General features: G+C 42.9%; 3 protein-coding genes across 7 annotated transcripts in view; 1 reads left to right on the forward strand and 2 right to left on the reverse strand.

Moving 5' to 3' along the window:
* The first annotated feature begins 5,308 nt into the window (after positions 1–5,308).
* On the forward strand, positions 5,309–38,783 carry ChAT (Choline acetyltransferase). The gene is made up of 11 exons (XM_025305349.1): positions 5,309–5,395; positions 15,178–15,369; positions 29,505–29,677; positions 30,402–30,582; positions 30,789–30,963; positions 31,682–31,911; positions 32,089–32,300; positions 32,487–32,609; positions 32,725–32,914; positions 34,667–34,867; positions 35,602–38,783. The coding sequence occupies exons 2-11, from the start codon at positions 15,226–15,228 to the stop codon at positions 35,806–35,808; spliced, it is 1,836 nt and encodes a 611-aa protein (XP_025161134.1). The 5' UTR covers positions 5,309–5,395; positions 15,178–15,225; the 3' UTR covers positions 35,809–38,783.
* Positions 38,784–41,093: 2,310 nt separating this feature from the next.
* On the reverse strand, positions 41,094–50,399 carry Mekk1 (mitogen-activated protein kinase kinase kinase 4). 2 transcript variants are annotated; one of them, XM_025305346.1, is made up of 19 exons: positions 50,171–50,399; positions 49,401–49,535; positions 48,814–49,090; positions 48,509–48,700; positions 48,095–48,285; positions 47,592–48,008; positions 47,257–47,502; positions 46,908–47,135; positions 45,853–45,894; positions 45,300–45,716; positions 44,938–45,042; positions 44,704–44,878; positions 44,167–44,626; positions 43,673–44,044; positions 43,291–43,478; positions 43,030–43,198; positions 42,821–42,943; positions 42,509–42,660; positions 41,094–42,392 (listed from the first exon to the last, which is right to left on the reverse strand). In XM_025305346.1, exons 1-19 carry the CDS (start codon positions 50,251–50,253, stop codon positions 42,189–42,191), a joined length of 4,176 nt encoding a protein of 1,391 aa, XP_025161131.1. In that variant the 5' UTR covers positions 50,254–50,399; the 3' UTR covers positions 41,094–42,188. The 2 variants fall into 2 exon arrangements, with proteins under 2 accessions (XP_025161131.1, XP_019700456.2); XM_019844897.2 differs by lacking the exon at positions 45,853–45,894 and having other exon boundaries at positions 50,171–50,398.
* A 6,422-nt stretch (positions 50,400–56,821) lies between these two features.
* Positions 56,822–72,089, reverse strand: part of Moe (moesin) — a 17,833-nt gene continuing 2,565 nt past the window's right edge. The window contains exons 2-12 of one of the 4 annotated variants that reach the window (XM_025305403.1): positions 71,277–71,332; positions 68,672–68,851; positions 62,874–62,897; positions 62,154–62,186; positions 60,185–60,307; positions 59,680–59,952; positions 58,656–58,985; positions 58,057–58,299; positions 57,586–57,761; positions 57,285–57,501; positions 56,822–57,011 (exon numbers count right to left, since the gene is read on the reverse strand). In XM_025305403.1, the coding sequence (XP_025161188.1) occupies positions 56,847–57,011; positions 57,285–57,501; positions 57,586–57,761; positions 58,057–58,299; positions 58,656–58,985; positions 59,680–59,952; positions 60,185–60,307; positions 62,154–62,186; positions 62,874–62,897; positions 68,672–68,851; positions 71,277–71,288 (1,776 nt within the window). In that variant the 5' untranslated portion in view covers positions 71,289–71,332 and the 3' untranslated portion in view covers positions 56,822–56,846. Of the gene's footprint in view, positions 57,012–57,284; positions 57,502–57,585; positions 57,762–58,056; positions 58,300–58,655; positions 58,986–59,679; positions 59,953–60,184; positions 60,308–62,153; positions 62,187–62,873; positions 62,898–68,671; positions 68,852–69,156; positions 69,541–71,276; positions 71,333–72,089 lie in introns of those variants that run through there. The other 3 variants (XM_025305402.1, XM_025305404.1, XM_011153746.3) reach the window with 3 other exon arrangements.

Genomic DNA, 72,089 nt, shown 5'->3' on the forward strand with positions numbered 1-72,089 from the left:
TAAGAAAAAAGCTCCCGTGGGCGGCCTCGTCTCGCGTCTGTGTCTTGCATGTCGTTACTTTGGCATCCCGATTAAAAGAAGAATGAAGAACAAACGTGCTTATTCAGCGCTTGAATGCCAAAGTCGCAGAATTCAAAATAATTAAGTTACGTAACGACTTGGACAAATTTTGACGGTCAATGTCTGCTAATTGTGTCTGTGTTGCCCTTCCTTCCCTTTACTTATTATTGTCACACATCCCACACGAGAAGTAGTTTAAGCAATGTCTCGATTTATTCGGGAATAATTATTCCGTTGCGCTTGTTAACAAAGGATCGGGCGAAAGCTTTGGCCGATTGGATCGAATTACACGCGTGAAAGAGTGCAGATTGCGCACGCAGTGAACACAGGATCCGACTGAGCCGAGAAAAGCATCGAGAGTTCGGTCAAACTTGCTCCCGATCGCGGCGCGCGATTATGCGATAATGCAGGCAGTACGGTTCTTAAACAAAATTAAAATAAATTTGGCGTGATATACGCAACAGTCTGCATCGATCAATATGATTGATTAGTCGGTCGATCATCAATATATATCTGCCGGTGTGTAAGCAGGTGCGCACCACGATATAACGTTAAAGCGGAAAAGAATATGAATGTTTCGCGTCGATTTAAGCGGTCGTTCAAGTTGTAATAAGTTAGTAGCGACGGAGCGACGTGCTGAGCGATGTTGTGATGAGCAATGTTGCGTCAGGTCTACTTGTCCGCGCGTTTCTTGCGTGACCTGCGTGACTATACATCGGACCCACGCGTATTGACTCTATGTCGATTCTACGATTTCAAGAATTTCGCGTCAACAAGTTCAATTAGTCACTACGGTAACTGTGGCAAGAGTTCCGTGGCAAACATACACGACGGTCCTAACGGTAAGATTATCCTTTCTTTCGTGCCGCTCTTTGACAAAAAAAAAAAAAAAAGAAAAAAAACAAAACGACAATACGATAATGTACGAACAAACGATAATGTAATTGACCAGTAAAATGAATCGTAACGTCATGTCGCCGCGAAGGCAAATCGTTCCGACCTCTGATATTGACGATACTCGAAGGACGTTGACGCGTTACGCCAACACAGCTTTCATACTTTACCTTGCTTTAACTTGAGTGCATATGCGTTCCCAGCAAATATATTTGCTGACAATTACCAACAAGCCGCAAACTCCGAAACCGACCGACCGAAGCAGACCGACATTTCGCAGTGCGTGTTAATTCCGTCTCGAAGGACAGCTTTCGAAAAGACGCTATTATGTTTACGGTATAACCACGGGCATAACCACGCGATGTGACATTGGAAGTTACGAAACAAGTTACAAAGTCGATTCTAGCAGCGCGATATTACGGGTCAGTTTGGATTAGAGATTTAAAGAGAGATGAGTTCCCGTTGTTGTTTTTCAAAAATTCGTATAACAATAATACACTACAACAGAGCAAAGGAAAAGAAAGCACTTGACGCCTTGAAAAAGAAAAAAGTAGAAAAAAATAGAAAAAAATAGAAAAAAAAAACAAGTGTGCACCAAACGCATCCTCACAATTGTATAAAATAAAATAGCATATGTATACGATACGTAGCGGGGTGTTAGATAGAAATCTAATATACCCAACGACATACATGCTTGCTTTGTATAATAATATTTCTCGTCTGCGATTTATTCGCTTTAAAATATACATATGCTAGGCATTTAGCGGCTTGATCTTGCGCGTGACGGTTTAACAACATCTTCTTTCTATTTCGTCCCGACACGCGAACACAAGTAGATGCTTATCGCGCTGTTCGCGCCTTATTTTTCACGCAGTTGTCACTTGAAGCCACGCAACAGTTTTACAACAGTTACGAAAGCGAAAGTATTTGCGAAACACATCTGACCCTCGTATTTCCTCCCCGTACACCCCTAACCCCCTCACCCTTTTCTCGTACCGCCTTGTGCCCGTAAAAACGGGCCACCCCGCCTTATGAATAAAATAAAGCGTCATCATATCGCGCGTATTATTATTCGGTACGTAACGACAGTTCTCGACGACGACGACGACGACGACGACGACGACGATAGCAATGTCGCGACGTGGTCTCCGCCTTTCCGCGTGTTCTACCACTCACTCACACAAGTGAACCGGTATCATCACGTAGCTACCATGTTGCGTTATGGGCATCACAGTTTGCCCATAAAATGGCATTAGCGCTTCCCCCATATGTCGCGCGACAAGCCGAATTGATCCGAGCGAGAAGGAAAGAGAGTTTCCCTCCGCAGTTACCGTGTTTGCGCATCGCGCACCAAACGACAACGAGGAGGAATTTAAGCATGCGGTCGATTTCCGAAAGTCGAAAGAAGACGGTGCGTATCTCCTCTCGAAACGTCGCGCCGCTCTGGCAAGCTCATGCGACGAAAGGCTTTTTATCGAGCGAAAGGAAAAAGCACGAACGCGATCGCAGTGTCGTGGCGAATAAAGGGCGAATGGCCGTCGATCCTCCCTTCCACCTTCTTCTTCTTCTTCTTGCCCAAGCGGAGAGCGGCCCGGAGAGAGTCCACCCTAGTCCACCCTCATGAGGTAATAGCGAATCGGTGGGGTAGCCGCAGTAACGACGAGCGTCGTCAGTTAATCAAGCCATTTCGTTCCTGCGGGATTGGGACTCGAGGATTCGATTCTCCTTGAACCGCGACGATTTTTCCGTACTACTTCCGAGATATACTATATAACACGTGTCTTCGTATATCGTTGCGTTATCGCCTTAACCGGCTTAAAAAAAAACATTAAAGATTCGTCACGGTATCAAACTCAAAGTGTTCGGTCTCTCATAAGCACATCTCGAAACAATCGAACATATGCAAGCGCGATACGTATACTATATATTACTTGGATATCTCGCCGCGCAGAGATCTATCGCGATAAAGACTGGGCACTACCGGGCATACGCAGTAATCTTATCGTACTTTTTATGGCGTAGCGAGTTTTAATCCACTTACACAAGTTATAGCTCGTTGTGAAACGAGATCGGAAACTCCAGCTTTTCAATTTTCAACCACTCCCGCTTTTCAACTTCCCTCCCATGGTGTTGATCCTCTTAGAATTATGAGTTGGATGTAAAAGAATTTGAGTTTATCACCGATTAAATTACGTGGAAATATTCTTCGATAACTGCGATGGTTCTCTCAGCTTCAGCCAAAGTTTACCTTTCACGGGAGGATCGCGCGAGAGCGCGATCGGAACGATTCTTGTGTGTGCCGCTGGCGCGACACCTGGAAGACGTCACGCCAGCGGCGGCGCCTTCTCCGGCGGTTAAAGCGGTAGCACGCAAGATGTACGGCGCTCGGTCGAGCACCGAGTCTATTGTCATTGAAATTCCCTAACCCGGGCGAGCCGGGATCGGGGGCTGGATGGCCGTAGGGAAGGACGGGAGGAGCACCGCGCGCGCAATTTCCGCCCATCGGGGCGAGGGGACGTAACCCAACCCTCGTAATCCCGCGACTGAAAGCCTCGTTTAATATTTATGATTTATTTCGATTTAATTCGACGCGCAAACGAGAGGTGTATTTGTATTCAGCGACTGGCTGGCTAGCTGACTCGCGACTCGTCCACGACTCGCCGATATTCGCCGTATCGCGGATCCGCCTTTAATCCCAGGCTAGGAATACGAAATTTCTCGTCTCACTCCGTCTCGAATGAAGAGGACATTCTTTGAGCTTTCTATTCTCAATAGCCGTATATTCTCATGTACAGCGTATCGCTACGGATATTCGCGCGTTCGATATCTTGCCCTTCTGCTTGTTGTTCTACTTTCTGAATTTCTAAAATATTTTTCATTTACCATCGCGTATACGTGTGATCGTATGTGTACTCATGTCTTCTCTCATTTATAAACTCCTCGAAACACGATCAACAACCATTTTTGTCGTCGTCGATAAGATCGATCGGAACGACGGAAGACGGTTAACAATAGGCGAAGAATTCGCTGATACACAGCGATACAAATCTCTAGAATATTGGCCGATGGTTTACAAGCGTGATGAAACCACGTCAGCATCGTTGTCTCGGCAACAATACGCAATAGAAATACCTTCACCCTCGCGCATCCGGCGACTTGCCTGAGAACCTAGGGGAGAGAATTACCCTCTGCTGCATTAACTCGCGTAATTGAGATTTATTAATCCGGCGACTGGTCAGGATAATACGCACCAGAGCCGCATCTTATTCTTCTCGACCGAGGTTGCCTTTAACTTTATTAATATGTACATATATACATACATACATACATAAAGAGAGAGAGAGAGAGAGGGAGAGAGAGAGAGAGAGGGAGAGGGAGAGAGAGAGAGAGAGAGAGAGAGAGGAGAGAGAGAGAGAGAGGGAGAGAGGGAGAGGGAGAGAGAGAGAGAGAGAGAGAGAGAGAGAGAGAGAGAGAGAGAGAGAGAGAGAGAGATGTGTGCGCGTTCGCCTGGAAAATTTTTTAGCTATTTAAGAGTACAAAAGTGTCTGTTACAATAAACAAATATTTTTTCTAGTGTCTCGAGTTTGATTGTTGACGAATTTACAACACAACATAAAAATACATAATGTACGGTATGGGCGTACATATTCGCGAAATAATATGGTTATTACAGAGAGAATAGATTAGGAAGTGAACCGCAGGGAAGTTTCATATTGTTGGATATAACGTTCAACCTCCACCTTGGACTCCTTCGCTCGCTCTCTCTCTCTCTCTCGCTCTCTCTCTCTCTCTCTCTCTCTCTCTCTCTCTCTCTCTCTCTCTGTGTGTATTCCTCCCATCTTCTCCATTTGCGTCTTAAGCCGGACGGCCCTAAGTTATAGGCGCGACTTTCATTAAACGTCCTGATGACGGATCGCTTTGTCTCGTTTATACCAAGGGTGGCGTTAGAAGTGGATTTAGGCGGCGCAATATTACACCGCATGATATTACACCATCGAGATCTGATTGTCCTTAATTGAAAACTTCCCGTTTACGTGACTGCGATTCATTCGCAAGTTATTATTCTCAAAGATAGAGAGTTATGGCTATCTCGATCGAGTTTAAAGCTGTTGTAGAATCCTACGACACCCTTCAATCTTCAAAAATAAAATATCGCGAACACGCGATGTTTTTGAATTTGTACTTCTTCCAACTCCAAAGAGATACTTGAATGTCACCTGATTTTTTTGTCAGATAAATTGTAAGCTAATCAAATGTCAAGTCACTTCTTGAAGAAACAGACGGCACATTGCACGCCGAATGAAAAACGTCCATCGATATATAATGCAATTTTGTTTCTTGCTTCGCAGAGGGATGGCGAGATTCAGTGTTGGGGGCCCCGCGTCGCTTATTGGTGACTCTCGGCAGTCTCTCCAGGGACAGTTCGCCATGTCCTGCCACGGTAAGTCACCACTTTGTTCATCCTTTATCAACAAAGTCCCTGCCAAGGGACGATATTTGCTGCGCAACGGAAGAAGGAGGCTTCGAATAATAATAATTTCGTTTCCTCCACGTGCAATCGGCCGTACGTGCCGAACAGAACAGAAGGTAAAAGAATACGCCGTGTAAAACATCTCAAGCTACACTTTTAAACGAAACACAGCGAATCTATTGTGAGGAGAGAGGGGAAAGTGTAAGAATTTTCAAATTTTCACACTTTTTTCTCATTCATCACAAAATCCTGCAAAATCCCTCAGGTGAGCGTTGATCCTCGTGCAATAAATTCTCCCTCTCGCAGTCCCTGCGTCTGTCGCGCTGGTAACGAGATCGTATCTGACGCGCCGCGCCGCGCCGTGTCATTTACATACTTCGCGCCCCGGGGCAATGCGCAGGATGCGCGAGGGTGTACCGAGGTTCAGCCTCGGTTTCATTTACATTTCCGACCCGGCGCGGCGACCCGGTCGACGAGGATCGCTTGTACCCGGAGGTGACGGATACGGGATCGATGTGGATAATGGAAAGTTTTACCTGGGACCGCGAGGACAAAAGTACAAATTTGCATACAAAATTTATATGCACTTTCGCTCGATATATACTCGATATATATTCCGAGATATTGAGCAGATATAAGTGTAACGCTCAGTTGCTTTATAAAGTTACTTGTTACTGATTTTAATAGACATGAAGAAAAGTACGCGAGTAAAAAACACTCTTTTCTCCGTGCTGTTTGTCCGTGCGTTCTCCTTCCATTTCTCTCTCTCTCTCTCTCTCTCTCTCTCTCTCTCTCTCTCTCTCTCTCTTTTGATTCTGACCACGTGAGTGTCGCGGTGTGATGAGAGAAAATTCGCTCGACGTACGTCGGAAAGTGCTGCAGACTTGAAATCGCAATAGTCGCAATAAGAAGAAAAAATATGTAGGGATGCGCAAGTTGGGATAACGAATAATAAATTCGATCAAGGGGAAAACGCAAGGGGCAATCACGTCAGCAAGTTGAATAGTATCGAGTACGGGCATAGAGACAATGTTGAGAGAGAATCGTGCACTATCGCAAATCTTGCATTACAGCTGAACATATATTAATCTATTTACACGGAACGGATATTTAATGAACGATCGTTCGCGCGTCGCAGGTGCCGTCCAAAGAAATCGTGGTAAATCCTGCCGGCAACTACGGATCATTCAATAAGGTTGAGTATTTCTCGCATACTTTGTCTCATTATGCATAAACGCGATATCTTCTCCACTGTGCTTCACGCACGAATTTGCATTCACACGTATTACGCGAGCCTATATACGTATGATTACACACGTGTTTCTCACGATTCATCGTTCTCACCACGCTATCCATTTTATTTTCGACAGTGAGGCGCGCATTGTTTGAAAGATTGCACTGAAAATTGCACTCACATGTTACGCAAACGACACAGCCGAATTTAATTATTAACTGGGGCGCTACATCAGAATCAGTACTTTACACACGTAAAGTTCATTCACTCGATGTTTTCAGAAGCATGTCGTAGAGACAACGGCAGAGAGGACGAAAATATTTTGTATGCACAACAATTAACCAAGTCCAGAGGTGCGCGTGTTACAAATTATATAACATTAATGTAGAAATTGTTAATGAAGAACATTGAGAAATAATAAAAAGAGGGGAAAGTTTCCTGGGGAATATCGACTCTCAAGAAAGGGAAAAGAGAGAGAGAGAGAGAGAGAGAGAGAGAGAGAGAGAGAGAGAGAGAGAGAGACAGAGAGAGAGAGAGAGAGAGAGAGAAATGACAGATGCATTAAAATTAGAAATTGCAATCGTCGAATTGAAAGCGCCGCTGCTTGGAAAGATATTTTCCTTCTCGCCGAAAAATGAAGCTCGGATTAGTTGGAGCAGTTACATTTATCCTCGATGCGAATCTACAAATTTTCGTCCTAGAGCAGTACGTACATCGATCATTCGCCGAACACGTTCACAGGCCAAGGAGCTATCGCGGATGAAACTCCAGACGCCCATAAGAAAATTGCTTTCGCGAGGTGGAACGGAAGAAAAAGAGAGGATGACTCGCGAGAGAGGATGGAATATTCACGGCTCGTCACTTCCGATATTGGTTTTATATTGGATTTCCCTTTTTGCGTGACGACGCGAGAGCGACGATGTCTTTGATTTTCGGGCCTCCCCGCCCGAGAAGCAGCAGACCTCGAATTAGTACGAAAATACGAGTGTAAAAGAGCACGCGCAGTGTTACCACGGATCCTCCCGGTATCGATCGGCCTGGCTAGTCAGGTGTTGAAGCGACTCGGCGAGCTCTATGCTCGAGCGAGGTACACGCGTCGTTCACGAACCGATTGATTATCCGCTGCGATAACTCGAGTAACGCAATTCGGATTCAGGTTGAGTTATTTTATTATGACATAACGATAATATCAGCACGTCGAGGAGGCATGTAATAAGGCAGGACTTTTTGAGAAAAGAAGTGTTTCTCAGGATACACTATTCAAGAGCCACATAATAATTCCCATCGACCGAATTGTTCATTCGGAGAAATGATTTTGGAATCGAGGTGACCTTTTTATTATAGAGGCGTATCGAACCTCTATGAGTCAAGGGTCCGACGTCTGATTGGCTTCCCGTCAAACCAGATCAGAATCGCGATCGCGACACGCGTCGGCAAGTGGGGCTCAGCCGCTCAACGTCGACGTTAAACGGCCAGCCGCAAGTCCACTTATTCTACCTGAGCGCACCCGCCGCGCCGTCCGACCCTTGTATCGTACGGTATTAAGCACAGCTGAACGATTAGTCTCACCTGCAAAATAGAGACCTGCAAATACGATGTTTCGACGATAAAGCAGCGTCGATAACCATTACACGTACTTCTCGTCTCGAGAAGTACGTGTAATCGTCAAGCGGGAAGGAAGCATTTTACGTGTCATGTTGACACATGCTGATCCTCGTACAGGTATAATGTCAACGTATGATAATCAGAATATTATTGAATAAAAAGAAATGCCACACTATATAATAATAATAATAATAATAATATATGTTACTTGCGTAGCGTGAGTGTTATCGCAGCGCTTCTCAAAGAACGCCCCGACTGATGAGGCGATCGTAAGTAACGTAGATAAACGCGAGACACAATAATGGCTAATTTATTTACGAATCGCCGATGCGAGATGCACGCGTGAGTCACGTGCCATCTGCCATCCGCCACCCGCCACTCGCTCTATTATGACACATGCGGTGCACCGTGTCCATTACCCGCGATGACTTGATATTTTTTCGCACCCTACGAACGTGATTCGGCATACTCGCGCAAATCTATCGGTTACAATTTTCAAGGTTCCAAGTTGCAACGTGCTTCCGTCCGATAGAATTGCGTCGCAAATTTTTCAACAATCGCCGAAATTACCAATCTTAATCTCTATTATGATTCCTTTAATCGTAATTCCTAATCAGACTGAAAAAAAAAAAAAACGGAAGAAAGAAAGAAGAAGAAGAAGAAGAAGAAGAAGAAGGAGAACACGAGATTTCCTTCAAAACTTTCGCTGCCTTTCATCACATCAGGTTCCTGCGACGAGCAATCTCGCGCAAACTAATGCGAGCCAATTATATTATCGAAGGCGACCCGGCACGATAAGTAAGTGGCGTGTAGATCCTAACGAGAGATGCAAAACGCTCTCTGAAGCTCAAAGAGCTCGTGGGCGTTTAGCGGCAAAGACCGCGAGGCCTTTGCTTACGGTTTGCAAGCAGCGTTCGGTAACTACAAACTCGACTCGATGTCTCGAGTCTCGAGTCTCGAGCCGAGATGTGATTCGTACGGTACGGTCGATCCATTTTCGTTAATAAGCATGATCGAGGGAAGAGGGAAGGGGATAGGAACGAAACGCGCGCGCGTACGGAAGGGAAGCGCGTTGTACTTCAAAGCGTAGCGAGTGTCGTTAACTAAACTCTCGTCCGAAAGAGAGAGGGAAAGGAGTTTGCCGTTTCCAATCCGAGTCCATTTCATGATTAAGCGCAAACTTCTGAAGCTACGTCCCCGAGAGGACGTGCGTAAATACGCGGACACACATCGCGTGCCTGCTATTCACGGAAGCGTGTCGGCAATGACGGTTTTGAGTCGCGCAAAGTTCGATCATTGGCGAGTTATTTTTGTGACATCGGCATAAATGTATAAAAGTATAAAATATATAAGTGTGATTGTACCGATCCCTCCTATATATATATATATATATATATGTAGCATCGCAAGAACGATTATTTCCTCATACTCTAGGTCGCATATTTAATGTTTAGCTACGCGCTTGTATACGCGCTTAGTTTTCACACCGAGTCCGGAGATAAGGCTCTTAAAGTTGCACGAACGAAAACAAATCATAGACGAGATCGTCGAGACGAGAAAGGGTCGCTTCCCGCGTCGATATCGGGTTGCTAATGGTGTAAGCCAAACCGGCTGCCATAAAAACGCGCACCGAGATAATTGAAGGGCGGGCTCTCTCTCTCTCTGTCGTTATCTGGTAACATCTCCCGCTTTCTCTCTCGTCGAAACATACCTGCCGTCTTCTTAATTGCTCGCAAAATTACTTCCCGGCAGTTAAATCGCACGGAAATTTATATTTTCGGACGGATAAGAGGAATTCCTTCGCCTCCCCCCGCGAGTTCTCAGGCGCGACGTCGTCAACGCTGATGGCTGATCGGCGCTACCGCGCTTCTCGATTAGACACAACCGGACGGCCGATGGAGTCTCTCGCGTCCCTAGATTATATATACGTGCGTCCCTGGTAATAAATAAAAATCGAGAGAGAAAAAAAAAAGCGAAGGAACACGCGAACCTGCGTGACTTGAACGTAATGCGAGGCGAGATTGCGCGATGTCGAGGAACGCGAGTTATTTTTTCCTCAAGGTCGATACATCTTCCGTCGTGTGTGCCGTAGCTTAGTCGTTATCGTCACACCCGCCGACATAGCTCGAACAGACAAATTTGTCGGCGGGAGGGAGGGTGCGAGGCATTCTTCCGTGGGGGGTCAAGTTCTCGGCCGTCTCATTAGAAACGCGAGCGTAATCCCCGACTCGCTCTTCAATTACTGTTCCGCCCGTTCCTGGTTCAAACCAGGTTCAAACCCGAGCCAATGGCGTAAACATGGCGTAAACTTGGTTAGTCGCTAGCTGGAGAAAAGTCCAAAGATTGTGAGAAACTTTATCTTGCTCAAAGCCTTCTTTTTCTATCACATTTCTTTTTGTTTTCGGTTAATAAATGTTGGGCCATGTTGGGCACGCGAGAGCTCTATAACGATTTATAATTTTCAATTGTCAAGAAATACGCCAAGAGAAATGCAGCTTCTTTGGAAAATTGCAGTTTTTTGAAGCATCGTTAATAGGAAAGTAGCTTGCAATTTGTAGTAAGAAAGAAGAGAAACGAGTTCGAGAGGAAGAGGACATCGATAACATCGATGGATAAATCGAGATCGAGATCTGGAAAGAGAAAGAGACTGTAAAAACCAAGCTTTCTCGAGTTTTCTATGTTTGACAAATGTGTACGCGTTCGACTTGTATTATTCGTGTAAATTATTTGACAATCAAATTATTGCAAATTGAGAGAGAGAGAGAGAGAGAGAGAGAGAGAGAGAGTTGCTTGTTACGAATTTGCTCTAAGAATAGCATCTCTGAGATGGTGGTTACGCCACTGCTACGAAGCAGAAAAACCCTCTCCGCGCCCTTCACCCACGCACAAAGAGTTTGTACGCGTCGTTCACGCAAAATCCGTAATTGCTTCGCACGGTTGCACCGTCCCCAACTGTTTGCCAATTTGCTCGGTTTGCCGCTGTTTGCGTTGCGCTGAAAACGTCGCCGTCTGCCATGCGACGGCGGCGCATGGCATCTCTGAAGACCCTTAAACAAATCTTTTCGACATTGAGGTAGATCGAAATGCGTACATGTCGCACAACGCATCGCCATTTTTCACAGCAACCTCTTGCAAACCTGAATGAAACGTATTACACACGAAATACTTCGCTTTGCAGGAGAAATAAATGCGTCATCCAAAGATCACGCGGGTACATGTAATATTTGAAATTGAAAGAGAGAGTATAACTCGCGCGCCAAATTGATCGCAAAAATGTGCACTGGCGGACGAAAGAACTATTCGTAATTTCGACGCACGACGAGTGTACGACGAGTGTGCAAGATATCGACTCGAGTCGGGACGCGAAACGCTGACGCAGGGCAGCTGGTAGCAGGCTTCGTAGCCGGTGTTACTTGGCAAACATCATTAAGTCGCGAGAGAATCGTACTAACGAGGAAAGAAGGAGGAGCGTTAAAGAGGATGCCGGCGCAACGGCTCGCCGCCCTCGGCGCTCTTTCGCCGTTTTGTGAAATATCGCCGAGCGCTGAGTCTTCATCGCAGTAGCTTCATCCGTAGCGCGTAATCTGACTTTGATCGTCATTCCACCGGAGAAATTGGGGGTGCAAACTTTTGCACTCCTGCCGCTACCGAAAAACTTGCCTTACCCTCAAAGAGAGGCTTCTCCCGTCGCGTCTACGGGAGACAGGTGACGGGAGAATATACGTCGGTATAAGTATACAAACACGGAAACTTAATAAATAGAAGCGATAATTTTTCCACCATCACGATCGGCCGAACGCACGATAATAATTGCACACGCGTGTTTACGACGGCGCGGCGGTCACCGCGCCGGCGCGATACTAATCAGTGTCCAAGTCCGAACGCGCTCGACTGCCTTCGATCAAGCACCCTCGTTTGCTCGATTCGATAATAATCAATCGGACATGGTTGCCATTCGAACGTACTGAATTCGAAATAATTGCCTATCCACCGAGCCCTCCCTTTTCCTCGCTGGCCTCACCCACTCCTCCTTTCCTTCCCATGCCGTTACTGAACGACTGACTCCAGTCAGCGTGTATCATTTATTGGGCGTTACGACGAACGCCCTCCTCGTTAGGCTACTGATTAACCGGTTAAGTTTTCACAGTCTGCTTTTTCTCGTCTCGTCTCGTCTCGTCTCGGTGTCTCTTTAAGTCTCTTTAAGCTGCTCGTTGCTCTGCTTGTATGTCATCGAGCATCGAAGAATAAAGAATCTCTCGGGCAATCTCTCTCTCTCTCTCTCTCTCTGATGCTTCTTGACGCACGGAGGTTGGTTAGATAATGTCAAGGAAGAAATTCTCAAATTTTTCTTTCGGCTGTGATTTCATCATCGCGGGTATTTTACGCGGGGATAACCGCGGCAGTCCCTGGCAGACCGTCGCGGTATGCAAACACAGAGCAGACCGCGAGAAAGACGGGAGAGGGTGCGGCAGCGGCAGCGACAGCGACGGCGGCGGCGGCGGAGAATAGAGTAGCGCCGGGGGTAGTCGACTGTGCGGCGGCGAAGGGAGCCCGAGGTGGTTGTTCCGAGGCCTGGCACACTGCAGCGGGGGCGTTACTAATTGGAGGGGCACCGAGGGGAGGAAACCTTGTTATCTCTTAATTGCTGCGACCCTCCGCGCTGTTTTGCATCGATAAGGAGCGCCACGAGTCGACCCCGCATTTGTTTCGCGGACCGTGTCGAAGCTGACTCTTCCACAGGATTATTCAGCGAGATGTAACTGTCTTTCATCACCGCAGTCCTTTTCGCCCTCACGTGGGTGACACGTCTTCTCGCTCGCCCTTGTAGATCGCGCGCATTAATTGGCTCCATCTCTCTCTCTCTCTCTCTCTCTCTATTCTTTAGCACGAAGGCAGCGTACGCAGGACGAACAAACGTCACGGCGAATGACCGATTCGTCGATACGTCGATAGGCAAAATCGTCGGGGAACGATACGCGATTCCACGCACGAAACGAATCCGGGGAACGATCTTAACGAGTTCGATTATCCCGCGCGGTATGAGTCAGTCCCCCCCCTGCCCGTTCTTACGCCCACCTCCACGCTACGCACGCCCTTTGCTTCGTTCCGCCTTCCATATAACGGGTGTCCGGATTCCCAGGAGGTTTTCCATCCCCTTTTCAAGCCTCATTGCTATGCACCGCTCGAAACTCCGCTAACGACCTTACACACCCCTGGCCTGCACCCGCCGCCTGCAACCTCGCGTCAATCTCCTCGTTCTCGATCTTCGTTTCCGAAATCGTCTTCTGCTCAGTTTGAGACTCTGCCCTCGTATCCCGAAGCCTTTGATCGCGACACTCACTCGTGTCGAGAGAGAAAGAGAGAGAGAGAGAGAGAGAGAGAGAGAGAGAGAGAGAGAGATGTTTCCTCTGATGCACGTAAAGAATATTTATATTCCTTCGTGTGTATTTTTTTTAGTGTAGTATACACGCGCGCGCCCACTACACATACATATTTACCAAGATCTTGCAAGCAATTGCGTTTGGTATAATAGAAAGAAATACTTTCATCACAAAATCTACGATTCTAAGAGAACGTATTGTACATAAATGCAAACAAATACTGCTTATTGTCGTAAGTACATCCATCATCTTGCATCTTATTTACACCCATTCTTTCTGAGTCACCGCTGATGGACCGCGCGAAGCAGTCAGCCACGTTCCGCTACGCGGACGCGTTTCCCGAGGACCACGATTACGGCCATTTGGCAGTAAAACTTTCCAGATGTCTGAGACTAAAGCAAGCTTCTTCTTGATTAGTTGTGTCGGTAAGGTGCCAACGTGATAAAAATATGGAAACTATAAATAAATTGGAGGCTGTGAATCTATTCTTTCTTCTTCTTTTTTACTATGATAAAAGTGGAACAGATAGATGATGGAAGTAGTAGTTGTAAAAAATGCAGAATATTAACACTCACTCAATGATTTTAATAAGCGATGTTCGCCTCCTCCTCCTGTACAATAAGTACTGTAAGCTCGATTAAAAGCTCAAAAAGGAGCACCTACGTGAAAACGATCGCCTCAAGGGCTAATGAGTCTATAAACACGCGAATGTAGCGAAAAGGGAATAAAGTCTATTATACAGGGGGTTTCTCTCTCTCTCTCTCTCTCTCTCTCTCTCTCTCTCTCTCTCTCTCTCTCTCTCTCTCTCTCTCTCTCGTTCTTTCACTATGCTTCCCGCTCGCACCAGCGCAAGCTCGCCGGAAACACTCGAACCGAAAGACGAGGGTGTCCGGATCGCAAAGTTGGTCTTGTTAGGCCTGCAAAAGGGGATTCGGCTCAACCAACCGTGCTGGCCTTAAGGGCCCTTAGACCACCAGGCACGCTTCGTTTCTCGATTGATTCTTTATTTTACAATCGCCGTGGCCCCGTAAAGGGCCGACGAATACACGGTATAGGGAACGGGACGTGAAGTCCTGTGACCCTTCCGTCTGCCAATTTCCGGTTAACCCGTGTCGTCGTTTTCCATCCCGCTTATTCGTTTCCGGCAATATCGACTCTCGATCGCTACACTATGCTTGTACGAGTGTTGATATAGTCGTAAGTATAATATACAGCACCGTCGAACTTTTGAACGGTGCGAGTTGCCTCCTCGCACAATTTTTGTTCTTGAGCTTAAGATTCGACGATCGTTCGGAAAACAATTTAGCACCAAGAGATATTAGGATCTGAGAAAGGTTGTACCAAGTTGATATATTCCGATATAAAAAAGGATTGTGTTTGCTGGTTGAACTATACTTTATCTATCTATGTAAAATCGCATATACTACAATTTCGATGTATCGCGTATTACATACAAAAACGCAAAAACACAACGATGCATCACCTTTCTCGCGATAATTATCCCGATTTCTACATAATCTTGCAATTTGCAGAAGGAGGAAACTCTACCGAAACTTCCCGTTCCGGATCTAGAGACGACCATGCAAAAATATTTGGCGCAAGTCGAAGTGATCGCGCCGCATCATCTAGAAAGGACCCGCAGTTTGGTGAAAGCCTTCCTCTCAGGGTCTGGACCGAAACTCCAGCACCGTCTCTTGGAACGTAGACAGAAGACAGATAATTGGGTGAGTGAGAATTTGGAAGAAACGACGATCGATAGAAGCGAGAAATCTCTGTGAGAAATAATGAAAAAAGAAAAAGAATGATCAATGTCCTTCCGTATCTGTATGGAAAGTCTCGACTTCCTCGCGTCTGTAACATGGCGTGCGCAACGGAGGAGACATCGGTTCTTACGGTAATCCCTAATACGGTCGTCGCTTTAAAACGACGGGGGGGGTCTATCTCGCGCCATCACAAAGGGAAGAAAAAAAGCGGCAATGTGTCACGGTTATAGGGATCGAGCGACAGAGATCCTCCCTGCGTCTAAGTGGCACAACAGCATTTTCGTTTCAAGCCGTGAGATGCCTCGGGAGAATTTATCTCCGCTGTACAGAGTGGTTCCCTTACCGCTCTATCGCTCTCTAGCGATGTAAAATGTAAAGATCTGCACTTCTCTGGAGCAATGAATGATAGAATATATATATATACGTTTAAAACGTAAGTTTTAACACTAAACACTAAAAGATGGTACTTTAGTAAATTTTCCTAAATTATTAACTGCGCAAGATATTTAAGACGGTAAAGTTCCCAATCGCTCTCGGAGATATCCCCATTAGACTTTGTCGCTTACGTCTTGTCGTACGTTACAGAGAGATGACGACCGACCAATGTGTTTCAATGTTACATCGTCAGTATCGTGTTATACATGTTTACGTGTTTACGTAAACGTACGTATAATACGGTAAATAAACATTCTCGATATATTCCAAGCGACGAGAAGCACGCCTCTCGGATAGGCCGTGCGGAGTCGAGTATCCAGACGCGTTCTCCGTGACTTTTGCCATCCCCTCATTCGGATGTTCCCGTGGGATTCCCGGTTCGATGCATGCGCCGGCTATAAGCCGCGCCTCGCACCCCCTCAGCCCGAGCATCCCCGTGGCACATAAATAAATAAATAAATGGATTTACGAGGGCCCGGCGCCTCCTCGGCCTCCTCCGCTTCCTTCGCCTCTCTCTCTCTCTCTCTCTCTCTCTCTCTCTCTCTCTCTCTCTCTCTCTCTCTCTCTCTCTCTCTCTCTCTCTCTCTCTCTCTCTCTCTCTCTCTCTCTCTCTCTCTCTCTCGCTCGCTCGCTCGCTCGCTCGCTCGCTCACTCGCTCGCAACGCGCCTGTGAAAAGGGACGGACATAAGGGAGAGCTCCAGACTGTACCGGAACAATGCAAATATTGGCGGAAGAATGAGGACGAGAAGGGTGACACGGAGTTGCGGAGTTATACGTGCAGTTGCTGAGACGAGATGAACCGTGACGATTGTATCGATCCAAACGTGCGAATAACTTTACGTTTTAATCTAATTCAAACATCGAATTCGGATACGCGTGTTTTGCATTTTGCATCTAGACGAAGGAAAACGAGAGAAAGAGGAGAGATTGTTGCGAATTTAGCGCGAAGAGTGATAATTCTTCCCTTGGCGTTCGATGAATCTACCACGCGGCTATTTTTCATCGTTTCTTATCCTCATCCTGGAAGCATTCTACTCTTCTATTCCACGCGTCCCTGCCCCTCTTCTCCCCTCTCTCTCTCTCTCTCTCCCTCTGTCCTATAATAATTTTTCTAATTTAGCTAAGCAGCCTATTCAGCATCGAGCGGGGGGAAGCGGTCGGGACTCGATCGTACAATCGCCGTCCCGGGTTTTCGATTTACCGGCATACATCCGGAAATACATTCTCGTTTCTCGTTTCTTTAAGAGTCGACCTCTCGCCGGCGACGAGCATCTCGCACCACCCTTGGGTGAAGTGTCGCGAAAAGCCAGACCGAAAGCAATTTTCTCACCAGCAGCGACTGCCGCACGAATTGCCGCTCCTTCGATCTTGCTTTCCCTTTCACGCTATCTCAGCATTCATCTGATTGATGGGAATGCCCGGGAATGCATTATCCAGCTACGTGTTTCGAGTCGGGATATCTCGTTGCGACGTAATGTTATCGGAAGAGAGTAGTAACACTTTACATCGGTAATCGGTAACTAGCAAGAAGAAATATCCTATAGGTGTATCGCGTATATCTCGCGCTATAACTCTAATTAATTCATAATCAGCATCAGCGGCTCTGCCCTCACCTCTATATCCTACCACATATATCCTCTTTAAATTTCGCATTTTCCGCGCTTGTTCGCCGTTAATAAACGACTTTGGTGTGAGAGAATGGTATGAAAACGTAACATGCGGGGGTGGCCGAACTTAAAACCTCGGGTCGGGTTGTCGTTTCGACAACGGAGTCGCGATGGTGACGGTAAGCTAATATTACGGTACCCCGCGGCGAACTGGAAAATCTCATTGGGGTCTCCATTATTCATCCGCAAGCCAGTCCTACCGACTCTGTTCGTTCGTTCGTTCGTTCGTTCGTTCGTTCGTTCGTTCGTCCGTCCGTCCGTCGGTCGGCTCATAGTTTCTCCGCCGCGATAAATTCAATTCGAATTACAAACGCCCGGAATTAAATCCCGTCGCACTCGATCCTTCCCGTGGCTCACTCATTCGCACTGTACAGTGTACAGCGAGACTCGACAATGCAATTACGAAATGACTTTTCGCCGCACGAACCGGCGTCCGTCGTCCGAATTCCCATCTTCTTTGCTAAAATCGCAAAAAAAATATGTTCACTTTTATATTATTCTTTGGACCAATCGGAGAGCAATTGACTCTTCAAGTTTCATCAAGTTGCGCACACAATTCACACAGTCGGATTATCGGATATAAATTCATAATAATTCGTATTGAATTCGTATTGAAATAACGTGGGCAATAACGTGGGTGACGTGGGCAACACGATGCTCCATCGTAAAGCGGTTAAAGTGGATGTGTCCTGCCCGAAGACAAGAAAGAGATGGGTATAAAGAGATGGGATGGAAGAAGCAGGTGGATACCAGGCAGAAATATCGCGAGCACGTGCAAATGGCCGCGTGTCAGTGCTCAGGAGGGATCCTCTTTGCGGAGAAGCGACAAAGTCTCGTCCCCTCGAGAAACTGGGAAAGGAGTGAAATACGGAAAGGAAAAGCGATAAACTTTTACGACCGTAAGCTCTTGCCTATTCGACGCTCACGCGTCCGCTCGCGAGCATGCCAAACTTGGTGAATACGAAATAATTCTGCCGGTTACTCGGCAAAATTGCTGTATGCTGATGTGGGATTGGAGCGAAATACATATTATGGAGAATGTGAGAGAGCTGACTCGCGCGAGCAGATTAAAATATCGGTAGTATCCTTACTCTAAACACTAACTGTTGTCTGCGAGGGAAGAAAATATCCCCTCTCGATGGATAAAGCTGAGGAATATTTGCCTCGTACGTACCCTCCTCCTCTACGGCGTGGCTAAAACAAGGCTACCGCCAACTGAACAACCAAGAAGAAAGAAAACTTTTCCAAAGAGGACACGCGAGAAGAGGAAAAGCGTTGATCCCACGAAGCCACGAGCGTTTACTCGAACGAGCGGATCGAAAGCTAAACCGAGCCGGAGCTTTTTCGAGAGAGGGATGTCTCCGCCCCAAAGTACGTAACTTTTCTTATGAATCCCTGCGGACAGGAGAGAAAGCGGTTAAAGGAGGGTGGCCGTTTTGCTCGCGGTTCTTCTCGTTCGAGACCAGAAAAAGAGAGCCGTGTGTTCGCGCGTCTCGCGTAAAGGGAAAATATTTTCCGTCGACGCGTGAGAGGCGATACAAAAGATCCTGTATAGTTTCTACCTACCTACCTATCTACCTACCATCCATCCTTCCTTCCTTCCTTCCTTCCTTCCTTCCTTCCTTCCTTCCTTCCTTCCTTCCTTCCTTCCTTCCTTCAAGTTATACTGTTCCTCTTTCTTTCCCTTTTTCCGCTTCTTTTTTTGTCCTATTTTGAGACGCGTGGAAGGACCGTGCGGAAACGTAGGGGACGATAAAGCTGAAACGCCGACTAAATCGATACATCCTTTTTCTTCGTACCTTCGTGGCGTCAGCCATTTACGCTATCATCCGCTACCTCCCTCTTTCGTCTTGGACAAATTTCAGAAAGTAAGGTAAAATAAAGTGTAAAGTGAATGCTCGTCAACGATGCTCTAACATGCGCGCCAATCGCATGTCCCTCGGACAACGGTGTGTTACGTCTCTGTCTTCGCGACGCAGCCACTCGGCGTAATCTTGGCAATTTAAATGTTTGTCCCCGACGCGCAGCTCTACAGGATCGCGTATCGTTCGGCTTAGGGACGCGCTGGTAATCCCTTGTTGAAACAGTGCTAAGCCCTTACGGATTGTCTGCGGGATCGCTACGGCGATACTACGGCAAACGACCGAAGGGCGGCAACAACCCCTATTCGATGTTTTCGTTCTCGCGGTTTGTCCTATTCGTTTCGTCCTTCGCTGTACTCGTTAGTCGCGCTTCTCGTGAACGTTCCCCACTCCTCATTTAATTTTTTACAGCTAAACTTTCGTTGCGCAATTTTCATCTGACAATTACGTCGCAAACGTAATTGTCTTCGATGAATGCAACGATTTGAAATATTAACGAGTCAAGAATGTTAGAATCTACAAATTCGAAATGGTAAGAACGAAAAAGTCTATCTATAAGTATATCAGAAAATTGACACTTTTTGCTTCCGACGAATCATCGCAAATATGTCGCAAAAGCTTACCAAAAACTCAACAAAACTATAAACTATGAGAGTACAAATAATAAGTCATGTTAAGCTGCGAGTCGTCTCGCGACGCGACCTGCTCTTATATTCCAGAAGCACTTAAAAGTGCAAATATTTATGGTATCCTTCAGGCTCCGTGAAAAACAAAACCCTCCTCCTCACGGAAAGGAAGACAAAGCAGCAGAAACACGACAGGGGAGGGAAAGCAATCTCTCTCTCTCTCTCTCTCTCTGTCTCTCTCTCTCTCTCTCTCTCTCTCTCTCTCTCTCTCTCTGTCTCTCTCTCTCTCCCTCCCTTCCTCTCTATCTCCTTCACCGGCTAGATACACCCCGCGGGATTAACCTTTAATTCTATCCAGTCTCGACAGTCCCTTCCCGTTGCGCACGTCGAAGGAGGGTCCTCGACGTGCACATCGAATGCTTTCCGAGCTTCGACACGCACCAGAGACAAGACCAAAATGAAATTTTCGGAATGGGTTGACGAGCTGCTCAGCTTATACAAGATTGGCTGCCCTTATCACGTCGCGGCGCGGAGCTGCCGCGAGTAAGGAATAAAAATCAGTATCGGTAATCCGTAAGGCACGAGAGAGAGAGGGAGAGGGAGAGGGAGAGGGAGAGGGGGAGGGAGAGAGAGAGCGAGAGAGCGAGAGAGAGAGAGAGAATATAATTTTAATAAAAAGTAACATCGCGATTATTCCAGTCGATCTAAATTTCGACTCGTACTTTTCCATGATTACGAGACGCAGTTCGAGAAACAAATTTGCGCAGAGAATACAGTCAGCAAGGAAGTTACCCCGCGAACGCGAACGCGTGTATGCAAAAGGGACGAGAGACGGCAAGCAGGCAGGTCAGATGGATCGATGCAAGAAGTTACTTACGATGCAGGCGGTCTGCGTACCTTTGCGCGAGCTTGTAGACCCTTAGCCAGGAAAAATGAGGAAAAGAAAGAAAAAGGATATTGCAGATGTGCATTTAACGTGTCAGTAACAATCACACGTAACAAGTGCAAATTCTTTCCTGCCGCTCCTCTCTTCACAATTACTTCCAGTCGTTGAAAAACCAGACCAGGTTAAAACGCGAAATTGTTGGAAAATGATATTTTCTTACGTGTAGTAGCTTGAATGAATATGATATAAGAAGTGCAGAAAGAGATTTGAAAGTAGCTAAAAAGAAATTCTTGACTCGAAGAGAATACGGCTGATCCGATCTCGCAACTAGATCTCGCGCAACTAAATATAGTCTATAGGCAGCGTTATTTAATTTGCTCGCATATAAGAATCTTTTCGCAACATTGTTGTGACGGCCTGCTTTCGAAATCGAAGTCTGTTGCCGGTGCTAATGAATCAATTATCCGACGAACCTTTGAGAAAGTTTAGACTACGGGTAAGATACGTCGCGGCGTTGTAACTTTCATCAGGTATGAAAGGGCGAACAGGGCGGAATACTTTAATCGGAAACAAATGACAACGAACAACGCGCGTACACATACGGTAATAACTAAATGACGGTAATTTCAACGCGTCCCAAGCCTCAGCAGCCTCGCGAAGCCGAGGCAAGCCGAGCAACGTGTCGTTATCTCGCGCGAAAACGCGTGCGACCCTCCGTGCGAGGAGGTGAAAGAACAGATTGACCCGAAGCAGAGAGGGCATGAGCATGGGGGAAAATTTAGCGTGACGATGCGCGTCAGGCTCTGTCGGTGCAGGCTCGCCTCGTAAAAGCGTCCTCGCTGAACGGTCCGACGAGAGTGCGCAGAATCCAAGGTAACGATTGCGGGATAGTAGACCGGAGGGCAACCGGAGGCAACAGCGCACGCGACCTGGCAGACAGGTAAGGCGAGGTAAGACTCTCGATTTGGGTCACCGCGACCTCGTCCCAAAGGCTGGACTTGCTAGAGGTTATGACCCGCTTAAAGAGCCGGATCGATTCGTCGCATCGACCGACCGAGCGCGCCACCGCGAGCTAAGACATCGCTCTTATATCTCCATAGCGGCGTCCGCGAATGGAACCGATCGCGCGCGCACCTGGCCGCGCGAGATCGAGCGCGAACTTTCGCGACCGCAAACTGTGAGAGTGGAAGTTTCTCCGAATACATCTGCTAAGCCACCTACCATACTCTATCAACTACCAACCTTGCGGGCTTTTTCTCGCGCGCGCGCGTATTCTTTTCCCCTCAGACGAGAGAAGAGTGCCGGACGAGAGAAGGCGAGAGAGAGAGAGAGAGAGAGAGAGAGAATTAATTCGAGATCTTTAGAAGTCGCGGGGGGCTTATCGAGATTGAGGACATACGCTTAGTTAAGTCCCGCAAGAAGGCGGAGAACTTCTTGATCCCGTTTCCACCGCGCCGCGCGGCCCGTCGAAGTCTCCTCGTCGAGGTCTCCGCGATCCGGCTTCCTATTTCTACCGTCGAAATCGATCCTGCGCTCTCTCAGCGATGAAATAATAATCAATACATTCGTGTTGGACGTGAGACGCTGTCCAAACGGTGTGTGCGATACCGGCGCTAAAATATTATGTACCAATTATATAGAACCGATTATATAGAATATTGAAGCAGAATCGAATATTACTTTCGCAATTGTATAATTTCAAACATTGGCGGCGAACGCCGTAAAGGTCGACATTGCCGATCGACTTTGTTGCAAAGTTATTAAATAAAAAATCGAGTAGAATGAAAATCATGGCGACATTGTTCCGATATGATAATATCGACACAATGTCGGAAGAAGGTATATATAAAAGACGAAAGGTAATTCGCTGTGGGAGATAGAACATTCGTCGTGCAACATGTAATTGCGATCGAACAACAGCAACGAACGCGTTATCGATGTCGTTTGGTTAAGCGATAAACAAGCAGTTTAGAATGAATATCGTTCGCTAAGAGGATGCAACGGAGACAGAGCAGGTGCGACACAACGTAATTAACTGGTAAAATTGTCAGCGGGCTATCTTCTCCGTGCCATTTGCGAGCTTCACGAGAGTGCAACTCTCGCAATAAAATCAGCATTATTTATACGTACTATGGATTGTATTAGACACGTACACGTCGAAACGTTTCGAACGTTTCGCATTTGCGCAATCGCAACGACGCGTTGCGACGCTTCGCGAAACGAAATACGCTCACGTTTGATGAGCGCGCTAACGCACAGCTGAATATCCAATTTCCTCGCGAGTTTCAATTGCAATGTAAGACGATATCATACCTACATCGAGTATGTCGGAAAATTGGAAACAAATTAAAGTCTGCTCGCTACGAGCAGAACTCCAGAAACTTCAAACTTGCAAAAGTCCAAAGATACAATCGCGATAGACATTCTTAGAAGTTACGTCTGCAATTCAGTCGCAATATCGTTTGCCTTGACACACTTGTGACTCTTTGTTTCTAAGCATGCGACTTCGTATGTCGTTCTAGCTCGATTCCGTGATGAAAATTTTATAGACACGAATTTTACGTTCTCATAGCGTATTTAGAAAAACCAAATGCAGCAGCTTGATATTTTTTCTCTCCCTCTCTCTCTCTCTCTCTCTCTCTCTCTCCCTCTCTGTGTGTGTATGTGTGTGTGCCTTCATTGATCATATTCAACGACAAGTGCGCAATAAGCACAGCGATCTAAATAAAAGAGAGCCGACATATATAAAACGCACGCGTTGCGTATCTCGATAGAATCTCGATCGGGTAGGATCACATTTTCTCGCTCCTTCCATCCATTCACATTGCCCGCTAATCACGAATGTCGAGGAGGACGGAGGTTTCACTGCTACCTGCTCGCGGACCTGCGTCGAACCGAAGACACGGCGAATCGGCTCGATTGAGCGAGCGTAAGCTCGCTTTCGTGACCTAAGCTGACATGTTTTCACCGTGGCTAATCAAGTATCGCATTAAACGGGAAACTCGATACGCCGTACAGCAGCGAATTGTCTGAAATACGAGCAGTTTCGTAACACGAGGGTGCGCGAGGGTGAGTACCCCGGCGTTGGACTCGACTGAATTTCTTGTACACACTCTGCGATATCAAAGCGCAAGGATACCGAAACGAAACCTCCTTTCGCGCTTCAAAGTATATATTACATGAAATATTTCATACGTGCAAGAAGTACCTGGCTGAAAAAATGATTATGTTTCGATCGCTCATTTCAATCACTAACACGCTCGGAGAACCGCTTTCGAATTCGCTTTCGAGACATTGAGAAAATGGCAGAGAGATTGCCCTGCGACAATTAACGTGTACGAAAGAAGAAATGATGATAATGACGTGATATATCTGTCAATATCTATGTGTTACGCGCGCGCGCGCACACACACATACATCGGACGTCCGGACACACACACACACACACACACATGTTGAACGTACGCGAGCGGCCGTACCACCGCGAGTGATCGATAACACCGCGTTTGCGCCGTTACGAGGAGGAGGGCGCGGAGGCGAAAGGATGAGGAGGCGTATCGAGAGAATTCGAGCTCTCGATAGCAACTCACTCGCCTCGTCGTGTTCCGGCTTCTCTGTTGAAATCTCCGTAACCCAACACCGCCGAATGCCAAACTTGAAGCGATGGGGTTGATGTCTCCCGAAGCGCTTCGAGCTCGGCGGACACCAAACGGGGATGTGCGATGCGGAACGCACCGCGCGCACTGCGAGAACCCTCGGGTGTACAAACTGCGCGCAACCCTGACCCTGCTTATCACGCTGATAACGCGGTCGCCGGCACGATTGCGATTGCGATAAGACACAAGGGTGGTAAAGAGAGGCAAAGGTGGCCCTTGAGAATCGCGAGTAACTGCGACTGTGACGAAGGACGAAAGTTCGCGGTAACCGGAACGACCGCAAAATTAGCCTCGTCACCGTCATCCGTCATTCTCGCTACGGCGAGACAAATCCTTCCCCAACCTCTCGCGTCCCCGGGATGAAACCGAATTCTCCGCGAGAATTACTCGATTATACCCCGTGCGTCCCCTCGCGTGCGCGCGCGCGCGCGCACGACGACGACGTGGCGACGATTAATAATATTGATACAAGGAAAAGAGCGTAAGTGTTGGTAACGACCCGCTGAAGATAAGTGAATCGGCAGGGTTGATTGGAGGCCGTTAGGGCAATTAACGTTAAACCGTTAAAAAATCTAATGAATCCCATTTCCTTCAACTTTAGAATCCGTCACGATTTAACGCATTTCATAATAATAAAGGTGCTAGCTTATCCCACCTCCCTCCAAACAGAGTCTCGTTAGCCAGACGGCAATTAATTTCTTCATTATGAACAATTGAGAGAAGTGAGAGAAGAAAGATATCTCTTCGTCTGAATTTCGGCAGATTTTCCGACAAGCCTGGGGAACACGTCGTCACACATCAACGCAGCAACGAGAAACGAAGCGAGCGAACACAGCGCGCGATCATCCATCGAATGCGTCGAGATGTTACGTTATTGCGCCAGCTGTTTCCTCATCGAGAACGACGACACGGGTCTTCTCTCTCGCAATTCTGCTCGCGCTCGTTAAGATTTCGCGTATCGCTATTGCGGAGGAGCGCAGGCACACGGTATTGGACGCTTAGCGGCGGGCAATCTATATTCCGCATGAATGCTCTAATGTACCGATCACGTGCGCCGGTGTCTCATTAGGCCATGGAGAACGGCGTGTGCATCGCGTTGCTCTGCTCACGATGCTTCAAATAGCGGTTTCGCAAGCATCCATTCTGCGCGCCGCGAGTTTAAATTAAACTATCGCTTCATTCGCGCGCGTCGTCAGTCTTGAAGGTTTTTTTGTTTCTTTTTTTTTTTTTAATAATACTGTGCTTTAACAATCGATACATGCAGCGATTAATAAGAAACATTGATGAAATTATCATTCGACCAAATACGAAATATATTCGCTCGAGCGTCCGAATTTTCGAGAAAATAGGCTGAAATATTCCTTTTTGAAAAAATTATATTCCGGCCGCCGGCCTCAGCTCACCACTGTGCTCTTTGTCAAATGTTCAATTTCGAATGCATCACCACGTTTGCAAGAACAGAGACTTTAAATAAAAAAAAATGTGTGTATTAGAAAGTTTGTAAAGCGCAAGTACAATTACTCGAGCATCTGATAATTGTTTTCGCATGATTTCGCGAGACAGAGAGAGAGAGAGAGAGAGAGAAAGAGAGATCGTAAACGCTCTTTCAAGTCTACTTTCACACATCTCCGAGACGTGCGAATGATCGTTATCGTCAAACAAATTAAACTCAGACTCGATGGTATCAATGGAATACTTATTACCGCATTATCCTCGCGAGAGAGTACTAATTACACATACACGCGTACACGGCCTCCATGTGACGCAACACGATTAATAACGTCACGACTGTCTTTCCGAACACGCAGCAGTTACGTTGTTGGGGTAATTAGTTAAACGGCGGTTATTATACGCGAATCATATCTAACTTATTTACTAACGCAATTTATACGTAATAAAGATAAAGGCGTGGGGCGTTGAAGAAAACGCAAATAGCATATGGATAAATAGAAGTTAACAGTAGAAGTTACTTAATCCTCAAAGGAAAGGGACAATTGTACATCGTCACGATTGTTATAATGATATAATTTGTAAAAAAGCAAACAAAAGTGCTCGGTACATCCCTCGTATGCACCGTATGCGCGTGCACGCGTTGCGCAGCATTGCACGTGTGCATCTCGTTTGTGACGCAAGTAACGCGCGAGCAACACGCACAAGCACGCACACACACACACACACACCGCGGCGACGACACCATGTGTCGAAATATATATTCGGTCGCTCCCAAACAGGTCGACCGGCTTCGCCATCGGTGATCAAAGCCACCGATCTCTCTCTGGGTAAGGTCGGGTAAGTCTTCCATCCAGGATCTGCAGGGAGCGCAAACTCCCGCACGACCTAGCTACGCGATTCCGCCGACCGATTTGCGTTCGTGTCGCGTATTTAAGCGTTAAGCGCGCATCTCACGCGGCATTTGCGTAACTCGGATTCCGCTTTATGCAACGGAGATGTTCATCGGAGCCAAAGAATAGCGTTGGACGATATCGCATTTGAAGAAAAAAAAAAAAAATAGAAAGCGGACGCCACCGCGGACTTGTTGTTTCGCTTTACTAGGTGTAAAATACTTTTTAGTTCGCTTTAGAAGTTGCTTACGGAAGCGAAACTTCAGTATTACATTGCATTAAGTAATACATGCAAACTGTAATGAAACTCTTCTTTGACTGACTAACACTGACTAACGCTAGACATTGCATGGACTGTCCAAGAAACACCGTTGTTTCGAATTGAACGAACGAGCGGTACCATCGCAGCAAACAGTTCGTGTAATCGATAGTCACGCAATACCGATGTGGAATACTCAAATGTCACAACAATTACGAATCATTAATTCCTTCGTGGATCGCAGTTTCCTAATCAACAGAAAATTGGAGTTTGAGGCATCTTACAAAAATATAATTCTACACATATCGCACGCTCGGGCGCGCGCGATTACGGCGAGTAATTCGAAGTGCATCCGAGTACACGAATCCGTACATCTCAATTATTCGATAGACATGACATCCTCGCGACCTTACCGCAATCTTTAATCGCGTAATTTTCGCCGATCCCCATCTTTACGAGTGAGAGAGAGTTTTACCCAAACAAATTTTTCGCGCGGTTAGACTCGCTATCGCATCTGTACCAAAATATTGTAACGTAAATGACGAGGTGCGGTTCGATTCAGTGCATTCTGAAAAAGCTCAAAACGTGAGAACTGTGTCATCTCCGATCAAATATAGCCTAGTCCGCGAATAAACGGCGAGTCGAGCTTGTAAGTTCTATCTATAGACGATTCTCGAAAGCAAATTTGTAGCCATTGTATCGACCATTGTCGGAGACGGACTTCGTGAAATATATATATATATATACACGAGCTCGGACGGTGCTCGTCACACTGCCCCAGAATCAGACGGGAGAGAAAAAAGAAAGAAACTACGCTTCGAGGGATGATACGGTTACCCGTGCGAACGAATTAAAATTCGTACGGGCACATCCTGACACGTGCCAATTGACACGTTCCGATTAGCGACGACGTGGCTGGCGATGATGCCAAGCATGATCCAATTGACAGCCAGTCACGGGACGCAGGTTTTATCACGTTTTATTCATGCGCTCTTTGACTAGCGACGGTAAGATTGATGTCTTTCTCGACTGTCTCCCGTCGAGAAGTTTGCGAGAAAGTCCGCGATCCGTCCGCGATCTTCGAAGAATGTAAAATAAGTAGACGATGTTGTCAGACATCACGAAACATGAATAAATCGCAAAACGCAGCCTCGTAGGCGCGATCATGCGTTCTCGACGCACACATTAGCGCGCACGATAACAGTGCGCCCTGTCAGATGTTAAAGATATTTTATGATTTAAATAGCTCTGTTCTTTATCTCCCTTCAATTACTACAATCTCATACTCAACTTTCAAATTTCCAAAATTTCATCTTGTATGTATGATAATAAAAAGTTTAAACAAAGTATCGGAAAAAACCGGAAGGACACTAACTGCTAACGTAAGAATACGGGAGTCTCGACTCTTCATACTTTTCCCCTTTTAACGATTTTACCACGCAACGTGCGTGACAATGGAGGCAGCAACGAACAAAATCCATTGTTTAATCCGTATTTAATGACACGTCGGGGATAATCCCCATCGAGTGTGTGAGAAACGACGTCGTAACGTTAAAGTGGCGTCGAGCTGTGTATAACAGATTACGCATAATTAAGAAAAAAAACCAACGTTAAAGTGACAGAGAAGTTAAATCGCACATTTGACGATAAAGTAATTTACAGAGATAATTTACAGAGACATATCCCGATATATTATTATATACATCGCATATCATCATCACCTAACTTCTTATCGATTCGAAAAAAAACTACGTGACTGCGAGAACTCTACGCTAATGAGCAATTTATCATTAGACTTTCCAGGAAGTTTTAAACTCACACTCGGTGTATCGGTATTACTTTCTTGTTGCAAATCGTTATCGCAAAATGATCATACTTACATCGACCATCGATAAGTTCGGCTGACTTCCGTCACGTATCTTTTTCTTACTTTTCTTTCCTTTTTGCAATTTCTTTCATTTCTAACGTGTTAGCCATCTCCTATATATATATATATATATATATATTTTTTTTTCTTTTCACATGACGTCGCGCAATTATCCCGAAAAATTAGCACGGATTACGTAACTATTGTCCAATTATTGCGTAATATACTTATATTCGGATGTTATGCATGGCTTCATCCAGTATTATAGAGTGTAATCACTGTCATCTTTATATTACGAATCCGTAATTTTATCAACACTTTATATACTAGGTAATAACGTGTGTAATTAACAATTTCCACGTTCATCATTAAATAATTTACATTTAATAATCACTCACCGCGCACATACACGCGCATACATACCTAGAGTATATGTGTTACAAGATGTATTCCATAAACAATTTAATATAATATATTAATTGATATTGCTTGCAGGCGACAGAATGGTGGCTAAATGACATGTACCTGTCCGTCCCGTTGGCTTTGCCAATTAACAGCAATCCCGGCGTAGTTGTAAAAACGAAGCGATTTACAAACCAGCGGGAATCCGCGGTATTCCTCGCACGATTTCTCATCGAGCTTCTGAATTATCAAGAAAAATTAGACAGGTGAGACAATTGAGAGTTTGTCATTTATGCCGATACTCCGAACGATAATCCGAAATGCATTTTCGGCTTTAAACACTCTCCCAACTGGTCGCAAAGGTCGCTCGCACAATTTGTGCGTAATTTCTTTGCCGCTTTGTTCATTTCGGACGATACGTAAATTCGAGATGGGAGAGGGGGCGCGGGAAATGTACCATGAGGCAACCGTGTTCGACAAGACAAGACGTGCCGAGACATTACGACTCATCGTCATTGTCGTCGTCGGGGACGTGAGGGACAAAAAGAAGCCGCACTAAAATCAATTTAGAGAGGGCGTACGTCTGCGAGGAAATCCGGGCGCTGTAAGATCCATAGAAAGTGAGCATAAAGAGGAACGGCGGGAGCTGTGAGAGAAGGAACGGGCGCGCTGCCGCGCGTGGAGAGAGCGACTCAAAGGATCCTCGGTATCCCGTATCCGGCCGCGGGAATAAGCCAGGGCTGCGTCGAGTGCTCCTTTCTTTCGACTCAAGAACTAATGCAAATTCCACCGCAAAGACCACCGCCGCCAGTTTTCTTAATAGCGAGCGTAGGTCGTGTTACCTCGAGTAAAAGAGAAAACGGTATTCGGGAACGACGAGAGCGTTCCCGCTCTCCGTGCGGAAGATCGATCGCTTCCGCTCGCTTCGAGATAAAAGCCACAAAGAGAGGAACGTGTCAGAAGCAAAATCTTTTCGTATCTTTCGGTCAGGTGCGAATTGGAAGTCGAACGCGTCAAGTCTAAGGACGGTAAGAGCATGCAACGGCTCTGCATGGCGCAACATTACCAAATGTTGCGGATTTATCGGCGACCCGGGGTGAACAGCGACGAGCAAATTATCCTTGACAGAGCAGCCTCCGGCGATCACATTGTCGTTGCGCACCATAATCAGGTAACGGAGGTGTGATTGTTCTTTTCTTTGTATTTAGAACGAAATTGTACCACAAGTAAATGAGCATCTCTGACAATATAAAAGTATAGCTGGGTCATAATGTGAAAGAAAAGGTTGCGTAAATTCCAACATTCCGCGCCGGCCGGCATTCTGGCCATACAATCTTCGATCGTATCGAAACATATCTCATTATGTGTTTTCTCCAGTTTTACAGCGTACCGGTGAGAGCGTCGGACCGAGACCGAATCACGGAGGCTGAACTAGTCCAGCAGTTACTGATGATTATGGAAACCAAAGCGGATCCTAGGACCCCACCGGTTGGAATTCTCACGACCGCAAAGCGACCAGTCTGGGCGAAAGCGCGAGAGGAACTGATTAAAAGTGCGTATATTGTCGAAGAATGTCCTGTCACAAGCACCTGATCCAACAAAGAATCCATATCGAGTTGAATACAATTGAATTGAATGGAATTCGATTTTGATTGAATCTATAGGTCTATCGACGATTCGCTTCGCGAAAAGCGGATAGTCGGATCACCTGCAAAAATAGGCCGCGTGCGTCTTTGTACGACCCTCGTCGTCGTCGTCGTTGTCGTCGTCGTCGTCGCCGTCGTCGCCGTCGTCGCTGCCGTCGTCGCCGTCGTCGTCGTCGTCGTAATTACCCACGCGGTCGTGTTCTCTCCGCTTCTCCAATATTCGCAATATTCCCATTAACTCCCTAACCCGATCTTGCTCGACGACAACCTACCTACAACCTACGCCTTGCAAATCGAATAAACGGCCGCGGTAACGAGCTAACGACTACCTGCATTCGCGCTGATTAATTAACGGCAGAAAGACGTCGTCGGACGAGACAACGGAAATTGTGCTCGTCGGTTGTTCCAGTAAGAATATATCGCGACGTCCCGTTTGGACGAATCTCATAATGAATAGCGCGCGAATACATGGACGGGACTCGTGGCGGCTAATTAAAGTTGGTAGGTTGCGGGTATACAGCTATACTTTGGATTCACAATAGAGATCCTTGTCATAATACATCGAATACACACATCGATGCCGATAATCATCGGCATTAGAAAACGAGACGAAATGACTCGTAGATGAAGGTAACCGACACAATCTGGAACTACTGGAGCGCTCCCTGTGCATCGTGTGCATCGACGACGACGTGCTGCCAACCACATTCAACAACCCCATGAGGAAGGAGGACCGTTGGATCGGCGATCGAGATTACGCGAACGTCTTACATCACGCCCTTCACGGTGGAGGATCCAGACACCTGGCCGCGAATCGTTGGTACGACAAGACTCTTCAACCTTTCCTCGGCAAGGTAAGCCACCAAATTCCAATGACCAATGACACTTCCGATCAGCGACCGACTCGATACCGCCTTGCACCGATCGATATCGATTGCGATATCGAACGCGCGAACAGCCTCTCCCGAATAGCGAGATTCCTTCCAACTTGTTGAGTCGAAGCTTGAATCGAGTGGATCCTTGTGATGCAGGACGGACTGTGGGGCTTTACGTACGAGCATTCCGCTGGCGAAGCACCGGCTATATTTCAAGCTTTCGAAGATCTGACGAGGAAAGTGGACTCGATGCCACCAGCGGATGAAAATCTAGTGCCGTCGCATCTTCCGGCGCCGGAGAAAATGGAATGGCACCTCAGCGAGCAAAGCCTGAACGACATCAGAGATGCAATGATGAGCATCGACGCGTGAGTACAAACACGGCGAAAAATAAATATTGTAGAAAATGACGATAAAGCGCGGAGCGGCGAGCTGCGTTCGTCGCTCGGTTACTACGGTCCACGCGCTTTCGCACACGCGACTTGCCTCTGCGCAGAAATCGAACGAGATGAGAAACGACCATCTTTTTTCTTCTTTCCTTTCCTTTCGTCCAGGCTGGTCGAAGATTTGGACCTTTGTATCATGTCGTTCGAGGATTATTCCAAGGAATTTGTAAAATCCTGCAAAATTAGCCCCGACGTGTACGTACAATTGGCACTCCAGCTTACGCATTTCAGGTAAGATGTATGAGCCGTTGCTTCTTCTATTGTTATTGTTCGTAAATAGCCAAACTTGATAGCTTCTCGCCTCCCAATTTCCATCATTGATGGGATGTTTTCGTGAATTTCGCAGACTCCACGGGAAATTGGTAGCTACTTACGAGAGCGCCGGCATCCGGAGGTTCGCGCTGGGTCGTGTAGATTGCATCCGGGCTGCGAGTCCAGAAGCGCTGGCATGGGCGAAGGCAATGTGCCAGGGCGACCCTTACAGTCAAGCCGGGCCGAATCAGCCCAACAACACCTTGGACGGGAGCCCCAAAAGAGTTCAGTTCACCATTTACAGTGTAACTGAAACTTGCCATATTTCCTATGCGATTCTCGTCGTAGTGACGCGTGACGACACTCGACGAAAGTGCGACAAGGTCGAGCGCGGAACACGCGCTCTCTCTCTCTCTCGTTCCTCTCTCATTTCGTTCAACTTTTTTACCGCGTAGCTTTATTATTCTTTAAACCGCCCACGTTGCACTTGTCTCTTATCGATTTCGTTTGAGAAATTATTCATTTTCTACTCTTCCCTTTTTCTCTTCGATCTCTATTATCTATTTGTTATTTCTTCCTGGGTAATTTAGCGAATTTAACGAAGTAACCATTGGCCTGCATGACATAACGAAACTTTAACGATACTTTGTCTCGAGAAGGCTGCGTATTGGAATATTATAGCGGGGAATATATTACGATCGTGATTGTATAAAAATTGACACTTTCCAATTCGAACCTTGAGTCTGCTCGTTTTTACAATACAGTAATCTTGCCAAAAATGTCTTATCGATCTGTCTCACGATAGAATTTTTTACAGTGTTATGAAAAATTTCGGAGCAGTTGGTCGCATTGTCCATTTATGCCAAATGCATCCGCCTGTGAAGAGGTTTCGATATAATATCTAAGCTCCTACCTTTCTGTTTATCAACTGTCTCTTGTATCTTATTGTCGCCTTACGTTATCACATTATTAATATCAACACATATCTCGCATCTTAATCCTAGTATGCTTTCACGTTTTCGTTGAACACTTTAATGTGTGTTGAACAATAATCGCACGATGCATTATTTATTGTCATTTTGTGTTAAATGTGTATATATATATATATATATATACACACACACGCTATACACGTTAGCTAATCTTTTAGCTATCTTTGGCACAATTTTGTTCTCTTCTTTCTACGTACTTTGCCAATTTTCTTCTCTTTTTAGAGATTTATATTTGTATAAACTGTGCGATGCACACACACATATTCGCCCAAACAATACGACCTTTGTTCCCTTTTCTCAAACGATCCATTCAACTATCGATTGAATATTACAGAGAAAATGGAAAAGAATGAAGAAAAACAAGTTTGTTAAATAAGACAGACACAGCCAAAGCCAAAGAGCAAAAGCTAGGAAACGAACGAAAAAAAAAAACAGGGAGCCCGAAAAAGGAAAAGGCAATCAATTAGGCTGGTTCGCCGGTTCGCTCTTCCTTGCCCTTCTTCATCGAGTGTTTGCGCAATCCTCCGGTCCTCGGGCAAGTTCCGTGGGGATATACCGTTTGTTTCCTTTTTCACACGGTCCACCCTCGAAAAATATCGCGGTAACGAGCTGTTGTTTCTCATTCACCGTGCTTGTATTATTTCCCCTTTAGTGGCATATCGCCTCAGTCGCTTCTTTTTCCCGCCGCGTTATTTCCAGTTATTGTTCGCGGAATAATTTTCGTGTTTACTATGACAAAGGTCACATGGGCGAAGTGTTTGGTTCAGTTTGTCAGTCCTTTCAAGAGAAACACAAAGAGAAACTAATTTAGGAAACAGTCGTTAACTTTATCGCTAATAGCCTCTCAATGTTCTTCGCCTTGTGTCAAAGTTGTCGACGAATTTCACGCCTGTCTGTACACGCAGCCTACGCAGCTGTTTATACTTCACCAAATATTAGTAGAAACGAAGAAATTCGCGCACGATTCTACGGACACTAATTTTTCTATACTTGTTGAACTCTCTACTAAATACAGCCTCTTCCTTTTGTTTCTTCCTCCTTCAGGCGGAAAGGATCAAAGAGTTGTTCGATCTAGCGGTGCAGAGACAGACCAAGGAAATGAACGACAACATACACGGACACGGCATCGACAACCATCTAATGGGGTTACGTTACGCGGCGATAAAGGTCGGCGAGCCGATTCCGGACATCTTCACCGACGAAACCTATGCGATCGTTAATCACTTTGCCCTCTCGACGTCGCAGGTCAGTATTCAAGGTCAATCGTTTCGTTCGGCCATTTTTTGAAACGCAAATCCGTCATTGATGTCGACTTCATTTTCTCAATTTCTGCCATCGTTAGCCTCAACTAGAGGCCTGTGTCAAGACGAACTTTAAGTTCGAATATATATATATATATATCGTATACCGTCTCGCAATATCAATTAAAACGTCCATATTCAAGAAACAGATGCGAGAATATAGGCAGAAAATTAATAATTTGTTGTTTGCAACGCACATGCTACTCGACGCTTCTCGATTGAACATTATTTCACGATCACGCTAATGCACGCCGAGCATTTAAAGCAATCTATCGCGACAGAAAGTAAATTAAGATCTCGGATGTGTTGCGAACATCTTTGTAAGTTTTTAATGAACAGCTCCGACAGCTTGGGATCGACACGATCAATTTGTCCGAGGAAAGTTACGCAACCAATTATAGACAAGTTTGCAAGAAGCGCCGCGATCTTGCGCGTAAGTCCACGCGCAAGTCGCTTTCGTTTGAAAATACTAATTAATAATATCGATTGAATTAACATCTCTAGAATTATGCCAATGATACATGCAATGATACATACTCCCTTGTGACGTAATATAAAACTTACTGCGTACTTTAGTACGAGGCACTGAGAAGCGAGGCACGGATCTTTACGATACGAATCTTTTACTCTTGAGTTTACGTTTGAAAACATAAAAATTGAGTGTTCGTCTTACGACAGGTTACGACAAAGGAACAAGCGATCGCCGGATACGGACCGGTAGTACCGGATGGTTACGGATGCGCCTACAATATGCGGCCAAACGGCTTTTTGTTTTCGGTTTCTGCCTTTCACAGCGACGGCAGAACCAATGCGATGCAATTTGCGCAAACACTAGAACAGAGTCTGCGAGATATGGCAGCTATGATAAAAAATTCCAAAAAGTGATAAACTAACGCAACACGTCTTACACGTCGATCTCGCCGAAGCTGTAAGCAAAAAGGAGAGAAAAAGGAAAGAAAATAGAAAGAAAGGAGGAAGGAAGGAAAGAAAAAAAGAGAGAAACACAAGAAAGTGTGTAAGCTTCGTAAATCATACGAGGGTGGTTCGAAACGCACATGGCACATGAAACACGGACCTGAAAAACGCCATTCCTATATATATATATATATTTCTTTTTATCCCCTTTACTTGTACGCTGTTGAAAATTCCATCCGCAAATGATCCTGTATATATAAATAACATCTTTTCTCACTTTCATTGTACCATATTAGCGAAAATGACTTTCGCGTAAGAATTGTGTCGCCTAACGCCTAACGCCTGTTGACGTGTGATTTATTTACTGCGAAGGGGCTGGCTGTGTGTGTAAATTAGCTGAATTGCCAATTGTTTCCTTTATCGCCGTTGGACGGCGACGAGTGAAATGAAGAACATGACTTTCGAAGCACCCTTGCATCGAGGAAAGTAACGATAAGTAAGTTCGTATAGTGTAAGTAACGCGTGCGTACGCGCGTAACGCGGAGAAATTAGAAGTAACTCGATCTCGCACAATTTGTTAGATGTATCGCTGGTTGGTATAATCCTTAGGAAGTAGGAAAGAATAGAGAAGCAAACAATGGCACGTACGGAGCAAGAAAGTGTCGCCGAAACGTGCAAACTAACTCATCGAAAGCTGTTGTAATCTTTAAGATGTTCTTTGTTATACACGAGCTACTAGAAGTGAATCTCTCGTTGTCTGTTTTTCTAGAGAAGTATGTACAATAATGTGTGCACACACACACACACACACACACACACACGCATACGCACATTAGTCAATCCTTCAGCGGTAGCCGTCGTGTAGTAAGCGAATAATATTAGAGATCGATCGGTCGTTTTAAAACTCTGATCCATTAGCGTTACGCCCGGGCGCTGGAAAAAAAGATCGTATTGCATCTTATCCTATCTACGCAAAGTTGCACGCAGTTTCGCCGCCGTTTCGCGAGTCTCGCATTTTGAATCGAAGAAAAAAGAAAATCGTTCTTTCGCCAGAAGAACGATCCTTGAAGTAAGAGACGTCAGAGATACGGATGCCGGGAGCTTTATATAAGCTTAGCTTTGTACGTGCGAAAATTGAGCAAAAATTATCCGAGTCGCGTTTATCGCGTATTTCGTAATGAATCTCTTCGTCGTGCTTGTCGCTTGCTTTTCCGTAATTACCAGATGAAGCTGCTTGTTGATTTGTTCACGTCTCTTAGAGATGTTTATCCGAAGAAAAGAAGAGGTTTCCAGCGCGCGGGTCTCGTCTGCCGCAGAAACACTCTAAATGTGGCCAATCGTACGTATGTTGGCGCCCGCACAGTAAACTCTTGTCCAATTCTTAGATAGGTCGACGCATCGCATCGCTCGATAAAAGCCGCTCGATCGTCGACAATATAGCTCTAACTATCGCGCTATTTTTCCGCATCCTGTGTGACCAGGTTCGCACGGGACATCATGATGCAGGGAGTCGTCACAGCAAGTAGTGACTCGATATCTTGGAAATAGACAATGTCCGTCGCACCATTTTCTGAACGGTGTTTCTTCCTTTTCGCTCAAATGTTTCGCAGCAAATTTTCGACCTCGAAAACGAATGTGTAAATGTTTCTTTCGTATAATCTCAGCGATCGAAAATATAGAGCTTCTGACATTGATATTAAGTTCTGGAGAAAAAAGAAATGGATACAAACGAGATCGTGTTCCTTAGCTGATCGTTTTCGCAATGTCAAAAATGTCAAATTGCAATGTCAAATTTAATTAAACGAACTCTACTGACTGATTTTCGAAAGAGATCAATTCTGGACGTTAAAAATCAAGAAATGTGCCATCAAAAATTATCAAAGACTGGGACATCCTGTGTGTATGTTAAACTTTTCAGAAATGATTATATTCGCAAAGATCTATTACATATCCATGCAATTCATAATACGTATCAAATGGCAGTTTTACACGTGTAAAGCCATCTTTATGCACTGACTCTCTCATGATGATCCTACTTTATCAGACGATTGTATATTCGAGTCGTTGTCCCTTTGAATAGTGATGAAAATCTCTGCGTTTTTACAGCTCCACAATTTAGGAGATTTAGGCGAATGTTACGCTCGCCTTGTCCTCTCGTACTAACTTTTTGCAGTATCGATAATATTGCATGGTAATGTGACTCCAGTCAATATCACGACGAGTGGCAGCGATTACGGAGGAAAATTGTCTAGTTACAGCTATGAGAGATAAGGTAAAATCTTGTTACGAGCGCTGTTTAGTCAGTCTCCTAATTCTAGTTGTTTGTCAGAGATGATGTCAGAGAGAATTGATGCTGTGAGAAGAAGACTTGGATTTACCATCAGGTTCATATGATAAACGATACTTTCTCGATTTGTTAACGTGTAAAACGAGATTGTCAGAGACAATCAGATTTGCTTACATCAGTTCTTCTACGATATACCAAGTCCTTCTCATCTGTATTTTCCTATCCAGACATAGTCAAACTTACAGATAACGTGACAGATTCGTCAATGTTATTTATATTTCACTTATGTTATGAAATCATATTTTAACTTTTGAACTTTTTATCTATTTTGCTTACAATCCATCGTTCTTACGCTTGTTCTTTCAATTATTCATACTCGAGGATGATGTATCTCGTCCAATATTGATGTTCGTTGAGTTAAATCCGCCTTGAAGAAAATTTATTCATTCGTTGTAGCTTCTTGTTGAGGTTTGTCGTTAAAACTTTTTTGTAAATAAGATATAATCTACGTCGTCGTTATCCAATTTTCATTCGTTAAGCACCATAAGTTATACAAATTTTACGAAAGTTCGAAAAAGTTAATCGATCGTCAAATGCATTTGTGAAAAGTACGAGAGAGCATGGTGTCTGCTCGTTATTGTTAAAAAAAAAAAAAAAACGAAATTTAAAAAATAAAAATATGTGTATATATATATGATAACGCGTGCAATTAAAAGTACATATATATATATATATATATCCGCGTATGCAGTGTGCAACTAAAAAAATATATATATGTATATGTGTATGTATATATACATATATATCTTTTGGAAACATTCTCAAAGCAAACTACATAAATATTGAAAAAAATTGACAGATAGCCTGGAAACGATGCAAAAGTTAGCATTAAAAATGTTCTCGTCTAGATATAAAAAAGTTCAATATACCGAGAAAATATTTATTCGGAACGATTCACGATGGGAGCGCTACCTACGCGCGTTTTAGTTGCACCTTGTATACGTAACAATATGTGAAAGTGTTCTGTATTAAAAAGAAAAAAAACATAAAAAAAAAAAAGAGAGAAAAAAGAAAAAGTCTATAAGAAAATAAGAAATATCTATTATTATAATTAAGGCTACGAAACACAATTAGAGATACTTATACATATCGCGAAACCATTGTGATCGCATTTTTGCGGCCAAGAATATCACATGCATATCAGGCGAAAGCCAATGTAGCGACGATTTTACTCCGGGATAACACATATCCTGATAAATCGGTAGGGAGTATGCTTACGAATGTAATTACGGTGTAACTCGAGTTCTAAGTAGTAAATAGAAATATATCAGTGCGTTAAATTATTTGTTGTTTTCGAAATGATCTCGATCGTTTTGCGTGAATCGCGACGAAATAAAATTGTATAGCTTTTACACGTAATTTTTGAGTTTATGCGGAGAACGACATGTCGCATTGTGCTAATTGTAAGTTTCGTGGTAATCGTAGTCTACAAATGTCCGTGATATTTAATCCTCACAGCTGCGAAGGCTCATGAGCGATCGTTTATATATCTGGTTATGAGTTATGGAAAATATTATTTTCGCGGGCACACGTTGTGATTATTAGAATACACATTTTGAACTATATACGTTTTAAGACTGTTAATGTTAGCGAACAATAAAAAGTATAAGAAAAGAAAGCTAAGTAGCTATGACTCATATGTACGTATATACATAATATTAAAATAATGTTAATAATATAGGATTCACGCGCGTCATTTCGAACCATGAGGACTGAAAGAAATAAAATCATACTCCTCATCTAACTGTCGCAACATTAAATTAAACATTAATACATACAAGAAAACTAATTCTTAAAATCGTCGTGATTCACGCATATGACTCATAGTCGTTATATGCGAGGATCGTTTTCGTCATTGTTGAAATGTTTATATATATATATATATATATATATATATATATACTCAAATCGAAAATTATAAACATACGAGAAAAATTACATTATGTATTAATGTCTAACTATTTAATAATATCGCTTGAAATCGATCTTTAAGAACCTCGCGATATATATATATATATATATCGCGAGGTCACCAAATATTACACTTTCCTATTTTGCTCTTTTTCACTGGATATAAAGGAAAATAAAACAAATCTGCCTTCTGGCTGGACATAGACTCATAATAAAAGATGAAATGTAGTGGACCCTATACTATAAACTGGAAAGTTGAGACAGGATTTGGACTTGTAAGAGGCGCGTATAAGATAGCCCGTATATAATCTATAATTCGGATATGTTGGGATACCTTCTTTTTCATTTCTCTGATTACTGCATTCTTTTGAGCAAATTTACTTGTAAAATATCATATAGTTATATTCATATGTTGTAATTGCTAATTATCCAAAATTTTTGGTTGAGATAGAGATCGATTTGATTCGATCAAAAATCGATCCTTTTTACTCCTCCTCCTTTTCCTTTTACGAAAAAAAGGAAAATATTGTATATATGGATAAGAATAACGAATTGCAACGCAAATTGATCATTATCGTGCGTAAAAACTCGACAGATAAATGAATAAATACATCTAGCTTTCCGTTTGCGCGGAAAACATACACAGCATACCTCCGCTAAATAAATGACCCACGTCGAAAGTATGTTGTATCATGTGTGTGTATATATACGGTTCTTCGTACAGAAATAAATTCTATCGGTACACCAGTAGCCGTTATATTCGGTACTTATTTTCAATCGTTTTATTTAAAATAGAATATCTATTCCACACAATAACAAGTTGTTCGCTTCGTCTACGAAGCAATCATATTTAGACAGATAACACACGCACGCTCAAAGCTGCCATAATCATGCCGAAGTACCTCCAATGCTTAATCGTATCTCCCTTTAGATCGCAGATAACATTAGACACGACCGGCCAAATCTGAATCTTATTCAATATGAAATCTCCAATGTGTGATACGAGCACCGGACAGCCATGTTCGATATTAAGTTTGAAGTGCGAATACGATTCTCGGAATGTTCCTGCACACTAGTCATACATTTATAAGGAATACACAGCACATGCCGCGGCTCATAAATTATTTCAAGTAGAGTAGAGCTAATCTATTCTCATCATGCTGCGAATTATTCTTCTTTCACCGATTTATCTCCAATTTAAATGAATATTCTTATATATCAACTTTATGTACAAAATTACATATTATATTTGTAGATTCGTTTAAATCAAATGCACATATTGGCAAATTGTAAATATTTTCACCTCGTACACTCGTTACACTCTTGTGTACTTAAAGACAATTATCCTTTTGATGTTCCTTATAAATGTCCGTCAATCGATTAAATTTGCGACCGAGCTCGACTGTACGTGCGACTATCTATGATAAACTAATCGTCCTTCACTAAAATCACGCTCACGCTCCTTTAACATATGTAGGCCCTATCTAATCCTATCATAACGTGTTCGCATAAAGTGTAACGTCTACCTTAGAATCACATACTGCATATAGGTATGCAATGTCCGAAACTCGCAATTTTTCATGACCAAAGAAAGAAAATGAGGCCTTCACAATTTCTTTGGTATCTAACAATTGCGATTACGAGGGCACGTTTTTCTGGGACGACCTATATATATATAATTACACCGTAAACAAAACAATCACAATATAATTATGCACTACACTGAATATGCACTGACTGAATCCGTCAATGACTAAAATGTCCTGAGACATTTCTCGTTCCTCCGTGTAGTTCGCTGTGAACACCAAGTGTTGTCGAAACGAAGGAAAACATTCACTGATAATTAAATCACTTGAAAGAACGAAAGAGCAACCAGCGTCTCAATGTAATACGACCACGATACACTATGTGTGGAGCACAATTCTAAGGAGAGTCCTAAAGTACGACGGCCCATTAAGCGCAATTCCGCACAAGTCCGTAACAAAGACAATCCTCTTCTCCGCAGCAAAGATAAGTAAACAAGAAACGTATGCGCGCGCCAGAGAGCAGAACGTTTACGTTAATTTAAGAGATGAAATTTTGTGGATTGTACTCACACATTCTCCCGTACGACTTTCAATATCGCGGCATCGTTAAAATCAGCATTAACGTCCTCATAAGCTTGCGCGAAGGAATGCGCCAGGAGAGTATTCGCGGTCGCCCTTTTCTTCGGGTCATGCTGGAGACATTTTTTCACGAGATCCGTACCTTCCGCGGAAAGATTCTTCGGAAGTGCCGGTGACTCTCCCATTCCGACCTTATACGAAAGAAAAAGATCAACAGTCTCGAGTTGGTTGACCAGCGTACGTGCAAATTTACAATAATGCGTTCAATTTATATAACCAGCTATAGTTTATACTTATGTTTACGTACTTTAAACATAATTTGATAATTCGAATCGTAATCCGACCATGGTCGTCGGCCGCTCGCCATCTCGACGATACAACAACCTACCGACCAGATGTCGGCAGCTCTGCCGTGTCCAGTGCCTTCGGACTTCATGAATACTTCTGGCGCCATGTATGCTTTAACGATAATAGAAAAATAATACAATATTAATACGAACAATATAATAATGATTATGTTCGATTTGCTAAAAAATTTCTATCCGCAGTTTTACGTTATTATAGATCACATTGACTCACATATGAAAAATATTACTACATGGCGATCAATAATACCGACCTTGAGTACCAACGAAGCCCTGAAGCTCACCAGGCATCGTTGTGTGCGCTTTGATTTGTACCGCACTACCGAAATCACCGAGTTTCAGACAATTGCCTTCGTCCGTTAGAAAAATGTTCGCGGCTACGAAGGGAAGAAAATTATATAAAAAATATGCGAGTGCAGTTAATATTACTTCGCTATAGATATCACTTTATCCGGATAATTACTTTTGATATCTCGATGAACTATTCCATGAAAGTGCAGTGCTGCCACAGCCTTGAGAAGTTGATGAGTGTACTTCCTCACCGAAGGTTCTGGCAATCCATTGCCGCTACCCACCACCAAGCTCTCCAGTGTACCCTCCGCGCAAAATTCCATAAAAATTAACATCTCCTCCTGGAAGGGACAATCACTAATGATAATTCATGTTCAGTGTTCACTACATGTCGATATATCACGACGCGACAATTGTGTTACGTTTATCGTACACGGTGAATTTCTAGCCCGTAATATCGCACTAAATGTTGATGCTGGATTCCCTCGAATATTTGCAATTCCTCGGCAACGCGTCTGATCGCTCTGTGATCGCCAGGTTGCAGCTGCACTTCCTTCATGGCCAGTAATTCACCAGTTTGGTTATTGACCACAGTATATACTTTGCCGAATCTTCCCTGGCCTGTGTAGAACGCATTTTCCGATAAATATTGATGTACACATGTTACGATACAAGAGTTAAATCGGCACATCGATATTATTAATGTATTATCCTGTGTATATGATGATAAGGGAGAGAAAGAGAGAGAGAGAGAGAGAGAGAGAGAGAGACGTAACAGTCGAACTTACACACGATACATATAATATAGAACGCACCTATTTTAATACCACGTTGCCACGTGAACGTAACTCTTCTCGCCTTAATACGAACTCTGTCCACTGTTTTTCTATCAATGATTTGCCCGATGAGTTCTCGACTCCGCAATCTTTCGTCCAGCTCGTTTTCCACTTTCCTGGTGGCGCGAACAACTCTTTCGTGCCTCAACATACCTCGCTCGGGCGTGTTTATCATCACTGTGAGATTTCCATCCACCACACTAGGCGAACCGCTCTTCTTCGCATTAATTAATATTTCGGGCGATCTTAGAATATCCCGCGGCTTTGGAGAAAGACTGAAACTTGCGGTTCTACTGCGACCGTGAGACGGTGACGAGGCTCTCGATCGGGGTAGTCTTTTCGAAATAATTCCTGTGAGCGCAAACGTTACTGAAGGCCAAAGACAAAACTCTCTACTAATATGCCTTAATTATTTACGGACGAATATGTTGAGACTCCTAATGATTAAAGAGAAAAATGACAAGTTATCCTACCTTCCGTCTCCGGCATGGATGCCGCGACCGACACTGTCCCCACCACATGAGATATGCAGCGATCCATACAAGTTTTCAGTTTCTCAAACTCCTGATCGGTGAGATGTTTCGTGTAGTGTGGTTCACATACTATGATTAGAAACTCTAGACCTTGATTCGCCCATCTAGGTCTCAAGCCGCGGCCACGCTCGCATCGCGTCCTCACAAATTCCATCCAAAGAAGCGCGAACGATACCAAACCCCGCGCTAAGACAGCCTTTTCCTCCAACGCGAATAGCATGCACATCTCTTTGTGATAATCGAAACCCATTCTGTAAGCCTGATGGAGATTCTCGCGGATTCTCGATCGTATAGCCGCCGACTGGTCTGCCTCGGTGTACGACTGCTCCACCTCGTCGGCCTCCTGCTGGAAATCCTCGACTACCACTAATATACGATGCCTCAGGCCCAAAGCCGTATCCTAGATAAGCATGGAAGAAAAGGGACATTAAATTTTCTCCGATCATAATGAGAATATTTATTTGCGGCGTTCGTTACCTTCAATGAGGTCAACGATTCTTGCAACTCCTGGTCGAGGGCTGGCCATTTCTCCATGTCGCGTTCCACACATTTGGCTAAGTTGATGCTCTTCACGACCTTTTCGCGGGCCTCCACGAACATCCCCTGCCATTCACGGCCCACAAACATCAGATGAAATCTGAACCACGTTTCACTGTGGAACAAACAGCTGCAAAGTATCGCTCAGACAAGCAAATTAGAATCCTCTCTTACTTGCATGACAACTCGTCATCCTTCTCTTCAGCATTTTCCCGAATCTCGCGAGGACGATCCACGAGAAATTCGTTGACTTGCTTGATCATCATCTGCGCGATTTCACTGTAAAAAGTAGTAACAGTAACACAGATAGCTTAACAATCTTTCACTGAACTGACCTCATGCAAATCTCATCTTCTAATTACACATCCACTTCTAATTAACACTCCATCTTTTACTCATTTGTATATATATATATATATATATATATGTGTGTGTGTAGTATGTATGTATATATATATATATATATGTATATGTGTGTATATATATATATTATATATAACATACTAGAACATTATTCACTCCGACATAATACTCACCAGAATTTCACACCGGCAATCTTAAATCCATCGCTTATGTTACCAGCGATAGACTTGACGAACAACCATTCATCCATAATCAAATTCTTGTGAAAGCTGTCGTGCTGTACCATGTCTACCCACTGCCGCAAATAATCCAAATACACCTCGAACACGGCTCTCAAACTCTGGTCAAAGTACTTAACGTCCTGCTCGAACAAACTCTCACAACTGGTCTCATCGCTGGCAATAGCAGCACGAGAATGCGCTGCAAACCTGTCTCGATGGATACAAGCGATCCTGAGACCTTCGCGAAGCTCTCGCATGAGTTGTCGAACCGACAATGGACTCGGTTGCACTGGCTTCTGCTCCAACCTCATTCTCAGAAATTCATGAACCACGTCTAATGGTACACGCGAAAGAAATACGAAAGCTGCCCTGAGGAAAGAAATGGTTCGTACAAATCAGTTGTTGCACAAGTGGTATAAACGTACAACTTAACACTCTCTATTGACGCGTGCTGCACTTAAAGATTCATAAAAAATGCGTTAAAATTTTGGGAATTTTTTTGTACCTTTCTTCTTTTTCCCCCTTCCTTCTTTTGGTTGAGTACACGCTTTCTTGCAAAATATGGAAAGTATACAGAATACATAAAATTCTAATTTCACCACAATTATGATTTAACACCGTCTAGTCGATAAGTTTCATTGTAAAATTGAAACTTACAATTAGATATATAAATATGCCAGAAAATGTTGAGGTAAGGTGTATCGAAATCGAATAAATCAACATCGAAGCCAGGACAGAAAGTGTTAAAGATCGGCAAATTCCTTTATACAGGATGATTTAGTATTCCTATTACACACTTCGAAGGGTTGTAGAGGGGACTTACTTGGTAGGTAAAGTTTTGATAAGGAATCCATATATCCGGAAACGTACCGTTCCGGTGCTACAATGGCTGCGTTCAGAAGAACAAAATGATCAGTGAGCGCTTAGTGATTCTCGCTCCTGATTGGTAAATACTTCGGGGTCTATGAAGAATCTAAAAGAATGCTCCAATCACAGACAATAATCACTAAGCGCTCACTGATCATTTTGTTCTAGTGAACGCAGCCAGTGAGAACGAATCGAATAAGATCGAATCAATTTCAAATCTCCCGCTTCACCTGGGTCAACGAGTGATGGAGTGACGCGCGCGCGATGCGGACAACACTCTCGATACAAGCGTTAAGCAGCTCCACCATTATGTCCAGCTTCGCCGTAAATTAACAATATATCGGAGTTCTCGGCAAACGTGTATTCAACCGTCCAACCCAACACTGTATCGTCTTCATCAGCAACTGAATGGCAAGTGACGTGCAGTTCGAAGCAGTACATCAGATTGTAAACAGAAGACACGTGACATCAGGTGACTGAAAACGTCGCCCTCTGTCAATTTGGGTTGCCTACCGTGATGCGGGAGATTTGAAATTGCTTCGATTTTATCATTGTAGCATCGAAACAGTATGTTTCCCGACATGGGTTCCTTATCAAAACTTTATCTACTAAGCCCCTTCTACAACTCCTAGAAGTGTGTGAATAGGAATTCTGAATCACTGAATTCTGTATAATGAAAAGTTCTTCAAATACCTGTACGACGGTAAATTCAGTTCCCTTGCCTCGGAGCTCCAAACGCCATAGCGTCGTAACTCTTTGTCACCTTCGTACTCTTCACTCGCGCTATTATCACATGTGTTGTCACAGTCATTTTTCTCTAAAGTCAATCTTGCCTTTCGCAAGACAGATGTATGCAATCGTTCTAAGAAGTTCAGACTTTTCCTGAGACCTCTCGTCTTCAGAACATCTTCAACATACTTCCTGCGTGTACAAAAAAAATATATATTAATTTTGACAGATAAAATGGTAATACAAAGGCATATAATCTTTCCTACACCTACACCTAAAAATTCATCGATGGACCAACACATAGATTTCGTACCTGTAAGCGTGTCGATCGAATTCAACTAAATAAAAATCGAGACGCTCGATTCGTTCGTCCTCGATATACGAGTACGAGGTTTCGGGAGTAGCGGGCAATGACTGTACAAATGATAAACCCCCGATTGAAGAGTTATTGCTATTATTGCTGTCGGAAGGACTAGAATTTTCGTCCTGTTGAGGTACTTCAAATCGAACTGTGGATTGTCGTTGTTCAGTAGAGTCGACGGTATCTGAAGATCGCGAACTACAGATAGAAATAATAAATAATTACTTCGCTAGATCTATACAGACGCAAACTCAGAAAGGTGTGTGTCTGTAAACCAAACGACGCACCTGATGCCAGAATCGTTAACTTCTTCCTGTTTCTTCTTGCTGTGCAGCATCATGAGTAGTCTACCCAGTATCTGTAATTTGAGCCGATGGTGTTTCGTCATATTGTACCAAAGACACATAGCTTTCACCCTGTCGGTGAATTCGGCGCTCTTGTATAACGGATAATTAGCAGCGAACGCCTGAGACGATGGATACAAGGCCTCGGCAGCTTCCAAGCGACCCAATAAACCTTCCACCTGTTGCAACGCCTCACTCTGTGCACGCGCACATGCACGGCAGAACATGGAGAGGCAACCTGGGCATACGCCTAGCTCAATGTTTGGACTCGAACCGAGATTTGTCAGTCGATCGGTCGCTACATCACCGGGGCTGATACAACTCAAGCCTACCTCGTGCATTTCCGCGATGGGATCATATCTGATACAATAATTGGAGAAATGGAACAAGAATATTCATCGACACTTGAAGTACATTCAAAACTTTAAGTGTGAATAATCGCTCACCTATACTCCATTATTTCCGTAAGCAGACCTTCTACCGCCTCGCGTTGACGACACAAATATTCATCCTGTGCCATAGGACTGCGATCAGCGTGATGTGCCTGCAATTCCAACCATATCAGATCCTTCAATTCATTCTGCCATCTAGTTTCCTCGTGGCTCATCTGACGACGACAATTCCGTTCTGTGCTTCCCTGTAAAAAGAAAAAAAAAAAAAAGAGGAAATACTTATGTAACTTTGAAAAATATTAATAGTACAGTATTGAAAAAAAACGTGCAATGCAAATAATTTGTACAACACACAAGAGAGGAAATCTATGAAGTTATACAAACAAAATTAAGCATTATAAATCCTAAATCTGTTTGTGCAGAAATAAGAGTGAGAGCTATATAATCATTAAAGAAATAACAAATTACCAATTTAATTAAGAAGGAGAAAGTGTCGTGAAATATCTGTCTTTCCTTGAGACTCTGTGCTCTTGGTGATTGCATACTAAAGTTCTCCTCATTTATTACCATACTATGTTCATAAACCTCCTGCTCCAATCTCTTTTCCTCCACATCTACAGGCTTGGATCTCAGGCTACGAAATCTATTTCTAGTCTCAATCTGCGAACAAGTGGTGTATTGTTTGATTGTGAGCCAAATGTGTATGGATGTAATAAGCACTAATATAACTGCCAAAAGATGAGAATATTCAAAATTTCTTCATTTTCACGAACCTTGATTTGATTCGGAGTTGATACTGTCATATGCTCATGCTTGTCGGCATAGTTATAGGCAGCCTCCACATCTAGTTTTAAGTCTCTTTCATTGCCACGTAATAATTTTAGACTTCTCTTACATTTTCTACTACCTTCTTTCGCATCATCCTTTGCTTCATTGTCAAGATCTTTGTCAGCTTTATCACACATCTCATTAAAAATGATAGTATCCAGAGTGTTACGCCTACGGATAGTCACCCTCGGTCGAGTTTCTTTCTCTACTAACTTAATATCACTGAAAATGACACAAACTAAATAGAGCCCAGATATTTAGTGATCACCAAAACAGTTCCCAACTACATTGGGAACAGTCCATTTAGTACATGACTAGCAAATATTCTTAGTTGTCAGAAACATATTTGAGAGTGCCTAAAATTTTTGTAAATTATTTAATGTTTATAAAGTCTTAATATTATAAAATTATTTACATGTATAACAATACATGTATAACAATATAGTTGTTGGACATGTTGCAAACAATACACCATGATTAATATAACTTAAAAAAAGATCAAAGCCGAATAAAATGTATTTGTCCCACATACCTGCCTGTCAGCTTCTGCTTCATATACCTTTTCTTGCGACTATGACGAGTTCTTGGTGGCGTTTGTCCGTAAATATCAGACATTGCTTCCAATGATTCCTCGAACTCGTTAGCCGGGTTGGATGAACCCATTTTACTGAAAACACGATATATTTTAATCGAATACATGTTTCCGTCGGATGATGTATCACTATTTCACTGATTATCGTCGGGGAATTTCCTCGAGAACGGATGTCATTTCTCGAGTAAATCGTTGTCACAACTTCCATATTTGTAACATCACAAATATCGAAAGATCCGTTAACATACAACAACAAATTCGATTATATATTAATTAAGTAAAACGTTGAAAGAAAACCCACACACTTTACGAGTGATTTGAGATACCAACGATCTGACCACTAACGGACACAATAGCAAATTTAGATGTACGAATCGCGTCTCATTGCCGACTTGTCACTTCAGCGAAATATTGTCGAATCGCCAAGATACATTCCTATTTATACTAGCAATTACAAACGTCATATTATATGTGTCGAAACACTTGTAACGTGTGCTGAATGAACACGTGCTGCATCACAGCACTGTGCTCTAATTGTCGATGGATTTATCGATGGGCTGCAATTGAATCGAGTGTAGATATGTAAACAACACATGACTGTTCATTGTGTTAACAGCAGGAAGAAGGACCGGTTTCGTTATCAGAATCAACATCGGCGATTCACCGCGAATTACTTACAACCGCGCATTGCTAAGTTGTTAAAAACGTACCTGACGTGACCGGCATCCTCATCGTCGATGAAGTCGTAGCCGGTGATCGTCGTAGCGTGATTCGGCGCATCGCAATCCGACATTCTCACATCTATCTATCCGAGAAGCGCGCACGACGTTGTCGTCGTTGTCGTCGTCGTCGTCACTCTCTTCTTGTTAACGAATAGTTGATAACGAATAGAGAGATTTTTTCCCACTCCTCGCTCGCTCCAACCATACGTACAGCAGTATACAATACAGCTGATCTAACCATTGCCTTCAAGGCCATGGGCCAGAGCACAGACTTCTGCATAACGCATAATACACAACGCATAAGAGAATCAACCAATCAGAGTTCTTCATTTCTGTCCTGAGGAGGGAAATGAAGAAAACCAATTGGTTTATTGGTTAGCTGTGCTCTGGTCCTATGCTTTCGACCAATTGCGTTGCTCGATTCGATCACCCGTAACCACGGACGAGGTAATAAAGATTGTTAAGGCTCGTCTACATTAGCTGTAAGAACAAGGCTGCAAGACACGAAATGAAATATTTTCATTCGCTGACAGCTTACGTTACAGCCTTACTCTTACAGCTATTGTAGACGAGCCTTTAGTCTCACGCTCACGGGATTTAGCATACCAGAGAAATCTCGCTGTGCATTAGCGCTCTCTTAAGCCCGTATCAGACTACGGATTGGGATTGAGTATTGGATTGAAATTTAACCAATCAGGAGTAAGTTTACTATACTTGAGATTTTCTTTTTTTCAATTGGTCAAAAATTTCAGTCTAATCTCAATCCCAATCCATAGTCTAATACGGCCTTTAGGAATATCGCGGCCGGAATATGAAACAACCCTCGAGAGATAAGCAAAGAAGGTAACAGGGAGGCACGAGGCGAATCAGCGGCGGATCTTATCGCTAAACTTGAGTCTCTTCAGTCTCTCTCCCCTCACCTTCTCGTCTTTCTCGCAATGCACTACCCGCAATTCGGGAAGAAATATTTCGAGACCGCGCGGACAACTTCTAGCAATGATACAAAATGACGCTAATGACGATTTTTATAATTTTTATATTCAATTTTAAAATTTTCATATTCAATTATGAACATACACATGCATATGCGTCGTAAATGTTAATATGCAATAATTATTATATTTTAATTATTATTGATATTAAATAATTTTATTAACGCTAATAATTTAAATGATATCAGTAACTTGAGTTATCTTCTCGCAAGGGAATTGACATATCCATCTGATTTCGAAAATATTTCTTTGTTTGAAATTTTTATGAATAAGCGTGCAAAATTATACAATGAGAGCCGATCAACACAATCGGCCCGCGATGTAAACATTGCGGGCCTCGGCGGCGGTTGGAGAAGCAAGAGAGACTTGTCCTTGAGCGTCTCTTCTTTTCTCGAAGGTTCCGGAACGACGAGGGGAATGCGAGGAGGCCTTTTAACTGTACGCGACATTGATGCACTCTATTTATTGATTACTGAAAATAAAGAAAATTGCTCTGTCGAAGCACCGGACATTTGTTAGCTTTATGTTAATTAAAGAGGAATGTGTACGATTAGAAATAATGTGTTAGCAACTAATTGTACAGAGTGTCAAAGTTGTTGTGACGCCGTTTTCGGAGAATAATTAAAGGTCATGGTAGCTTTAAAGAGTGGAATTTCATCCCATGCGAATTTTGTCTCGTTCTTATTAAATGTTAGTCCTGTATAAAATGTCGTATTTAAAAGTATAGAGTATAGAGAGGTGGAGTGAGCAAGAACCGTCCTGCACACTTTGCCGTTACCGTGAGGACGAATGTAGTGTGCACATATTTCCTCAGGGGGCGCGTCGGAATTCGGCAGAAACGTCCCGGAGTAATCGGCCCGGTGGCCGCTCTCGGAAGTTTCTCTCTGATGATAACAGATGTGGAATAATGAGTCTGTTCTTTTTAGCTGCATTACTGAATTGGTGCAATAAGTTAGAGTGAGAAAAAATATAATTGTCTCACTCTAACTTATTGCATTAGTTCAGCAGTGCAACTAAAAGGAACAGACTAAATGGGAAAGAGATATCGGAAAATATCAACGGTATCAATATCGAAAATATGCCAAATATATGTGTGTGTATTTATTTAAATCCACACATTCTAGCAGCATTAATTATCCTATATTTTCTTAAATTTATTTCTACATTACACAAACGGGCGCGCACGCGCGAGTGTACAAAAAGAGAACCGAGCACCTGTCGCTCCGATTTTCTTTTGTTAAAAAAAAACTTGTAGCTCCAAACTGAATACTGATGATGAAAAATCATCATCGATGTCAAGATCTTTATCGCAATTGGTGAACACAATTTAATGATTTACTGACAAGACTAGCTCAGTATATTTGATATGAATTTTTTATTTAAATAATTTGTAGTTTTTTCCTCAAAAAAGTACAAGTTATTCTCATTTATCCTCGCACCAACAAATAACTAATGTTCTCATTAAGATACAATGCCTGCATGCGCTTTTGCATGGTTGTGTGTCACATGTTACATTTCGCGTTTATATCTGTCTAGCAATACAATGAGCAAAATGACTCGATGACAATGTCAGAAAGATGTTCACGCCCGTACAGAGACAAAACGTACGATCAAACTTGGGCGTTACAATCTGCTATCGAATGGCCGATCTCGAATCAAAAAGAGGAAAATGATAAAACCAAAAATATGCTGGAGATAAATATACGCGTTTCAATGTTTTACAACATATGGAAAAGAAGTTGTAAAATTGTGTAACATTTAACCCTAGGATGCACCTTGAAGATTAAAATGAACCTGAACGTAACATATAATTCTTTTTCACATAATTTCACGAAATATCGGTCTCTTTAGCCTTTTGCTATCCGTACATATTGTAAGCTCGCAATTTCATAGATAACTTACGTTGATTATATTCAAAATCAATTTTAATCGTACGCATCTCTCTCTCTCTCTCTCTCTCTCTCCCTCTATGGCTTACTAGTAAATAATACAGTTGTGACAAACGAATATGAGCAATCTTCTAACATTCTTGTCTCATCCTTACAATCAATACGAATAATATTTACATTTTATCGACGTTATATTGTGCGTAATACGTTCAGATTAAATAAAAAGTTGCTAGTGTATCCTAGAGTTAAATACGCTTAAAAAAAGACCAAGTGGAAAAATACTCAACCTTTACAAAGAGACGGAAATTCTCGCACGTGAGGTATAATATCTACATCGTATTTTAAACCGATTATTTAAATTGGGTAGAAAAAACGTTTTAGAAAAAACTTATTTGGAATGTTTCAATAGAAATTGCAAAAATGCATTGTTTTTCATCAGTGTTCAAGAGGTCAAGGTATCGGGACAAAGTATCAGGATTATTCTCGCCTCCTTCACTGTTGACTGTTGCAATGTTATCGTACAATCTCTTTGACTTTTTTGTGATATTTTTTTTCTTTTTAATCGCACATATATTTAGTCACGAGTTTATACACTCCTAAACGAAAGATTAAGTTGGTAATAATATAACGTCATATTTTCAAGCATACATCAGTTCACAGTTAAGTTTAAGGCTCCCAAAATCCCGAAAGATATTGAAATATAAAGAAATCTGGATATAATTACATATTTATGTTTAGAAAAAAAGATTAAAAAGAGACATAAAGACGAACGTAAGAGAAGACTAACGCGTAAAAAAAGACTGACAAAATCTATCATTTACATACATGTTGTTTTGAATATCAAATTTTCTACATGTTACACAATCTCTCTCTCTCTCCCCCTCCTCTTTCTCTCTATTCCGCAACTAAATCTATGTGCTGTGTTACCTTAGAGTATAAATTGGTGACTATAAAATGCTTTGCTTTAGTTTTCATTCAACGTTATCTCCATAATAATAATGACGATGATGATGATGATGATGGTGATAACGATGGCGGCGATGACGACAATGATGATAGTAATGATAATAATAAAATAATAACGCTACTAAATTGTAAATATTAATATTAATAATACAATAACACTAATAATTTGTAAATTTTTTAATATTAAATATAATCAAAAAATATCTATTGTTATTAAATATACTCCTATTTTTTCCTTCTTGCTTCTTCGTATATTATCGTAACGTGCGGGTGATGACATTAAATGTAGCAAAGCACGGACTCTCATCTGATGATCGTTTACGTTATTTCGCGATTCTGCTTTCGTATGAAGTTTACACCCTCGTATCTTATTATCGCTCTTTGTTTGCATTTCGTCAATAAAAATTGATAGTGCTTTGTAGTTACACGTATATCCAAATATTTGACTTCGAATTTCGTTGCGCAATACTTTCTTAAAGTGATAAAATTTTGAAACTTACAATAGCGTCATACTAGACCATAGCATTTCTCTTTTTCTCTCAATCGGTTTTTCATACAGTCGATTATCTGCCTGTCGCATTCTCTCTCTCTCTCTCTCTCTCTCTCTCTCTCTCTCTCTCTCTCTCTCTCTCTCTCTCTCTCTCTCTCTCTCTCTCGCACACGTTTGCTCATTCTTTTGGAAATCCTGTTTATCAATTTATTCAGAAGAAACGCGTGATTGAATCTTACGTGGGAGGTGTGCAAGACAAAGAACCGCACGATATCCTTGAGTGTCTCTTTGCTACAATGTCGTATATTACTATATATAATATTATATATATAGTATTACCTATAGTATTCTTCGATATACATATATATATATATACATACATATATTATATATATATATATATGTAATGTACGTACGTATGTATATATATATATATATATATATATGTATGTATGTATGTATGTATATATCAATAAAGGCCACGAGTGTGTTTAATATAAAATCGCTAGTGTGTTTATCGAAATTCGCTTGTACGAAAATAGTCGGTAGTCGGTCTTATCGGCAGCAAGCAAATGGATCATACTCGTCGAATCGCTAATTCTTACTATCTGAAGAAATATAGCCTGCGCTGTAGTGATTCGTGGATGGTGTACAAGAGAACAATCGCGACACGCAACTCGTCTATTCTTTTGCAAAACTTTTGCGACGAACTTGTGCTGTTCGTGTAAAAAGTGGTATACTTAAAAACTTGAAAGTGTAGTCAATTCAACGACTGATTGCAACCAAAACCTATCGAACAACTTTCACGACGTATAGACAGAGATATTTATTTATAAATATATAATTATAATATTCCTAATCGCGAATAACTTTCTTTTTTCCTCAATCGGATCTTTAACGCGTAGCATTAACACGAAAAATAAATGGAACGTCGCGAAGTTCCCCTGTGAAACAGTCGCTGCCCGCCCAATACGAACTCCGAATGAATTACGCCTAAATTTCTACCTAACTCGCTACGATATAAACCATGTGCTACGATGTGCACCATCGACTCCTCCTATGGCCGATGATCGTAAATGACTTACGAATCATCGATACTGTTGGATGTCGCTTCGCGGATAGGCCCGGCTGACGACTTTCGCAAGCGACTGCTCAACATACCCTCCCAATCTACAAATATGGCCCGAATTAAGCGTACAACTAGAGAAAAAGAAAAAAAAAAAAAAGGAAAGAAATAAAGAACCGTCCGTCAACGGGTAACGACCGCGGCTAGTGAGAGCCTACTGTCGCGAGGCATCGATCCGAGATATGAGTGGTGGTAACGGTAATGCAAGGTGGCTAGTATTGAAGATCTAGGGCGAATCCTTATACCGAGGACGGACAATACACGACGACGGGCATCGGGTAATCAGCGATGAAGATCGACGTCTCGCGACTCGAATAAAAATAACCGGCAGTAATACTTGTGAAACAAGACAATACTGACATCTCGATTTCGAGATGTCATTCACATCGAGAAGGGGTTAAGTAACACGATCACGAGTTGGTTTTTCTCAATATCGCAATTTTCTTGCTATTTCAGCGAGAAAAGGCAACATATTTGCCTTCGAAAAGGCAAAACATCATGATATCGCACAGTTAGGTTACTTCGAAGCCCAAAAATAGTAGAATAACATCGATATTCGAGAAACTATTTCCAAATAGTCGGTGGATCAACAACCAAAGTAGGCAAATCATCGCTTTCACGGGCAAAACGTACCTGCGCAAAATTAGCAAGTTGCTCGCGTTGCGTAAGACATGCACACGTGACGATTTCCCGATGTGGCCAATCGCGCGACACCAATTAACGTGGAAGCATATCTGGAAGACTGCGCGAGTCGCTCGCTTTTCGTCGCGTTTCTCGCCAATCGTGTGAGAGCTTTGATTATCGATTGAGTGAGAGTATAGAGTCATCATCGAGCTAACATCAAATTATCACTCACAATTCTCCATACGCGATTTTACATACGGTGTTACTCCGCGTCGATGATTGGAAAAAGCTTATGTAAGTTAATTGGAAATATGTGTATTCAAGACGATTCGTTTTATACATCGATCGTAGAATCTATACCTCTCTCTGCTTCTCCATCTTCTTCCCTCCCTCCCTCCCTCCCTTCCTTCCTCTCCCCCTCCCACCCTCTCTTTCTCCCTCTCCCTCCCCCTGTCACTTTTTCTCATGTATTTCTTGTATCATTACACTGCAATTCCCCGCTTACGCAAAGTCAAATGAGAAACTTGAAGGTAGGAAAGAGCGTGAACAAAGTAAGCGAATAAATGCACGTTATAATTTACATGTTTTCGAACTGATCAACGCGACGCTTAGTGTTGCCCTTGCGGATCTCACGAAGGGTTTTGTACTTGTCGCGGCCTTGGCGCACATTTTCCCTATGGATCTTATCCATCACCGTTTCCTTGGATTCGTCACGCGATTGGGCGAGGTCCTGCTTCAATGCCTGCAAAACGAAATATTCTATTACAATGTAACGTATAAACGTCTCCGACGTCTAAGACATTTGTCTCTCTGTAGTTTAAACTAACTTTAAAATAAATATACTTTGTTGCAAAAATTCAAAAACAACACGGACAAATATAAATATTAAAAAACCTGTACGCACAACTCACGATAATCATAAATATATTAAATAAACAATTCACAGCCAAAATTCTATGTTGATTCTTATAGGCTGTAATTTATTTCTTGAATTTCTTGAGAAAAAAAATCAAACCTTCAGTTGATCGTGAAGACGTTCGTTTCTCTCGGCTAAAGTGCGTCGCTCTTCGACAGGATCAATTATCGATTCGTCAGTCGCAAGGTCCTTGGTAACGTCTCCTTGAGGAACTTCGTCCTCGCCTTCCTCCTCACCTTCTTCGTTTTCCTCGACATGATGATGATGCGGGGTTGTACTGGCCTGATACGCTCGGTCAGCTTCCTCTTGTCTCAACCTGACAACAGTAACGTGCAATTATTTTCCGACTGTCTTAACTGTATACATACTTAAAAAAATAGGAGGAAAAAATCATTCGTACTTGGCCGCTTCGAACTCGGCCTGTAATCTCCTAGCTTCCGCATCCTTTGCTTCCACTTCAGATTGTATACGTTGCACTTCCTCCTGCTTAGCCCTAATCTCCTGTTCGAGTTTGGCGCGTTCCGCAGCCTCCATCTCGTGCGAGAGTTCCAACTTTTCCATCATTGCCGTCAATTCCTACGAATAAATACGCGTATGATGAAGAAACTGTACTTGTGTGTGTGTGTATAGATGCATGTGTTAATTTGAACGATAGCGCCGCCGACAGATACGCTAAAAATTTAAAAAGTGATAAAAAATGATAAAAAAAGATGAGAGAAAGAGAGAGAGAGAGAGAGAGAGAGAGAGAGAGAGAGAGAGAGAGAGAGAGAGAGAGAGAGAGAGAGGAAAGAAAAAAAACTTGCATCTTATACCCCGTTTGGTAGTTTCTCAACTACATCATTATAACTAGGATCAGCTAGCATTTTCTCACCTTCTGGCGATTTTCTAACTCTTCCTTGGCAGCCTGCAACTGCTTCAACTGTTCTTCCAAGCGCCGAATCATTTCCTGAGCTTCGTTCAGCTCGGCTTGCCGCCTGTCCATTTCTTCCGCCATATTTCTTAGCCTCTCTTCGTATTCTTGCTGTTTCTTCTCGGCGCGCTCTCGAGCGGCTATTTCCAATTGCAGTTTCTCTCTCTGTTGCTGTTTCGCTATTTTTTCGTCTCTTGCTTGAGCCTAAAATAGAAAATCTATCGTAATTTCTATCCTGATAATTCTCTCCAAAGTAAGATATGCATTAATCAATACCTTTATTAGTTATAAATTAACTGAGATAAATGCTAATAATATCGAATATTTGTTGTATTGTACAAACGCGCCGCTAAAATGGTGCCGCTAAAACGCTATCCAACATAATCCAACATAATCAGCTTTGCGTAAAAAATCCAATGTACTATATGACGATTACGTAAAACGGTGTCAAATATGTTACATAAGCTTACGTACTTAAGATAAGCAAACGCACGAATACTTCAGTTTTACCAGATTTTGCACTTACCGTAACATAAATGCCATTTAACGTAATATCGTACCTTCATCTGCTGCACGTCGATCGTGTCCGGCTTACGTCTGCGCATGTAGAGCTCGTGATTGCCCATGCATAGCGCGAGGATTCTCTTGTTAATCTTGACTCTGGTGGCGAAAAATACAAAGTCCGGCGCCTTCTTGTCGATCGGCTTGATTATGAACTTCTTATCGTTGAACGAGATATTCCGTATCTCGGACCAAGGGAAACCGATTTTCGGCGTAAGCTTATCGTCCTTCTCGTAGATGTTCAAACCTAAAGCATCCACACCCAACCAAAGGTCTGTGCCCTTCTTGTTGCGAATTTCAAAGTAATTCACACCATACATCTCTAAGTCCTACGGAAAATAAAAAACAAAGGAAAATACTACAACGATACCAGTGACACCAATCCGAGTGGCAATAAGTGGTCTCGACCTTCCGTGCAATAGAATATTTTCCAGTCGAAAAATCGAGCCCGTAATGTTCTCCGGAAGATTGATTCAAATATACCGCTTGGTGTATTTGTTAAACAGAGTGATAATCGAAGATTATGCGAACAGCCGCCGAATACGGCGGCACACGGCAGTCGCAGGAAGAGCACAGATTGCGTAAAATGACGAATTCAGAAAAGTTTAAACAAACAAACACAATTTGTCAGACGGATTTGTCGGCGACTCTGTTGAGTGAGAGTGAATATGTGTGTGTATGTGTATGAGAAAGAGAGAGAGAGAGAGAGAGAGAGAGAGAGAGAGAGAGAGAGAGGGGGGGGGAGGACAATCTATACATAACATATAAAAAAAAAAGTATAACATTTATAGAAATAAATATAAAAAAATATATATATAACATTTAGTATACTTATTTCGATGTTATATCTTATTCTATTGTAATTAGCACAAATATCGATTCGCCATTTATATATCATTCGCAATACCGCATCAACATCAGTTCAAATACTTGTCGCTCGTTCCTGAAAGACTTCGCCGCCCTCTACATCTTAGATTTACGCTCTCTGTACTACTTGAACTTGTGTGCTACTTGAACAGATACCTGAGCAATTTTCAGATATTCCATCATGGCATCCTCCCGCAACATGCCACGATGCTCCTGCCACCAATTCGTGATTGAACTATCCCATTCTTCCTTGCTCATCTTATGCTGATCCACGACACGCTGCGGCAACAGCCGATCGTTTGCCAGGAAACCAGCGGGGTGACTACCCTTCTGATAGTCACCGTGTCTCGCCTGGACAGCGTACGAAGCCAATAAGACGGACGTTTCCGGTGGACAGTATATCTCATCCGTGAGGATAGCATTCTTCACCTACAACCATCCGAAACGTGATATCGATTGATTACTTATTTTAGAGCACCAATAGACCTATAAATCGTAAATACACAAATACGTAAATACACAAATATTTTTCACGTATTCACATCAATCCGACATTTCAAATTTGAAGAGGTGTTCGGGAATTGAAACAGCGAATTGAACATTGCGAGCTGAGATCAGTAACGTAACATGGAAGTTACACAAATGGCTCTTCTTCTTTCACCTGAAGATAGAAAAGTCGAAGAGTAATATCCTGTATGAGTTCCTCGGCGACATCCTCGGGATAGAACTTTGCACGGAACTTGAACTGCAGTGGAGTTTCTTTCTTGACCTCCTGGTTCATCACCTGCAAACGTTTAAAAGATAAGTGACCTTGCTCCAACCGTTCCCTCTGTTCTTTGAGTGAGGGTCACAGTGACGCTTAACGTGTAAAAGCGTGCAGCGTTTTACAGTTGCGTTTTACGTTGTGAGATGACATATGAACATGCGAACGAATAATTCTCGCGACGTAAGATTCAAAGAGACAACAACATGTGAGAACAAATATAAGCTGTGAAATATTAATAAGATATATTTTTTCTTCACCAAAGGAAATGTGATGTACTGAAGACATATACATTGACATGTATATTAATATACATGTTTTAATATATATTATACTCTGTGCGGTTCCTCCGCAGTCCTCAATATCTCTTGGGATTTTGTTACATTACCATGTTGATGAAATCTTTCCTCTGCTATCGAGAAAGAAGATACATTCGTTCTCTTATAAAATTATAATCTCGTCAACGCTCTGTGGCGAGGATATATGTGCCCTCTTATCGTGTCTTTGTGCTTTAGTAAATACATACATTTGGCAGTTGCGAAAGAAGTTGAGTGTTGCTCCTAGCTCGAGCTAGCTTCTGAACACCAAGTTTAAACATCTGATATATTTATTCTTTGCACCGAGAAGTGTTGGGAACTTTTTAAGAAGTAAAACGACAAAAAATGCGACAATACTACTACATTATTAATGTAACGAGAATGAAAATATCTAGTGTGTGATAGTTTCTATTTAATAATTGAGTGTATGTTATCGATAAAATGTTCCCTTGCTGATCTCGCCTCGCCTCGATAAGTGGAGTTTGTAATCATTTAGAGGGTGTGAGCATTTCATATATATCGAATCGTGGTTGTGATACAGTCGATAATACATTACCCTAACGACACTCGAAATGATAAATATCACGAAAGTTAAGTAGAAAATCGACATACTTAAAGCAAAGGTATTTTAGCCAACAATTTTATACGCGGTAAATGCATTTGCCTTTAGTCATATTCTTATTATCCATTCCTGTGGAAGTACGCGCGCGCGTATCTTATCCAGATATCACTGAGAGAAATTACGTCATGACGATAGTCGGTTCTTCAAGCAAGCGTTTATGCTACTTGCGTTCGCTGTAGATTTACTTATCTGTAATCAGCGACGAGCAGAAAATATTGCATGAAACAGTGTATCTGAACCGTTCCCGATAAACATTAAAGACATTTCTAGCAGTTATCGCAGCGACACAATGTCGCACGATGCATTCCTCGTCATATCTCGAAGGCAATATCAGCAGATAATATTATGTTAGATTAAATATTATTACACCCAGATTTACATTAAACTACAATCTTTCTTTACTGCTCTGTGGCCTTTGCGCTCCTTCTGACAACTGCCAAAGTGTAATCGACTATTTATACAATTTATATTATTTTACAAAGATCTCATGTACATGCAGTGGTTAATAATGTTTCAAAAAAATATGTACAGCTACTTATATAGTTTATTCCGACCACTTCAAGACCAATCGATACGAAATAAAAACTAAACACAAAGGATAACATATGTGCAGATGATAATGATACGAATAAGTGACCAAATAAATTACATCTATTAAGGATTTATATTGTTTCTAAATTGATTAATAAAGCGATAAAGACAGCAAATGTTGCTACTAAATCAATTGCGAAAACTTTCGAGCAAGTATGCTATCAAGAGCCCCTACTACATAATATGCCGTCAAATTTTGTATTGCCGTGTACAAGAAAAATAAATATCATCGACGGCATCCGCTTTTATTTTATCCAATGATTTAAAATACCGGTCGCTAAGGTAAGAATTTGTTGAAGAATGAAATGTAACAAACGAAGAATCCTCGTGATCTTACGTGGCAGATTCTTTGGAGACCACATGGAACCACCTGTAATTATTTGCGTACGTCACAATATTGCTTTTACAGCCAATATAGTTTCCGTGTTTAATAAATAAAAGGCAAATGTACCATTAGAATAATACAAGTCAAATCATATATCACTACAAAACTGTGACAGTAGATACGCCTTTCAACGACCGTATGTGCAGCATAAGAAAGGAAGGGAGGGGGGAGATTATCGTATAACGCTATATTATACAATTTATACGCCCCTTTCAACCGAGATGCAGTTTCTCGCGAATAAACGAATCGTAGATTCACGTCTTGCATTAAATATACACTCCAAACATGCTATTTAAAAAATCACCGGTCACGATCAAACAAGATCATAATCATGATGTAACGGCGTAAAATTGCCTTCTTATCAAATACCATATGATTTGTTATTGCTGTTTCTATATCGATACGTTAAGGCGGAGTCGTATTCGTGACGTATACATCATACCACATACCGTTTTTCACTGCGAATGCGGTATCTACATTTGCAGGAAAAATACATGTCGCTACAGTCAACGCTCACTCGCTCGTATGTTCGTTCGTATGTACGTATGTATAAGGTAGTTTGGAAAAAATTATATGATACGAGAATAACTTCTGTCGCTAAACATGCATCATTTGTCGGCAGCATGCGACATATCTTTTATGCTTTACGCGCTAATCCGACTCACAACTTACCCTAGACAAGAATGAAAGTCCACTCTTCCAGTTGTTAGTATTGCGGTTGGCATGCGTTCAAAGAATAAAAATATGGTAAAGTTAAAGTATGCGTATGAACCATCCCGCGTATCTCAGCAATGAACACGTCCTTGAAATTACTGTGCATCAGATTTACCATCAAGCGAGAGGGATATTACCTGTGTGATACGATGCACAGGCAACAATAATTTTAAGGACTGCGTCACGCGCGCACGCAAGGAAATTTTACTCGATTCGAGCCGGCTTGTATTTTATATTTAACGTGATTTTTAATTTTCGGCAGTATATAGCGTCTTTTTTACACGACAATAGATAGATAGATTTCGTCTCGTAAGCGGAAAGTCTGTCGTTAAAAATAGACAAGTAAAAAGGAAATTCATAATTCATGATTTCTTGCAAATCAAATCAAAGTTATTTCAAGAGTCGAGAATAAAATAAAAACTCCCGATAAAATGACATCTTTTACAGGTGGATTCCACCTGTAAAAAAATAACCGAGAAACTTCAGCTACAAACTTTCCGCCTAAACGAATACCGCTTAAAAAATGTTTTATATCATAATTTAAGCATCCTTTACATTCCCGAAAGAGTTAGAAAACGAGAAACCGGTTCAGTCTTGACCCAAGTTAATCCTCATCCGTGGTCACCTCGGTAGTCACAATGCAATCTCGATCCGCGTGAGACGAGAGCGAAGAAGAGAGCAGAATGACACGCGGAAAGCAATGTGTCAGGTTGCTAGATCCTGTAACGTGTTACGTAACAGTCTGCAGTCCGCATCTGTGTGAATTGCCTTTTTCGACCTGTAACCTGTTACGGAGCAGCGCGGCGGTGCGCCAATGATCAAGCATCCCCGCCGCGACCGCACCAGACTGGAGCGGAGTCCTTGAGTCGAAGCATCGCCTTCTTCAACACGAGTTTGATATAAAGGCGACGCCTTTATCGTACAGTTCTGACAATTTAGACACTAGCGCGACAAGTAAAATTAGATGTTGTTCATACATGCTTTGACAAGGGAGCCGAGAAAAGGACACTGGGAGGACACTGAGAATTCTTCCGACTTGATTTCTTCATGAGTCGCCGCGTTTGTTTTATCGTGAAAATAAACAGACTTCGTCATCGATCTCACGCTCAATCGCATTTTCTTACTTCTGTCACGCTTCTGTCACGACGCCCCTTTTCCTTTAAACCGATACTCTCCCATTTCCGTAAGTAAAGCCAATGTTCTTCAACTTTCTTTTCTTCATCTCAGACTCGCTTCTGGTGCATACACGATCGTATCTCTCGATAGATTCCGCTTCTTCCGGTAGATACTAATAAGTTTACGAGAGAGACGAAAGGATGATAACTGTTTGCATTTCACAGAAAAATCCCCGTGCTGCTAATCCATGTCTGAATCACATTAATGCACGCTCACGCGTGCCTCACAGGCACAATAACAAATTATGACTCAATCAGCGATAAATTTCATTGCACGGTTAATTGCGAAGTGTATACTCTCAGGTTAGGAACGATTAGAAGAAACATTAGCCGTACCTCACGAGTCACACTACTAGCCATCACAAAATTCCAATATTCCATATTTTTGCGTCTTAGGTACCGATACGCGCGTCATCGCTCCATATCGCGTATTAATAAACGTGACGATCTATTCGCGTGTCACTGGTCGTGATGCTTCCTTGAATATTCCCTATATGGGTGTACATGTATCTCTCTTCTCCGATGTAATACGCAGTGATATCTTACTGTGCGAGAAGCTCGCTTGTTTGGACGATGACAAAAACGCACGTAACGTAATCTCAACAAGCGTATCGCGCTGGACAAACGCTCACGCGAGAGAGTCGACCTCGAGTTAAAGGGTTAATACGAATCTCAATTGGGAGAAAGTGACGCACCACCAGTGAGGAGACTCGAGAGAAAAGCGAGCGGAATAATCAACGATTTCGCGTCGCGAATTAGGGCAACGCGTGCAAGTGGTTTCATGCAGCAGTCACGACAGCTTCCAGATTTGATTGTAAAACGACGGAGATAAAAGGACGCTAACAGTTTCCTCTCCGCGACGGACAAAGAGAAAGAGATTCTCCTCGGGCTTTCTTGCGCTAAGAAATTCCTTAGGCGTTTCCCCCGAGTGACTCATTGAATGGTATTTTCATACAACTGACGTAATTGACGCTCGATTGAATCGTTTAATGAGCGGTATCGCGCGCGCGTATCGGACAATGAGCGCGGCTTTCCCCCTCTCCCGTTTCTCTCCCTTATCGCGCATCTGCGACACGATAAACGCCTTGCTTCTACGAAGACAATCTCGATGCGCCGCCTCCCTGCTTTTAAGAGATCTCTGATCTCTTCTTGCCAAAGAGACTCGCCAAGCGGTCCATTCAACGGACAACGGTACATTATCTTCTTCCCGAGATGAGAGCATCATGGAATGGAAGCAGTGTCCGAAGAAAATCCGCTTTTTACACGTCTTACACGAGGACGACCTTTGTTACGTATTTGCGCATCACTCCATCTGTCTCCAGACATGTATTAGCGCCTTCTTTCTCCGTTTCCCCCTTTTTTCTTTGTTTTTTCTCCAATAGAGACTCGTCATTTTCCAGGTAATATTTTCTCTGAGAAGAAGAAAAGAGCAACAGAATCGTGCCGATAGATGGACAATTTAGCATCGCATCGCGTTTTATAATCGTCTGGATTTCTTCCCAGAGACTACCGCTCTTTTAAAAGACGGTACACGGATAAGTCACCATACGCATCACCAACTACTAACCGCTAGTCATTGTTTCCCGGAATGAGAATGCCTCCCGATCCCACAACTTTTCTCATATGAGGACGAATTTCGGGGAGCGGAAAGATAGTATCTTTTCGGGCTCTTACCAGACCGTCGTCAAACTCGTCGTCGTCCGTATCCGAGTCCGAGTAGCCTCTCAATTTCCGAACTTTCTTTTTCACTTCCTTCTTCACCACCCTCGCTATCGCACTTTCCGGCTGCGTGCAATCGTTCCATCATTAACGGAAAATTTCACAAACGCATTACTCTCGCACAAAAATTAATATCGATCTACCGCAACGACTGTACTTGATATTCATTTTGAAGTCACTTTCCCATTGCGGATGATGTGAGTCGGGATAAGTGAATGCAGATACATATCTCTCTCTCTCTCTCTCTCTCTCTCTCTCTCTCTCTCTCTCTCTCTCTCTCTCTCTCTCTCTCGTCTAAACACATCAACCTGTGTATTCTTTCTCACCTTTGTTCTCTAGCAGCTATTCAGATGCGTTGGAATCTAGCTCCGATGTTTTTACTTATCGTACAAGTGTGCTGCACTAACGACACGTATCCAAGTGCATTCTAAAGTGCAATATACAATGAATAACACGTTGTTATCGCATAAAAATAAAATAGCTTCTACGACTTGCAGCTGCGCCAAATTCAGCCGAAACAGACGCGGGGTTGTGCCGCCTGCTGATTCGACTGTCGCTACTAAGCTAGCTGTTGTTCAGGTGCCGGTATCGGTTAGAAGTTTGTCTGTGTTCAATCATGGCAATTTTCACCTGGCAAGTCTGGCAAACACCTGTCGCGCCGGTTTTTCCCGACACGGAATGTTTTCCTGCCAAAGACGTTTGAACGTCTGCAAAAAGAGCACATCTGAGGGAAGCGGAACGAGAAATCTGGAAAACGGGTTAAACTGTCGCCGAGGACGAGAAAACCAACGACCTGCTGAAAAAGACGACTAGTCGAGCGAGAAGCGGCGACTGTGTCAAGGTGAAGGCGCGTCGCTGCCGCTAACCAGCCGGTGAAAGCCGATAAAGCAGCGTCTACCTGCGAGTAACTGGTCTACGAGTAACTGTACTCGGATTCGAAAATTCAAGTCGCGCAATTGATTGCGAGCAGGTAGTAAAACCGAATGATGCACGCTAACTCCTCCTCGAGCGCTAACTATTGATTACCGATTATTCAATTTCACGATCGTCATTTTGCAGCAAAATTGTTAATTTCTGAGAGATGTTTCCTCAATGTGTGAAACCTCCTCGCGTGATTCACGCGTAACATGTGTAATTTTGCAACCTTCCTCGAGGAGAAAATGATATATAACAAAGAAACGATAAAAAAACGAACGAGTGTAGTCTTCTAGTGTAGTCAACGATCAAATACCAAATTTTCCATATCACGCTGACTTGTGCACATCTACAGGTGCAATTTGGGGAAACAGGTTTCGAGTTTCTCAAAGGCAATTTCATATGCATCAGTAGTCCCTGTTTCCGATCAAGCCGCGATACTCGAAAATTGTTCATATCGAACAATCGCCGAATAATTTTAATGTATTTAGACTCGAGAACGAACACTCGAGAAGTACTGTTTAAGATGATCGAAAGATTCAGAAACGCTTCATGATTTTCAAAACAAAAAGTGGTTTCAACGTTATCGAGACAGATAGTCGTGCGAGCAGACGTGACGTCTGCTGGAAATAAGGATCGCCAGAAAAACCGCATATCGCGGTCAAAAAAAGAAATGTAAGAACACGTGTCTCGCACTTGAAAGCAGATGACGTCAGCACCGACGTTTGTCACCGACGAACTGAGATCTGAGAAACCAAGAATTCTTTATCTCTGGCAGCTAATAGTGTGGCTGCAAAAAACTCTGTCTCGTGGATCGTGCGAAATACATCCTAATATGCATATGATTAAAAGAAATTAGAAAAAAAAAAGAAAAAAAAATACCATTCCGGAAAGTCTTGCGATTGTCATGTCATCAGTAAAACAGGTAAAACCAGGTTTCGTGTGAATCGACGCAATGTACTTCGCCATTGGCTCGCTATTTGGAACCCTTCACACATTATTGCAATTCCTTAGGAAGTCGGCAATTACTGTTACTTCGTGCATTAATTCCATATACTCTACATGAGCGTAAGCGTAAATCTGATTGCACACGATCGATCGTGAAGATGCGCAAATTTTATTAATATATTAATACTTCGCACTATACGGCACGAAAATTTTATGTAAATATTTTATTCGAAGCCGACTATAAAGTTAATCCACTGAAAGCTATCCCCAGAACTAGATTTCAAATTGACGATAAAACGAGCCTAAATTAGCAGCTCGTGAAGTGAAGCAGCTCAGAGTCACACAAGTTTCGTATTGTTTCCATGAACGATTTGTTGCTTTTATCTCTAACATATGTTTCCTTGGTTTACAAAACCCTCTCAATACACTTTGTCTCCTTCTCCTCTTTCTGTGCTTTTAGATCAATCGTCATTTACTTACATTTTAGATTTTGCGCTTTAACTTCTACAGCTATATCTACTTTTCCAATCAACACGAGGCATCACTACTACATTCCAAAGTGACAATTCTATCGTAGCGTAGAACTTCAATTTAATTAAAAGCCAACTACTCTACAAACTCCGTTTGAGTGATTGCCACATTGCCAGACTAGTATTAACATTTCGGCGATCTGTCTCTTCTTCATCCACAAATTTCAAATAACACGCGCGGATAACAGGGGGATCAAGATGGGATTTTGCTTTCAGCGAAGATACCGCGCTTCTAAAGCTACCGCCATCAAATTAACGCAAAGTTTTCATGATCGGCCGAATATTCGTCGCGAATAAATGTTCTATCCGAATATCGCTTGTACGAAATACAGTGAGTTTATACGCGTATACTTTAATAAAACGCCAATAAATGTGTCGAGTGAACAGAAATCAGAGGGAAGATTATACGAGGCGTCGAATAAATGGAAAACGGGATAAAGCGTACAGGACAAATGCGCAAGTATCCTACCTTCTTGTAGAGTTTGATCCAAGTGAGATCACCCTTATTGTCGGTATACTGGAGACCAAAGAACCATACTTCGCGTAGTCCGATCGTCTTCACGACCTGGTCGAACAACTGCTTCCCGGTGGTCGTCTGCTGGATCGCGAACTCCAGCTCGGCGTCCATCGTCGTCACCCTCACGTTCATCTTCGCGACACAAAACATGCAAAAATTATGGCGCCGTCAAGTAACGCGAATTTATTCGCGTAAAGAACGCCTAATAACGCCGAGCTGCTTGTATGTACTTTTTCGATGAACTCGTGTATTCTTCCTTCACAGATTTACCAATGGATTTACCACACCACTCTAATAAATATCTCGCAAGATTTGTACAGAAGCAAGGGAATAAATATCATTTTAAAGGCAAGTGACTTGTTGAATTTGCATCTCGCAATCTCCTCAACGTATCGAAAATGCAAAAAATCAAGTTCCACCGCTAACGATTGGCTTACCATCTTGGCGCCGGCAACCATGTCTACGAGATTCGTTCAACACAAAGCCAGAGGATACTACCGGTAAAACGCGACGCGATCGACCGTTTGGCGAATACACCGCGAACGAATTTCAGACGCCAGGCCGGGGACGCGCACCGCGACGCGACGCGACACGACACGACACGACACGACGGGACACAACAGGGAGGATGGATCGCGTTCGGTGGTAACACTTGCGGCAAAATTTAACTCTGATCGTTCGTGCGTACGTAAGTGCGAGCGAGCGAGCGAGCAAACGCAGTCGACCTTCGCCGGTTTCGAGCTAGACAATGGGCCGAACAGCGGATGCAACCGGCTGCGTCCTTTCCCCCTTCAATCGCTGTTCCGGCGAAAACGCGCGAAGCGAGGCGACACGCAACGGTGCAACGGCTTCCCCCACTACGTGCAGAGCGCGTTACGCGGTCACGTGAAGAAGCCGGTCTGCGCCGCGTGTCCACCAATCACGCGCTACGATAGCGGCTGCGCGGAAGGAAGCGACCCCGCCTGAGGCCCACGTAACGTCGGCGGCGATTAAGGTTTTTTGAAAACTGGCGGGCGCGCTCGGTATCATCCGATTGGCGGAAACGGCGTGCACGCGCGCAACCGTTGCAACCATGCGCGCATGTTAATTTTATTGCGTAACTTTGCGTTTTTTACTTGCGCTCTTATATCTGAATCTGATTATAGCTGACGCACGTACCGTTGAAAGAGCATAAAACATAGTCGATTTCCACCCAAAGATTTACGCCATTCATGTGAAATTTATCAATATAGAGCAACGTAGGGGATACACGCGGAACTAATCAGCATACAAATCTAATCAGGAAATCTAAGGTTACTGAACAATTGTACTGAAAAAAAGAAAAAAAAAAAACAATAAACTGAAAGAGTAAAAGTTTAAAAAGATTATCGGCCAACGAGTACGTACAACGAGTTCCGCAGCCTCAACGGTAATTTGCAAAAAGGAGAAAGAAAAAAACAAAAAACTTCATTTTTACGAAGAGAACTTTTCGTTCGGAGTTGGCAGAAGGCGAATATTTGTCTTCGGACTTCAACTGTGTCTAAAGACCGGTACCTTTCGCATTGCGATATATGCAATATCAGAGCATTCTTCACGCTGTCAGCAATATCGGTAAACGATGAGAAATGCGAAAATAGTTGTCGCGTGCGCGAACTAGAAAAATAAAATGCGACAAGTTTCGATAATCCGTTGGATTATATCAGATTAAGTTAGGTTGTACTTCTAATGCTGAAACGATTCGAATGATCTGATAGATGTATTTCTCTCGTTTCAGAAATAGCTTCAACTACAATTTCTTTCCCGTAAAAAATAAACAGATAAACAAATGAAATACGACGGAAAGTGCCGCAATCAATACACACGTCGCGTAACAGCGTAACAGCATATTTCGTTTCTGTGCGCAAGTGTTCGCGTTACCACCAATTCCAATAATAAAAGATATCACCTTATGTAATGTTACGTAATGTTCGTAAAAAGTAACGTCTCAAAGACGTAGCATCCGTGTCCAAGAATAGAACACATTTTCCATATTATATTCATTGCTTTACCTCGCGAGATAAAAGAATATACGCATCCTTCCTCAGTGTCTCCCTTTCGAGTGTTAAGCGCAAAGTACATCAACTTATCCCATATGATTGAATCATTTTAACATATACCAACTGATTTATTTGTGACAAATAAAATAAAAAAAGCGGCAAACAACAACTGTAGCATCAGAAATCAAAAATTATCATAATTGGAATGATTTTGTTTTTCCTCGAATCGGGTTAACTTCTCATTACCTATAAATGCCGCAAATCATTCATGTTTGTTTCTTTTGTAATAACAAATATGTATTATCTTATCGTACACCGACCGTTGCCAGAGTAAAATTGCAAATCGTGAAATCTGAAAAATGCATTCGGAAAAGTGCAGTTACCCCTTTTAACGATACATGCTTCAATTTACAATTTTCAATTAAAAAAAAAAAAAGAAGAAAAAGAGTAGCATTTTAACATAAATGTAGGACTGTTTCCGGCGAAGATAGAGCATGGGGGAAGGGGTCAATTCTGTTCCGAATAATAAAGAAAATACATACCGATTTCGGCATCGTGGCAGCTGTGTTTTCTCGTACTAAACAGTAGAACTATCTCTCTGAAACACAAACATAACAATGTACAAGAATTAAAAATTAATTCTTGAGGTAGGAATAATCGCCAAACACAGATTCAAAAATTGCTTTCTAAATGTTATTTCTTAAATTTCTCCAGAATCCTCATGCTTTCGCTTTACCAAAAGCAATATCAACGACATGACACATGTGACTGAAGCGCCTTTTGAAGATTCTAGTCATTTAACAGATTAGCAACAGATTAGGTTGCTATTAAGATATTGAATAGATTGTTGAACAAAATGGTGTGTGTATAACTTCCGACCGGCGATCGAAACCACAAATAATCACATCTGATTCAACAAGAGACGTATGTCGACCATAGTTGGTCATGGGTACGGGTATAAAAAACGTTTATGGGGCGTTACATGAGACGCGTAACCACCGTCTCCTCCGTTGAATCTTTAACATGGAAATGCGTATCGGGAGAGCAAAAATGGAAGAAACAAACACGACGGCGAAAAGGCGCGAGTCGCATCGAGTTACGATCCGCGCAAATCCGCGTGACCGACATCCGCAGACATCCACCAGAGTGCAGCGAGGAGTGCCTGCTTGCGTTGCGTTGTGCGTGCGTTGTCTAACATTCCCCTTTTATCTAGGACTCACATGGCACGTACGTTCATTGAACCGCGACTATCTCGTTCAACTTTTGTCGGTCTCCTCATCGCAAAAATAGTGCTTCCCTCTCCCCTAGAGAGAGAGAGAGAGAGAGAGAGAGAGAGAGAGAATATGTCTGTCTCC

Source organism: Harpegnathos saltator, unplaced genomic scaffold (genome assembly GCF_003227715.2).
Source record: "Harpegnathos saltator strain DR-91 unplaced genomic scaffold, Hsal_v8.6 scaffold694, whole genome shotgun sequence".
In the NCBI taxonomy this organism is placed as follows: domain Eukaryota; kingdom Metazoa; phylum Arthropoda; class Insecta; order Hymenoptera; family Formicidae; genus Harpegnathos; species Harpegnathos saltator.

Excerpts from the sequence above, each read along its gene's own strand:
- ChAT (XM_025305349.1), top strand. The coding sequence starts at position 15,226 with ATGCAAAAATATTTGGCGCAAGTCGAAGTGATCGCGCCGCATCATCTA. Across the intron at positions 32,915-34,666 it reads TGGACGGGAGCCCCAAAAGA|GCGGAAAGGATCAAAGAGTT; the intron begins GTTCAGTTCACC and ends TTCCTCCTTCAG. Across the intron at positions 34,868-35,601 it reads TTGCCCTCTCGACGTCGCAG|GTTACGACAAAGGAACAAGC; the intron begins GTCAGTATTCAA and ends GTCTTACGACAG.
- Mekk1 (XM_025305346.1), bottom strand. The coding sequence starts at position 50,253 with ATGTCGGATTGCGATGCGCCGAATCACGCTACGACGATCACCGGCTAC. Across the intron at positions 48,009-48,094 it reads ACGGAAATAATGGAGTATAG|ATATGATCCCATCGCGGAAA; the intron begins GTGAGCGATTAT and ends TTATTGTATCAG. Across the intron at positions 43,199-43,290 it reads ACGGGCTAGAAATTCACCGT|GAGGAGATGTTAATTTTTAT; the intron begins GTACGATAAACG and ends TGTCCCTTCCAG.